Raw genomic sequence first — 71,024 nt, 5'->3', positions numbered from 1 at the left:
AAAGTAATTACCTAATTAATGAGTAGTTCGTTCATCTGAACCTCTCATGTCTTTATCAACAATAGCATGTGAAACTGAACCTATATTACAGGTTGCATATATAAAATAATCAGGATGTAAAATTAAAATTAATTAATGAACATAAATTAGTAATCAAGAATGCAACGTACCACAAGAACTAACTGGAGGTAATTGAGGTAGCTTTTTATACGACTCTTCAGTTTTCAAATGATATAAAATATATTCATCTTTAATGCTTGAAACGTATATCGCTCAATATAGCAAACCCTCCTATGATTAAACCACTCATTTGACATCTTATTCCTCAATTCAGTTTTGATAATTTTCATAGTTGAGAAGGCTCTTTCAACCGTGGTGATTGCAACAGGCAAAATCAAAGTCAATTCGATGAGACAATAAGCCAATGGAAAAACATTATGTCCGTCAGTTTGAACCATCTTAATAGCAAGATTACCAAGGTCATGACAGCTTGTGAAACTGGGATCATCTCTCATATTAACAACGAATATGTCAAGTTGGTCCCTATGGACTAGAAGGTCATATTGCGAGAAATTAGCAACATAAATCTTAGCCAATTCTAATAATTTATCTTTATCATAGTTGGCAAAAGAGTTACTTGAATCTAGACAAGCTAATGCATCTCAATAATTGAGTAGATCTTTCAACAAAGCGATTGTTTAATTCCATAATAATTTGATCATGCACCACATTAAAGGTTTCATATTTGAAGTGATGATAGTAAGTTACCAACTGTCCACCACAACCCCTTGAGCAACCCCTAACAATTGTTGTATCTTCCATATTGGGTATAACAATGCGATGCAGGAGACAAAAGGTCTTTACCTCCTCAAATAGATCCTCCAACCATTCTCTCATATTTCATTAATTTTCTGCAACATGGTCCCAATCAAGCCTATTACACGAACAATGTTCTAGTCTTTTCTTTGCAAGCATTATGGCAAATCATTAGTTATACCCAATAATCCGATCATAAGATGCAATATAAGTACAAATTCAAAATATTTCATTTGTTTCAACAAACCTGAAGCCATGTATTTCTTTTCCCCATTAGAGGCATCATTATCCACATTCTCTAATACCACTAGAACTACATCCCACATGAGAACAATACGACACAATATTTTATGATGTGAGCTCCATTGAGTATCCTCAGGTTGTCCAAAGTTGGTTTCTTGGTTTTTCTCTCTCCCTGAAAAAATGTCACCATTGTCTAATTGGCTCACAAGATTCTTATGGTGTTGTTGGGCCAATTGATCCATTCTCTTGCAAGAAGTATTAACGGTGTTCACAATCAAAGTGGATGTGTGAAAGAAATCAAAGACAGAAGAACACCACTTGGCAACCAAAACAACCAATAATTGCAACTGATGTGCAAAGCAATGTATATAAAAAAGAATATGAATTCTCATCCAATATCCGTCTTCGCAACCCATGAAATTCTCCTCTCATGTTTGATGCCCCGTCATATCATTGCCCGCACGATTTAAACATAGATAAAACCATAGAAAGCAAACATACCATCCAAAGCTTTCTTTAGAGAAGATAATATTATGCTAGCAACATTCTTAAGACCAAGAAATCTCTCAATCACTTGACCCTATGAATTGACATACCTGCATGGAGGAAGAAGCATTGTTAGTAATTAATATGGCGAGCCTTTAAATAAAAAAAACATTAGATATTAATCTCAAAACCACAGCCATTTGCTACTTGATAAATGCATCTCGAGCCTCATCAATAAGAATAGAGAAATGCATATCCCCAATATATGTAATAATGGCTTGGGTGCTTTTTGTGCACAAGCTTTGCACAAGTTTTTTTTTAATTTCCTGTGAAGTTATTTGATTGTAACAAAGCAGATGTGCAACATTTTTATCCTTGGCTTTATACCATTCTATCAACTCTAAAATTTTTCCCTTGTTGCTTGAGCTACAAGACTCGTCATGTCGACGAAAAGTATGTGCTTGCAATAGAAGAAATCTTACAACTCCTAATATAACGAGCATACAACCTTTATAATTTTCATCCTTCTTCTTGCTTCCACTAGTCGTCACATGTGACACACTTTGCGTAGTAATGCATCCCTGCATTATTGTGAGTAATGCCTTTAGCATGATCATTCAGACATGTAGTTCCATCTTTCCATCTATGAAACCCAACACTGGTGAATGATTCGATACCGTAGTTTCAACTCTTGGTTGTAAAGAGAAAATAATTAAAACAAAAGGCAACATCCTTAGCAACACTATATTCCAACTAAGTATGACTTTTGAACCATCCTTCATGAAATCTCCTATTACATTTGTTCATTACACTCTGTGGATAATTATGACCTTTTTGTTGGCTTGGACCTATCGAAATATACTCGCTTTTGGCAACATCCTTAATATTCAGATCTATTTGCTCAATTGGTATGTGAAGACCAGGATCAACGACAATTTGATTGGAATTAAGTACAACATGAGGATTGACATTAGCATTGGTAGCTCTGGTTCCTACTGTTTCTTGTTCTTCATTTTCTGGTTCTAGAGGAGGTTGGCTAGATCCTACTACATGAGTAGGAGCAGGAGTAGGAGCAGGAGTATAGTAAGATGAAAATGTCTTGGTCGTTTTCATTGTGTAGTTCTAGTACCAATTAACTGGAAGATGAAACATATATATAAACAAACTTTAATGTGTGCAAATGATACAAAATTTAATAAAACTAAAAAAAGGAATGGAGAATTGGGGAGCAATTACCTGCCTGTTGTCATCGGCTGTCTTGCCCACTGGCCACACGCCTAGGACATTCCGCTACTGCCTTGCTACTGCTGGTCTGCTCCCTGTGTCCTACGGGGCTACACCCCTACCGGCCTGCCCCCTGCGCGGCTTCGTGAGGATGCGATTGAGTCGAATGTGACGCACAACGGCGTAGGTGCGGGCAGAAAACATGGTGTTAGAACTCAGAACAGTGGAAGGGGAGGAGAGGAGGTGACGGGGGAGGAGCCGTCAAAGTGTTAGTCGATGAGCGGACCCGTGGAAGGAAGGTTGATGGAGGCGGCAGCATTGCATTAAAGCTGGTACCTCAACATGCGTTCCCACGTTACTCCGCTTCTCTTCCACAAACTGATGATCCAATGATGACGAGGAGAGAAAGAGGGATGGACTGACAAATGGCCTGCGAGCTGACACACAACCGATGTCGTGGATGAGCCACCTCACTGAGGGGAGGGTACTTGGATTTTTTGGGCCATGGCTGGGGTTGTGGCCCCAGTTGCATAGGCCCAAAATCTGCCCCTGGCAATGTCTATTCTCTTGTGCCAACTGGTCGGCCCCCGTAGCACCATGTCGCCACCCGTCCGGTTGGTTGCCACCGTCAATTGGCCACCGGTTCGCTGCTCGCCTTTGTCGTGTGCGCCCCCTAGACTCCGTCGTCGCTAGGGTTAGCCGGCCAGCTACCGCCATGGGAGGAGGCTGTTGAGGGCAAGGTTCAAAAAACCATCGGTAACCGCCCAAAAATCACGGTTACCGACCTTCCCGGTCCGGTCCGGTTTCAAAAACCGAACGGTAACCGAAATTTGAATTCAAAAAATTTGAAAAAATAAAAAACTTCAAAAAAAATTCAAACAAAATCTTTAAAAAAAACTAGACACAATTCTAAGACCTTCTGTGAAAAAAATTTCAAAAATAATGTCGTTTGCATCATATTCTATAGGGAAGTTTGAAAAAAATGAAAAAAATTGAAGCGTGCGGCTCAATAATTAACTCACGTTAAGGAAAAGTGTAACATGCAAACACATATTTTTCTTGTATAAAACATATTTTAAGAGAATCTTTAAAATTGATTTCACTTTATTTAGAGTTTTATTAAATTCTCTATGATTTTTACAAAGTTCACAAGCATAAAGTGAATATGTTAAGAAACAGCACTGTAATTAACTTTTTCATGCCTGCTATTATTTTTTCTACGTAAATCATAATATAAATAAGCTAATGAAAGTGGTTTTACTAATTTTTGAGGTGTGATGGGTCAGTTATGAATTAATCTAGTCGCAACATATTTACACAATCATGCATGTTACAATAACTAATTCATGAGTTCATATATTTTTAAAAGATATAGGATCATGTAAGAAGACTAACAAAATTAGTTTCATGATTTTTGGATTAGCAAAGAGTAAACTATGCATTTACTTTGGTTTAACAAATAAAATTTCTCACAGAAAATTTGAACTTTTTTATGAGTATAAATACTTTTATCATGTAGATCATGTTACAAGGAAGCCAACAAAATTTGTTTCACTTGATTTGAAGCTCAGATGAATTAGTTATTGATTTTATAAGATTGAACCCTTTTTTAGGTTTTTTGTTGAACTGCGCTGAAATTCGATAAAACCGCTCGATAAATTGAGAAAACCGAGCGGTTACCGACCCAAACCGCTCGGTAACCGACCAAATCAAAAATGCGAGAAAATCGCTCGGTAACCGACCCAAACCGCTTGGTAACCGACCAAAACCGAGTGGTTACCGAGAGGGCAAAAACACGATTTTTTCGCAAAAATTCAAAATTTGCCGAATGAATTTTCTCCGAATTTTTTTGAATTTTTGATCGGTAATCGCGGTTACCGCGGTTTTTCGGTTACCGCCGGAGATCGGTAACGTGAACCATGGTTGAGGGCAGTCTCCTCACTATTGGTCGATGGCCATAGAGAGGAGGGGGAAGGGGCAACACCGGCTTGACGCGTGGATCGTCACCAGCCGGATCAATAGTTGTTCTATTGGGAAGAAATATTTCCCATGATCCGCTACCATACTAATCTAGTTCTTTTGAGCCGTATCCTTATCTCATTTTATCGTATTATCTCATTTTTAGGTATATGAAGATTAGGTAGCGTGGAAAACAAAAAGGTAACCACGGCGACCACTCGTTTTGAGCTTCATGCATGCCGCGGGGAACTTTTTATCCAAAATGGTGGGACCCACCCCCTCCTCCTCTCAACGTCAGGCTTTCCAGATTACGTTGGATGCATCGTACGTCTTCTTCCTTTCCCTTTCCCCGTCCCCGCCATCGCCATCATCAAAGATAAACACGCCGACATGGCAAGATGTGACCAAGTCACGTCCTCCTCTAAATTTTCTCATCCAACCCAGAGCGAGAACGATTATCGTCATGAGTCGGCTGAATTGATCAACGACAACACGCGCGGCTGCTGGCTGCTGCCTTCCGCCGATCATCATGCAAACGCGCGAGAACCTCACAAGCGTTCGAAGCTCCTAGAGCTAAGGACAAGCTGTAAAGCAAATGGATTTAGAACTGCACATATATAGAACATCGATCGCTTTCCATGTTTGTGTTCCACCTAGCCTCCAATCCATTGGTTTCATTTGATCGGACACCATGCATCTTCTTCGATCGTGATCATATGTATGCGGTATGCCGGCTCAAAAAAATAAACAAGACCCGACCTAGTAGTAACTAGTGTTTTTTTATTAAGAAAAAACAGGCACCTATATTTGAGTTAAAGAAACGAGCTCTGGTGAAACAAAGAAACTGATCTGATCTGATCTGAAGAAGGGCCGCAGTCACTGTTTCCTTCTTCCTTTGTGTCTGATCGCAGCCCTGGACCAAGATGTTGCATATAGCCCAGCCCAGATTCCGAATTTTCTTGGGGTTTTATGAATTAGTGCTGAACGTCATGCGACATGCCCAAGGCTGGACTCGCCAAGCTGCCCAGGATTTGGCCAGCCCATTTCTGCTCCGTTCAGATGGCGGCCAGCGTCAGCGTGCGTCGGGTTCGCAGCTTCGCACATTAGTACAGAACGATACTGTATAGCGGATGAAAACGTCTTTTCACATGTGTTTGACGCACCCGTCTGCGATAGAAAGCCTATAATTTCTACAGACGCAAAAATGACCGCTTGTGGAAATTGATTTTCACAGGCGGTTCCTAATGTCAAAAGCCTGTGGAAATCGATTTCCACATGCGGTTGTCTTAATAAACCGCATGTGAAAATAATTTTCCACAGGCGGTTCTTTACGTCAACCGCCTGTGGAAATTAATTTTCACAGGCGGTCCACATTAGCTGCCGCCTTAGATATAAAGATTTTCACAGGTGGTTCCGTATGAGAACCGCCTGTGGTATGTATTTATTTCAAAAAAATAATTAAAATATATTTTATTCCATCCAGATTTTACACAGTTTCAATAACAATATGAATAGCATCACATATTTGAACATTTAACATAAGTACAACAATATTTACAACATCACAAGCCTATATAGCTAAGAGTCGCTCTCCTACACACAAAGTCTCGGATGGCTAGCTAATTCGCCTCCGCGATCAAAAAATCTACCGTTCTTGTGGATGACTTCGTGCATAATAAACCGGCACATGTCAATTTGGACGTTTTGGATTTCTTTGTCGGCGAGAGCTTGGTTGGCACATTGGATCATCCTTGCCTGGTTTGAAAACACAACTAAAAGAGTTAAAATACTACTGACAACGGAAACATAACCAAATAAGAATATGTAGGCGTAATGATGACTTACGTCCTTAGGTTTATTGTGTACCTCCCGTTTATCCTAAGAAATTCGCAAACATAGTATCCACAAAGAACGGTATTGAAACCTTGCTTGTGGCACTACAAATAAAAACGCAAAGTATTCGTTAGTTCAATAAAACTCTTCGTCGTTAATAGTGGGATACAAGAATTAGAAGTTGTGTTATTACCAGAAAATATGTACGGACCGTCATCGCATCCGGCTTGTCCGTATCGTGTATCCCACCTTTCGTTACGTACCACTTGTAGGCCCTATTCGAGTGCCAACAAGTAATTATCAATTTATAAATAATGTATAATAATTTTAAGTATGGGGGATTTCCTTTACCTCTGTATAATATCAATGAAATCTTGGTAGGATTTTTGTTAGAAATCGGCAGAGTCAAGGATCACGAGTCTGCTCAACTTCGGTATTAGCATTATACAAATATAGTGATCACTACATGAATACTTATGTTAGATTCTTGATCGATCAACTAAGTTGAACACTTATATTAGATTCATAACGTATCACACTTACTTAAAGTTGTAGGGAGCGAAAATGCAGTCTTTGTCCTGCATTTCTAGCATAGCCCTTCCTATGTAGGTTGATATTTCGAGCACGCGTGTATTTTTTACACATCCAATGACAACGGGCAGATAAGCTTCTTTGCTAGATAAGTGGTGGTGGGCAAGGAGTTAGGCTTCGGAAGCATGTTTGCCAAGAGACTCAATAGATCTGAGAAATTCTTGTCGGATCATCCATTGCTGGTCTTCAACCTTAGAAGTTCAAGCACCGAATGCAACACCGTAAACTCCTTATCACAGCTCTTCGATTCCTCATACAAAAGTTCCTTCGATGCCCTTTTTAACACCTCGAAATTATCTAAACCTCTCGTGTCCCTTAAAACATGCGGTTCTGCGTGGCGTAGCATTTCCTCCAGATCAAAGTCAGTATCATCATCCAGATCAAAATCGGCATCATCATCCATCATAACATCAGTGTCGCCTTCGACTGCTCTCTCATCATCACCATCTACTTGATCAGTAGTGATGTCCTGGTTTGGTTTGCTTGTACGTTATTCGTCGTGATTGGACCAACATTTGTAATTCTCAACAAAACCTCTCAAGATCAAATGCGATTTGATTATACTTGATTTGTCCCATAATTTCTGGTTCTTGCAGTCAGAACATGGACAGTATATTTCCTTTATCTTCTTAGTTAAAGCGTCATTCTTTGCGATTTCAATAAAAATAGAGAGTCCTTTGATGTATATTTCTCCATATCTTGGCGCATCATACATCCATGCTCTGTCCATCTTTAACTTCAACCACAAAATTAGATACATTAATTAATTAATTAATTAATTAATTAATTAATTTGAAAATCAGAATTAAAAAGATTTTTTTAAAAGGAAAATACGAGCTTCTTATGATTATAATATGTCTACGCAATTGAATCTACATTAACGTAAATTTATGACTCAAAATAATATGAATTCATTACTCCCTCTCCCTCTCCCTCTCCCTAGATCTAGATCCAGAGAAAATATCCCCATTCATGATGAAACCTCCTAAGACTAAAAAACATCACATTCTAGCTACATTTTTAAAATATAATACTAGAATCATGTGAATCTACACAATTAAATCAATATTGCAACAAATTTGAGCTAATTTGATGATCTAAATGGCAAGAACCATGAGCATCTCTAGATCACATTGAAACTCTAATTTAGCCTTAAATCTAAATCTAATCTTCAATTCTGCAAGCTAGGGATGAGATATACATACCTTATTTGGCTCCTCCAAGGAAATAAAAAATAAAACCTTCACAACCTATTTTTCAAATCGGCCGCCACAATAAATGCTGTTTTGAACAGTAAGTCTGTCTGAATGGAGCTGGCCGAGAAGAATGAGTATTTATGGACTATTTGCACAGACGGTCGACATAAGGAATCGCCTGTGTAAATCCTTATGTGGACTGCCAGTGCAAATGACATCCATTTCCACAAGCGATCGACATAAGTAACCGCCTGTGGAAATACTCCGCGAACGGTTGCTTATGTCGACCGTCTGTGGAAATAGATCTATTTTCACAGGCGATCCACGTAAGGAACCACTTATAAAAATTACTTTTCACAGACGATCCTCAGTCGCACGGGACCGCAGCCACTTTCTCAGACGGAACCGTCTATAAAAATCAAATCTAGGTGTTTCGAAAAATAGGTTTAGTGGCATGCCCAGGAAAGAGCTGGGTAGCCTTCGACCACTCGTCAGTCGTGCTCTGCACGAATGCCATGTACTTCTCTCGTGGTCGACACGGACACACACTATACTGTTATGGAGTAGAAACTATCAGTCAAGTACCTAGGATCGCGGGCAAATCAGTAAACATTGGCAGCACAGCTCGTGTTCTTTGAAGCAAGCGGCGAAGAGAAGATGAATAATGAAAACCACTAGACCAGCGTTCGGCCGGAGACGACATTCATGCATGTACGTGGCGGTGATCTTACGGCGTCAATGTTACCGTATCATCCTTGGTTCAGAATTTCACATCATTCACATGGGGCTGCAGAGCTGCCGCCAGCATGAATTGCAGTCTGTTGGCCGCTTGAGAAAAGCATGGACTGCTCAGCGTCCGATGATCACATTATACAGGCCAACTATTTTGTTCGTTTTCTCCAGTGAGCACAGAAAAGAAGAACGGAAAAGGTGTGACGCCACGCCAGCACGCTCTCAAACAACAACGGCTCCCCAGGAGGAAAAGCCTCTCCTCCGTCGGTCTGCGACTCGCGCCGGACCGCCCCGCCCAGCTCCCCACCAAAGCACGCGCTTTTCCGCCACCGCAAAGCACCAGCGCGACCCTCACCATCGCCACGCGCTCGTGCTGCGCACGCCACCACGCATGCAGCCGTCCGCCCCGCTGCCACTCTCGCGTGAAGGCTCACTCCCCGCTCCGCCCACCTCTCCGCGATATATTGCTCCCCTCCGGCCCTCCTAATTTTAGCACCACCATTTCGGCCGCAGGGTTTAAGCAGCAGGGGACGACGAGGCGGGGTTAGTTCAGTTGGTTTGTTGGATCCGATCCGGCTGCGGCGGCGAGATGGCGGTGGCGCCGGCATTCGCGGTTTCCGGGGCGGCCCTCGGCGGGGCCACGCGGGCTCCCCGACCCACCGGCTGCGGGGAGCGGAGGCGCGGGGCGGAGCTACCCTCGCGGTCTCTGGTCTTCGGGCGCAAGTGCTCCTGTTTCCCTCGTAATGATTCGTGGCACCTCCTTACTCGATCGCTCCCCTTGTCTGATTGATTCCCCCGTTCTCGTCACGATCAAGTGTGGCAGCGATCTTACGTGAGTGATGTGGTGGTGCCTGTAGGGGCTGTCCGCGCCGGAGGTTCGGGGATGCGCACGGCGGCCGCGTCCGGGGAGGTGGTGATTCCCGAGGGAGAGAACGACGGCTTGACGTCGTCCGACGATTCGGTTCTGTACAAGTCTGATGAACTGGAGGTGCGTGATCCTCTGATTCTTTTCCTGCCCTGAGAATTCTGCCACACTGCATCACTCAGTTGAAATACACGTTTAGTGCTAACAAAAATTTGATGAGCGCCATACGATGTGCAACATCCTCTTGTGCGCGACTGCATCTGCATGTTTTTCTGGTTGTTACTTCTTTCTCCATGCTATTTGAGAACTAGGTCAACACCCCATCAGTGAAATGCCCAAAGTGGTATTACGCTGGAGATTCACAATTCTGTGTGATTCCATTCTTAGAGTTGTCCAAATGATCGTCTTCTGAGCATTTCGTCTCTTGGACACCGCTCTAGGTACCAGTCATCGATGGGGAATCGACAACAGGGGTTGGGCGTGAAGTTAAGATCGAGTCCTCAGAGTCAAGGCACGATGCTGGCGAGGCTGATGCTGAAGCCTTGAACAAAATGGCAATAGAATCAGCTACAGAGGAGAAACCACGAGATGTCCCACGACCGTCAGATGGACAGAAAATATACCAGATTGACCCGATGCTGCAAGGCTTTAAGTACCATCTTGAGTATCGGTATGTCTTGCTTCCACTGTGCACTTTAAGACGTTCGGGTCTTTCATACAAATGTAAACTACATATATGTAGGCTGCTTCCTGCTTATATCAACACTACTAGCAATCTCACTATGCCTTAATGGATTACAAACAGTTACAGCCTATATAGGAGAATACGTTCAGACATCGACCTGTATGAAGGAGGCTTGGAAGCTTTCTCCCGCAGTTATGAGAAGTTTGGGTTTAATCGCAGGTAAAATTTCTTTGCTGAGAAGTGTGTATCTTTTCTCCTATTTATATGCAAATAACTTAGCGTCTTCCTTCTTACCACGTAGTGCTGAAGGTGTTACTTATCGAGAATGGGCTCCTGGAGCACATGTATGCCCTTCTAATCTTTTTGTTAACCTTTAATATCATACTAGTTCCATCTTTCAATTGTTTATGAGTATATTGAATTGTATGGATTTTGTATCTCCCAAATGGGTTATGAATACTCAACTTGTATTATTACGAACTGACTTCTGCTTCCAATTGCAGTCTGCAGCATTAGTAGGCGACTTCAACAACTGGGATCCAAATGCAGACCATATGAGCAAAGTATGCCTGTAGCTTTCACAAAAAAGAAAAAATCGTCATGGATTACTTGGTTTAGCTTTGGTGTTGACTCCATATGCACTCTAGAGTAGATCCATGGATACAAAATGCTTCCTCTTCCATGTAGTCAAACATTCTAGATGAATGTGCCTATTGAGATATATGTTGCGCACTTGAGTAGATATCTTTTACAGATTGTGTTCATATGAAAGGAATTGCTGAGTACTTGAATTTAATATTCTTGGGCCTGGGGTAGGTGTAACTCCGAATGGTAGACAAGAGTTACTGATGCTCATACCTAATTATTTTTTTTCAGAATGAGTTTGGTGTTTGGGAGATTTTTTTGCCTAACAATGCAGATGGTTCATCACCCATTCCTCATGGATCACGTGTAAAGGTAGTTTTTGTTCTGTTTGGCCCGTGTTTTGGGCTAGTAAGGACGTTGCCAAATTACTTAGTGGATGTTTTGATCATATATAGGTCAGAATGGATACTCCATCAGGGATAAAGGATTCAATTCCTGCCTGGATCAAATACTCACTGCAGGCCCCAGGAGAAATACCATACAATGGGATTTATTATGATCCTCCCGAAGAGGTCCTTTTTTTTTTCTTTTGCCCCCATCTTCTGTACTTTCAGTTGCTGAAAACTTATTTTCTTTGTGTTGCCATTGATTAAAATGTTTTACATACATATGCAGGAGAAGTATGTATTCAAGCATCCTCAACCTAAACGACCAAAATCATTGCGGATATATGAAACACATGTTGGAATGAGTAGCCCGGTATTGCACCTTTTCCTTTTATTCCTTAATGATGCTAGATATATGCAGTTTAAGTTGCTTACATGTTTCAATACCTTTTTTGGTACTGTTGGCATTTTTTTAGAATTTTCTTCCATTCCTATGCACATGTAATTGTTGTAATAGCTGATAACTTGTCATCAACTTTTTTCACTATGGTACTTTGTTACTAAAGTCTGCAGAATGTAACTCCAAGGTATTCTAGAATTAGTTAATTGATGAATGGAAATTTCTTGATTTGAGTATGATGTTTCGACAGTACGGGAAAACTTCTAGATTTTCTTGCCAAAATCTGGTGCTTATTAATTCAAAACTTTACATTCATATACTTTTGAATGATACATTTTCTGTTACTATGTATTTCTATAAGTTTTTACCATTAATCAACATTTTGAAACAATATGTTCAGTCAAACTAATATTTATTTTTGTCATGTATGGTTGTGTTTATATTTGCTTCTATTTTTACACTCTGTTTATATTTCAAATTAAATTAATATTTTCTGCAATTACTACGATTACAGTATTTTACTTCATGTTTTACTGGCAGTATATATTTAGCCAATAGCACAAATATGTACACTCTGCATTTTGCCCCATTGCAATGTGATTGGTACATAGATATACTTCCACTAATTCAAGATCATTTTTCTGTTTACGGGCTGTTGTTATTTTACTAGCATATTTTGTAATCAGGAACCGAAGATCAACACATATGTAAACTTTAGGGATGAGGTGCTTCCAAGAATCAAAAGACTTGGATACAATGCAGTGCAAATAATGGCAATCCAAGAGCACTCATATTATGGAAGCTTTGGGTAATCTCAGGATTAATTTCTGTATATCTTTCTTGACTCTAATAGTCTATACCTTTCAGCTTTAGCAACTGTTTTATGCCAACTTCGTCTTTCATCTTCCTTCCTTACTTTCTTTCTTTTACTCCTGTTTTATGTGAGAAACTTCTACTTCCAACTATTTATTCCTGTGGTCTCATTCAATTAGTATGTTATCACTAGCCAAATCAATTTTCATATTCTAGAAATGTAAAATTTTGGTTTGATCTTCAATAATCAAATGTATTTGGATGCACATCTAGCGACCAGGTTACATTCATATTTCAGCGAACTGTATTGACTAGTGCAGAGGGATAGTTGTAAGCCATACGATAGTAGTAATATGGCAACTCAAATGTATCAGTATAATTACTTATATCGGCTACCTTTCCAAGTTTCTAGTGACATGAATATTCATCTCAAATGCTTATTTGTAAATGATGCCTTTTCGTTTTTTACAAATAATATTACTTCATTGATGAGAATTTTGTTACTTTTATTGCAGGTACCATGTTACTAATTTTTTTGCACCAAGTAGTCGCTTTGGGACCCCAGAAGATTTAAAGTCCTTGATAGATAGAGCTCATGAGCTTGGCTTGCTTGTGCTCATGGATGTGGTTCACAGGTAATTGATAATTCTCAATTGTTATTGATTCACCATATGTATATATTACATAATTAAATTCTTGTCGATTGAATTAAAACATCACTTGGTTCTTCCAAACAGTTATTAATACATTTTGCATGCCAGATATTGTCAAGCACTAAAAAATATAGAAAGATGCGAAGTTATTTGTGGACAGAAGAAATGATGTTTGAGAAAGAATAATTAACATGCTGATGACATCTTTAGAAAGATGTTTTGTCAATCATTAAGAAATATAGAAACACAGAAAGCTATGTCATCAGGTCCGACAAACCAAATGAAGAACAGAGAAATTTTCAATACTGGAAACCTGTTGGTCTTAGTTCAAAGCTCTTTGGCTTTTGGAATGAGATTGATTGCAATCGATTAGATACCCTTGTTGATTTACTGAAGCCTTTGGTTTCAAAGCTTTATCTTTGATTTTCTGTTGCATGCAGTCATGCATCAAGTAATACTCTAGATGGGTTGAATGGTTTTGATGGTACGGATACACATTACTTTCATAGTGGTACACGAGGCTATCATTGGATGTGGGATTCTCGCCTGTTCAACTATGGGAACTGGGAAGTACGGAACAAGAATACTCTGTTACATTTATTACGTGTTGGCTTCCAATTATCTGCCCGCATGCCTGCTAACAATTTATCCCTACGCAGGTTTTAAGGTTTCTTCTCTCCAATGCTAGATGGTGGCTTGAGGAATATAAGTTTGACGGTTACCGGTTTGATGGTGTGACCTCCATGATGTACACTCACCATGGATTACAAGTAATTTATTGTTTGATATCTGTTAGTTTATTTTGACTACCTTGCTAACTCTTGCGGGATTACACTGTAGCTACTTACGATAGAATCATATTTATACAACCTAATTTTTCCTTTTCCTGAAGTAATGCAATTTATTTTAGGTAACATTTACGGGGAACTACAACGAGTATTTTGGCTTTGCCACTGATGTTGATGCAGTGGTTTACTTGATGCTGGTAAATGATCTAATTCATGGACTTTATCCTGAGGCTGTAACCATTGGTGAAGATGTAAGTTATGACTTCATCTGTCATTCAGTATGAATTTCTCACACACATATTTATGGCAATGCTTTTTTATAGTCTAAGCTGTTTTCTGTTTATTTTGACAAGATGCTCCAATTTAGTGATGAAAATTTTACTTCGGATTTTGAGATGAAGTGCACACTAAGTTGCTGCATAGCATTATTCTTCATTTCTTCAAAGTTCCGCACAGTAATGTAATGATTTATTGAGGTGTGCTTATTAGTTCCTGTTTTTACATAAATAATAGAACAAAGCCATGCTTTGAAACAGGTCTATAATAGAGAAATAGCTGATACATATAGAATTACTTTTTGAAAGATATGGAGAAAGTTAATGGCTGAGCCTGAGTCTACACTAAAAAGGAGAGAATTCTAGAAGTTTTGTATTTATATTGGAGACTAGACTCTATTGGAGAATTCTCAATATTTTTTTATGATATGGTGTTATCTTGTGCTTGTTTTTGTACCAAGCTTTAATGTAGATATTTGAGGTCATTTGAGTTGGCTTCCGTGGAATTAGCGGGTAGCAAAGTTGAATAGTAGCTTCTTGAGACTAACCATATGCAAACTGCCTGTATTTGAAAGATATCTTGAATCTTAAATCGCTTTCAAATAGATGCATGTTCCGTATTGATAACCTTTTCTTTTCCTGGAAGCTCCCAATTTACTGAATGTCTAAGTACACATACCGGGTTGTGGGGGCTAGAATTCGAAAACAGTAGGGCAAGAGATCCAAATCAATAGCTTCCAAAAACAAATAGGAAATTCAAATTTATCTACTTAACTGCCAACTTTTCTGTTGGTTATTCATATAACTTCTTCAGGTTAGTGGAATGCCTACATTTGCCCTTCCTCTTCAAGATGGTGGGGTAGGTTTTGACTACCGGATGCATATGGCTGTGGCTGACAAATGGATTGAACTTCTCAAGTAAGTGTTGCATATGGCTATGGATAATTATTACTTTTTTTTACAGTATGAAATTTAGTTATCTGCTGAATATAAACTATTTTTTTGTATTGGACTGCATGTTGAAATAATTCCTTTTTTTTTTTGCACATAACACCACAAGTACATATATGAATGTTTATATGCATGCACATAAGAATTTACTCTTGTCAGTTGATTGGATTTGGGCATAAGGGGCTCATGGTCATCACTTTTGTGGTTTATTCTACATAATTAGAAAAATAATATGCAGTTACCAACTTCTAGGTTTTCGCAGATGTTCATGTGGGTACACACACTATCACCTACGCCAAATGTGCCTCGAGATTGATGCAAACTTTCAAAATTCAAACTAACAAACCCATCTTCAAAATTCAAAGTAACACACCCATCTTCTAGTTTTTGTTGGGTAGGATAGTGCATATATTCGAGGATATGAATTTCTATTTCTCATAATTAACATTACATTGTTAACAGTGTTCCACTATTGTGTGTCTATAAGAAAAAAGCTTCTGCTCTTTGAGTCTTACATTCGTGTAATATATTGAGCTTTTGTTTTGAAACTGGAAAGCTTGATCTTTAATGTACCTTCTTGGATTTTTGTTTTGCGATATATATTGTCTGAGTTTCAAGTCTTTTTTTTTCCACAGGGAAAGTGACCAAGCTTGGAAGATGGGTGATATTGTGCACTCACTAACAAATAGAAGGTGGTTAGAGAAGTGTGTTACTTATGCTGAAAGTCACGACCAAGCACTAGTTGGTGACAAGACTATTGCATTTTGGTTGATGGACAAGGTAATCACTCATCAATTTTCTAGGCTTATCAATTCGGACATGGATAATAGCATAACTTATTTTGTTTCATATATTTATTTGTTGCTATGATAATAATTTCTCTTTATTTTCCTCAACTTTTAAATTAATTTTAATGTTCCCACGATAAATATTGTGAAAAAACATCAAGTTAGAATATAGATTTATTTTCACCCTACCTTTCTCATCGTAGTTGTATTTATCATTGAAATCTTGTGCATGAACCTGTAAGACTTCTGTCTGAGTGAATTTCTGTTCTTTGGCTAGCCCTGCGAAAACTGTGGTTTTGTACTTTTAAACTTTATTTTAGTTGTTTTCCCCTTCCACTGTTCTCTGAAAAATACATGTAGAAACATAACGTACAGAATTTTAATACTAGAACCTCATGTAATCTACTTGTGCAGGATATGTATGATTTCATGTCTCTGGACAGACCTTCAACACCTACTATTGATCGTGGGATAGCATTGCATAAGATGATTAGACTTATCACAATGGGTTTAGGAGGAGAGGGTTATCTTAATTTTATGGGAAACGAGTTTGGACATCCTGGTGAGATCTTGACTACTTTGTTGCATTTCACCTTCTTTGAATCTTTTATAACAATATTTCATTTAACAATTATCTTGCCATCTAGTTTTGTACGTCCCAGGAAGCAGTTGGTTTTAAGGTAATTGATCTACCTTTTATTTTGCAGAATGGATAGATTTTCCGAGAGGTCCGCAAAGACTTCCAAGTGGTAAGTTCATTCCAGGTAATAACAACAGTTATGACAAATGCCGTCGAAGATTTGACCTGGTAAACTCTCTTTGTGCTATTAGCTTATTGTTGATTTCTGCATTAACTTGTATCTCCATAAAATCCAATTCTGACCTTTTTTACCACTTATTGAGTGCTTTAATCAACAAAGTTCTGTTATGATAATTCATCTTGGCCTTGAACTTATCTTTATTCACATTAGCGTTTTCAGGACTAGAAATATTAGACTGTTTTTCTGCAAAATTTTGTATTACTTATTGTGCTATCCGTAATCTATAATTAATTATTATTAAATTCTTTGTTATTTTGCATTGTCAGGGTGATGCGGAGTATCTTAGGTATCGTGGTATGCAAGAGTTTGATCAGGAAATGCAGCATCTTGAGGAAAAATATGGAGTATGTATTGTTTAATATTTATTTATTTTTGGTTATGCAAATTTCATTTGTTATGCATATTCTTATACTAACGGCATCATACTAGGTATACATTTTTTCTATAATGACATTTTGTTCAAAATCATTTTGCTATTTCACTTGGCTAGTCAGCTATAGGTTTGGCATGATTGTGGCCCCACTTCTAAATAATCTGATGATTACTGCACAGCAACAAGCCAGATGCTCCTTTTACATGCTCTTTCTCATTTGGCACATATTTCTGTGTTTTCTTTTTTCGTAAGCTTAAAGAATAACAAAACCACTTGTCTGAAGTATAATGTGAATAGAACAATTACGTATGTCAGTCTTCCATGCTTCTTTCCTTTTTTTTCCATTTTCTGAGGAGAGCAATCTTCCATGTTCCTAATTAATATTGATCTCCAGCGAAGTTAAATTTAAAGTTCTACTGGTGAAAATATATTGTTGAATATGTTGTGGTATGTACTGCATGTCTTCTCCTTACTGGGTCTTTCAGAGTCCTACCGTCTCTATAGTAAAGCTTACTGCAAAAGAAGACAGTAGGGTGCCACAACACTCCCATTTTATCGCTGCAGTATGATTCAAATCCAATAAAGCACATAAGAAATTATTTATTAAATCATATATCTAGAACCTACTATATATTTCTAACGAATACTAAAAACATCTAGACTTACTTTAGATTTCTTAATAATTTTGAAACTAAACAATCAAGGGTGACTGTAATCATACACACAACTTTAGTTGGCTATTGGATACACTTTGTCTCGAACTCATGAAAACAATGTTGTTCGTAAGGATTTTCTTCATCACAATTTTTCCATACTAAAATGCATGAGAATAAAATTTCTGCAACAAAGTACGTATGGGTTCAATCTTAATCTTAAGAAAAAAAAATGTTTCAAGGAAAACATTGGAATAGTTACCACTTTGTTAGTGCTAATTGAGATTTGAATGGGAATAAAGGATTTGTAGTGCCCCTAGTACTGCTAATTTGTCTCTCACCAAATTCTATCCAAAATTGGAAAAAGGATATTATGTTTTCTTTCATGTTGCATCACTAACTCTATTGCACGGTGTTAGGGTAAACGCTGCCGGGAGGATAGGCGGGCGGTGTTGGCTATTAGGGGAGAGATTGAACTATAAATTGGGAAGACTTAGAACTATAGGGAAGACATAGGAGAAGGGGACTGAAAACTATATTGATTTCTTGTGCTTCATTTATTATAATAGATGTTGTGCCCTCCCTTATATAGGAGCCGGCCCTAAAAATCTAGAGTAACAAATTTTATTTCTACAACTAACTAATAGATCTTATCTCTAACTAATCTAATTTGATCTGATCCCTAACAACAATCTCATCTCTAACCTGGTGCTATAGCAACGTGAATCTCATCCGCTAGGGAAGGCACTGGGCCAATCCCTGCCAGGGAATGCTTCTCCATCCCTATCCTTATTTAGCTATCGGGGGGGGGGGGGGGGCGTTCTCCCATCCCCATCCCCGCAAAATTCCTATCGGGGGGGGGGGGGGGGGGGCGTTCTCCCATCCCCATCCCCGCAAAGAATTTTGCAGGGATCGGGTTGCCAATAGAGATGTAAAATTGAATCATAGTTGATTATTTCTATATATTAACAATATGTTCGTAGTATATATAAGTAATTTATTGATGTATACGAGGGTAATTAATACAAGAGGAGTTCAATATCATAGGTTAGATAAAAAATGTAAGAGTAATTTATTATTTTTCCTACGTAATGTAATGTTTATACATTTATATACTAAGAAAAATCTGTATATACGTGATATCGGAGATATAGCAGAGAACAAGGATGGGAAGTGCCTTCCTGTCCCGGTCCTCATATAAGTTCACGGATATCAAATTTCCCGTACTCATCCCCTAATAGGGGAATTCCCCGCGGGTTCAGGGAGCGGAGCCCTATTGTCATCCCTAGTTCCCATCGGTTCTACAATAACATAACACGCGGTTCCTGCTTTTAACCATCATTTTGTGCCAGTTTTTGTGAACTAGGCAGGTTTTAGCAAGTTCCATTATTGTAAAAGCAACAAATATTTTCTGATGAAATTGGCTACGTAATTGCAGTTCATGACATCAGATCACCAGTATATTTCTCGGAAACATGAGGAAGATAAGGTGATTGTGTTCGAAAAAGGGGATTTGGTATTTGTGTTCAACTTCCATTGGAATAACAGCTATTTTGACTACCGTGTTGGTTGCTTAAAGCCTGGGAAGTACAAGGTATGCAGCTATCATGTATTACACATGATCTAAGTGTAATTTTTCTTCGATCAAAGTATAACCTTTCTTCACTGAATGAGTTGGCCATACCTAATATTTCTCTCCCCAACATGTCGAGTGTCATTATTGATCTCTTGTGTTGACATAGTTAGGAGTAAGGAAGTTGTTCGTCAAAAAGGAGTAAAAAAGTTGTTGGTAGTCCACACTTCATATTCTCGTTTAATCTCCTCGGAAAAGTAGGATATTTTGTGGTTTCCAACTTGGTTTGTTGTACAAGCAGGCAAAGGAAGCAAAATACGAGCCCCTTTTCCACCCTGCTGGAACTGATGGTTCTCTGTTTTCGTATGCTTGGGGGGGGGGGGGGGGCAACTACCTATAATGGGTGGTCGCCTGTCCATTCTCTTGATGCCTCCCGTTTTTGAACACACCCATATTTCGAAAATTACCTGCAAAATTAGTCGGGAACCATTTGCCCAGTTTTGAAGCAGATCAACTATACAGATGAACTGGATGTATTGGGTACTTGGCTGCTGATAGCATCTACAATTTTCTACCAGGTGGCCTTGGACTCAGACGCTGGACTCTTTGGTGGATTTGGCCGGATCCATCACGCTGCAGAGCACTTCACTACCGTAAGTTTTGCGTCACATGAGATTTCTTGTATTATGCTCGTCTAAACTCGTTCCCGACAGATCTGAGCCAAACTTCCGTTTTGCCCATTTGTTGCAGGACTGTTCACATGACAACCGGCCCCATTCGTTCTCAGTGTATACCCCCAGCAGAACTTGTGTTGTCTATGCTCCGGTGGAATGATAGCAAGGTGCTTCTGCATGCATGTGTGCCGCTATCGTCGCGAGGAAGCAAGGAAAGCATTTAGCCAATACAGCCAGTTGCACAGTTTGCTTTTGTGCTTCAGATTAGGATGTTTTCTGCAATCCCCACCGTTGGGTTCAATAAGGTTCTGCTTCATCGATGCTGGAAAGCCCAGACATCTTCTGAAATGCCACCGGTTTTGTAAACCATCATACCCCTATAGATCGTTGCTACCCTTTGCAATGCCGGTTGAACAGAGATTTTGTTTGTCTTGTCATGCTTCATGCCAGATCGGAATTCCATTCCTTCATTTTGTACTTTAGGCGCTATTTATCGCGTGAGATAGTGTGTCCGCTCTTTTTTCATAATGTTGAACACTACTACGAGTGAGTTGAGCTTGAGCAGCAAGCTGCAGCTTCTATAAGAGGGATTATGGGGTTGTTACTTATTAGTACAGGAATCCAAAGCATGTTGGTCATGTCAGGCTACAGAACAGTGTCGCAACGATCTGCTTATTCATGACTGCTACGCTGTCCTGAGTACCCTTCGCCACGCTCAACGCAGTTACACCAATGCTTCGTCACAAAGCACTAACACTCCAATCCCTGAAGACACTGCACCTTCCGGGCTTGCCGTTGCAGGTATCTCGCCTGCCTGCCTTAGATGTTAACCCTACAACAATGGACACGGAAACGGGAAGGGAAAACACTCTGATACTGGAAAGCTAAGGCAAGGATACAATTGCATGTGATGCCCTATATATCCTCAGAGGAAAATGAAAAGGAGATGACAGGGATCGAACACAGTAGCTTGCTCAAGAGTTACTTCTACTCGACCTCTTCGATCTTCACATGGCCCTCACCTAACGCTTTGCATACTTTGCTGTTCGTCCTGGGCCAATCCAAAGCCGCCCTCCGGCTCACATGCATGTACGTGAAATGATGATGTCCCTTTGATCGTGGCATACAGCCGTCCTCATGATCAATACCCAGGAGGCTTATGCTATCATTGTCACGAGTTGCTTGAAGGTTCAGGCTGCAAGTAGCTAGGACACTAGCTAGCTAGTACTCAACTCTTGATCGTTTGCATGAAAGGAAAGAAGAAAAAGAAACTAAATGAGTATGCCTCAACAAGCCGGGAGCAGAAGGAAGCGAGGAGAGATAATAAATAGACGAGTGGTGATTAGCTAGCTACTCTTGCAGTTTTTTACACGACTTAGAGTGCAAGGTCTGCCTCCTGCCGCAGCTCTTACACTACCGAACGAGCTAGCTAGCTCCACGAGTTGGCAGAGACGAAACTGCAGGATCGATGCATCAGGGGGAGATGGAGAGCAGCGGCAAGGAGCAGCAGATGCAGATCGTGTGCGTCAGGAGCGCGTCGACCGGCGGCCACGTCGGCGAGGAGGGCGAATGGGATCAGTCGTCGCGGTCGGCGCTGTCTCTGTTCAAGGAGAAGGAGGAGGAGATCGAGCGGAAGAAGCTGGAGGTGCGGGAGAAGGTGTTCTCCATGCTGGGCCGGGTGGAGGAGGAGACCAAGCGCCTCGCCTTCATCCGCCAGGAACTGGAAGCGATGTCCGACCCCACGCGCCGGGAGGTGGAGTCCATCCGCAAGCGGATCGACAAGGTAAACAAGCAGCTAAAGCCGCTCGGCAAGAGCTGCCTCAGGAAGGTACGTACGTGAGAGGACACTGTTGCATGCATGTTGAATTTTACGGGAACCCGTAGTGCTTTCATCAAATTTTACTTTGGTTGGTCAGCTGGATGCCTGGATAACATCGTATACTTGTTTTGGAGCATGAGCAGGAGAAGGAATACAAGATGTGCCTCGAGGCGTACAACGAGAAGAGCAACGAGAAAGCTACGCTGGTCGACAGGCTAATGGAGGTGATCACTATTCGCTAACTAAATTGACCACTACCTGTGAACTTTTGCTAGAAACGCTGTTAGCGCCTACCGGGTTGTATCTTATGGATGGGCTGCACCAATCAAATGATACGCTTCCTGGCTATCTAATCTACTGGTTGATTGGGGCAATTGAGAATCTGACACTAAATTCGTGTGTCAATTTAGGATTTGTCACTCAATATCTCACCTATATGTGACCATTGGACCATGTTTCAATGAAATAATCCTGATTCCTGAATTGCCACCCAATCAGTGGCAGATCCTAAAATATTCAATGGTTAGTTGGTTTCAACTTTGGTGGGGGAGGGGGGACATGTTTTCGCCCATAACTAGGTCCAGCCTAATGATAATCGTGGGCTTTATTAGGCCTAGTCCAAATTATTGGGCCGGTTTATAGCCTTAAACTTGTACCCCAGGAACTAACACATTTGTACTGTGCATTTTGAGCAGCTGGTGGGCCAAAGTGAGAGGCTACGGATGAAGAAGCTTGAAGAGCTGAACAAGACGATAGAGTCCCTTTACTAGACCTGACATGGTCATCTCAGAGGAGGATGAGGAAGCTACAGATCTGGTGCCACCACAACAGGAGCTTCCTACGCGCAATTGTTGCAAAATTGGGATTGGATTTGTGCGACTTCACATGTATCGTCGCGATCGTATGTTTGTTACCGATGATCATGAGGTATTGCATTATCATGGCACGGAATGGTGGTTCTATTGCAACGTCACAGTCGAACAAAGTAATCTTTATATTCATTAATCGGAGGCTCCACGGTAATCCTTAGGTAAGACATGCTAAGAAAAAAAAATCCAAAAAAATCTCACAAAAAAGCAAAACATCCTTCCCTGAATTTTATGGGTCCTAAAGATCTATGGCTCACCTTGAGGACCTCCAAAAGTCAGGAGTGCTACTAACCTATTTACGGGTCTGCTAAATAAGAAATTTTTTTGCTATATTTCCCTTGTAATAGAAGTATAACTAACCAAACACTATAGAGTAAGAGATAAATATATGATCACACTAATAATAATAAACATCCTAATAAGAGGAACATGCCTCAATTATACAACTATGCCACAAAGACAATCAGATTTCGTAATGACTATGACATTATAACCAAAAGGACAAACAAAAAGTGAAGGTGATCATAAATAAGTCATGCTGCTACCCTCTACATGCTCAATGTTACCTCAAGACACACCTGTAAAGATAGTAAGGATGAGATTCGAAAATCTTAGCAAGTCAATTATTTTAACAAGCTATTTAGTTACAATTGATTAAACATTCATCTTTAACAAAGGTAATACGTTAAACAGGTTAACAATATCCGAAAAACATAATTAAGCATGACAATACAACATCAACCACGTGCTATCATCCACTAGCTATGATTCGCCATCACAGTACCATCCAAAATGGTAGTAAAGACTTTCTTGCAATACGAAGAGACAACACCGATGCAATTAAAGTAAAGATATCCATATGAATGCATATGTATGCTTATGACATACTCCTCCTCATCCTTACCCCTTCTCGGATAACGTAAGAGTGTGCACCGTACCCCTTCTCGAATAATATATAGTGTTGTACCAGTACAGTCGCAACCATAAGATGACGACAAAACTTCCAATTCAAGATGCTATGCTTATAAGATGCTTCATACATAACTAGCAACATAACTTCCAAAATATGCATAATACTTCTAGAATTGCATACTATAAAAAATAAACAACTACAAAGCGATAGATCTCACTTCTTACGCTTCATAACTCAAGAATCAAGTAAACTTCGAAAAAGTAAAAATTAAGACAACAAACTCATGCATAATTGAAACACAGCATCCAACATAGGTCCATACTTCATGATTTTTATATAAGGACTATGAACAACTACATGAAAGAAGACATATCCTACTTCCTTTACCTCATAAACCAGGGGAAACATCCAATCTTCAAAAGGCAGAAAGTAAGCCACATGCTCACATTAATTTAACAAACTATTAGTAAGTATGGAAATTAAAAGATGGAGGTAACAAAATAACAAGTTAAAGCGTATCCATCCGCTACATTCACTTGCTTTCATCGACGACGAAGGCGGGAACTAGCTGCATCTCGAAGCAGCACCACCTGAATAAGTGCATAAATTAGTATCAAATGCCGCAACAACAAAACTAAAAAGAGACACGCTCCTACGCCTGGGAACCCCGCATACAAGGCGATAATGAAAATGTCGGAGAAACATCTACTGCTTGACTAGCTCAACGAATGACCACATTGTTTTATCAATTACTCCCAAACTACTCATCCAAAACGAACAAAACCAACGCCATCAAAAAGTTATCGAAGAGACCTACAACTTTCACTTTAACTGTATGATCTAATTCAACACCAATTAGGCTTCAATTTAAAATTAACTCGCTACATGCTAAGCAGACCATCGAAACACTAATCCGATTGCAAAATCAATCGTTTCCACCTATCTACAAGCATCTAAGGACTACGAAGAGGTCACTTTTGGAGCGGAATCACAAATTGATGACGAAATTCGGTGAACTTGTGGAAGGCCTCCTTCCATCTTCTTCTCTTCTTCTTCTTCTTCTTCTTCTTCTTCTTCTTCTTCTTCTTCTTCTTCTTCTTCTTTCTTGGCCAACAAACCCTTTCTCCTCTCTGTACCCCCCTTCTCGCCTCCTGCACCCACCGCCCGACAGTGCTCTGGCCAGTGACCAGTTGCCAGGCGATGCAGAAGGTGCGACGATGATGTTGTAGGGCGGTGGAGCCGCGACAGGTGGGCACTACACAACCAGGGTCAGAGGTGGTGGTGGCTGGGCATGGTGATAGTGGTCGGGACAACAGGAGACAGAGGGGCGATGGTGGCCCGGTAGGGTGACCGACAGTAGGCGGGCTCACGCCAGGGTAGCGAAAGACTAGGGTTTGAGGGAGGTAGTCGGGCGCCAGCCGAATAGGTGGGATCAAGGGTGATGATAGATCCTGCCCGCCTTATCCTCTTCCTTTTTATTTTTTTCTCTCATCCAACGATCCGAGTGTCCAAACGGGACGTTTGATAGCAAAATAGAATTGTCTCGATTAGATATATGTATCTGTGGTCCCTGATCATCCATCCGAGCAATGGTTCTAAAGATCAAAATTTGCACTCCTCACGGGTCTCATGGTCCACATTTGAATTTTTGCATTTTTGGGTATCACATTCTCCCCTAAAAGGATTCGCCTCTGAATCTACGACAAGAAAGGACAACAAAGCATAGATATGATGATAAACAGCAATTAACACTCACCAGCTTTGAAGATCTCAGGGTACTTATTTCGCACCTTATCCTCAAGTTCCTAGGTTGCCTCACGCTCAAACTGGTACGACCACAAGACCTTCACATACCTTATGGTCCTCCTCATGACTAGTTCAAACGAGTCCAAGATGCACATTATACGACACTCCACAGTCATATCTTGCTCCACAGTAACCACAATGATGAACTCTGGATTGATTTTATACTTAGGGCCATGGAGATACTTCCGTACCGTAGAGACATGGAACACATTGTGCACCCCCTTTCAACGAGTCTGGCAACTTCAGACGATAAGCCAAATTGCCAACACAAATAATGCCCTTGGTTAGCGACACCCTGAGGAGCACGCGATCCCCAACAACAAACTTCAGGTCACGATGCCTAAGATCTGCATAACTCTTCTATCGGATTTGAGCGGCTAATAGATTCTGACAAAACTTCTACACCTTCTTTGTGGCCTGCTGAACAAAGTCCAGGCCAAGCAAAGGCCTTTCACCCACATCACCCCACAAAAGAGGAGAAACACACTTTCGGCCATACAAAGCCTCCAATAAGCCATCTTGATACTCACCTGATAACTGTTGTTCTAAGAAAACTCGATCAAACCTAGTTAGTCCTCCCAGCTGCCCTTCCGAGACAATACATGCACTATGCTAGAACAACATATTAGTGACGGGTGATAACCATCATTAGTGACGGTTACAGCACCCGTCACTCTTATTACGTCACTAATGATAAGACATTAGTGATGAGTTGGGGCCCGTCACTAATGATAATCACCAATGACGGGTCATAATTGAGACCCGTCACTAAAATGCGTCTCCTATGACCTGAGTAGGCCTGTTGCCCATCACTGTGGCCATCATTAGTGATGGGTGTATGTACCACCTGTCACAAATTATCGATCCCTAGTGATAGGTAGCTTTCCAACCCGTCTTTGAAACTCGGTCATTAGTGATGGGTGTTAACTACAAACCGTCACTACTGACCGAGTCATCAGTGATGGTTTCTTACCATGCGTCATTGGTTACTGAGTTATTAGTGATGGGTAGATTCCAACCTGTCTCTAGGACTCGGTCATTAGTGACGGGTGACAACAACAACCCATCACTAGTGATCGAGTTATTAGTGACGGGTGTATTTACCACTTGTCACTAATTAATTAGAACCAGTGACAGGTAGCTATAACCCGTCACTGGTGTTATGATTCATTAGTGATGGGTATCTTTTCAACCCGTCTCTAATGACTGAGTTCCATAGACAGGTTGGAAAGATACCCATCATTGAGACTCGGTCATCAGTGACGGGTGAATTTACCACCCGTCACTAATAGTCTCATTCCACGAAGAGATTTACCTATTTCCTGGCTGTATCCTGAAGCAATATTAGAATTTGCCAGTCATCTTCTCCTGCAAATAAGACACATCCAGATACATTCATGCCATAGTCACGAGATATACAACCATAAATTACATAATCAAAAGTCCTTGAAACATACAACAACGCAAGTCCACATCAAGAGCTCGAATTACGAAAGTCGAAAGTGCAGCCTTGAATTACATAAGTCAAAAGTGCAACCACAAATTACATCAAGATAGTTACAAATTACATAAGTCAAAAGTGCAACCAAAAATTACATAAGTCAGAGCCCTGCCTTTCTACAATAGAACTCACCTTTTGAAGAGACGAATTCGGTCATTAAGAACGAGGTGATCCATGCTCGAATGTTGGAGAGTGCAGAATCCTCGATGTTGCCATCCAGTAAGCTGAATTCCTGCTGAATGAAAGTAGTTATGGAAAAAGTATGCAAGTAGCATGAGCAAAATCATTTTATCATCGGATATTTATAATGAATAAAAGCAGCTATGAAAAGACTATGCAATTATCTTATATCTGGGGATTTTATATCCTTTGCTGCCATGAATAGCAGTATGTGACATGCAATGTAGAATTCGTAGGAATTGCCTGGTGGGCTAGGCGATGGGCGGGAGGAGGGCCAGACCAGAGAGGCGGTCAGAGAGGCGGGCTAGGCGACGGGCGGGTGGATCAATAGTGGGGGTAGATGGCGTGACGGTGAGATCCAGGTGAGATAGAGGAGATCCGACAGCTACAATGGATGCCATACTCGCTGAAGCCATGGCGTTGGTGTGGTGACCACGGATTTTCTGCCATGGCGCTATATTGTCGCCATAGCGATGATATACCGGCGCCTTAACAACTATGCTTGAGATATACTTCTGAAAAAATAGACCTACATGTCTGTCTCATTTTCCCACCATTTTAACAACATTATTCGTTCTTATGATTTGAGAGAGAGTTACATCTGAGTGGGGGAATTTCACTGGTCTAATAATAGGGTGATGCCCACTCTTGAAAAAATAGACAGAATTTTGGTGAATCATACTTGAGAAGCTTTATACCCATAGGTTATTGTCCATAAATTGCCTAGAGCAATGTGTCATCCTTTCCACTGTCTCCAATAAGAAGGTTAATCCTTTGTTTAGATTTGAGTTGTCCTTGTTGGAATGTACCTCTTTTATGGGTGTGGTAAAGAAAATATGGGATACTGTTATTCCAGGGAAGAATAGTGTTGTTCCATCTTAAAGGGTGGGGTGGTAATTTTACTGGTCAATGAAAAAAGAAAATGAATATGCTTAATGCTGAGTTAGCTACTCTTGAGGCTTTAGAAGAGACTGGGCCTCTTGAAAGTGGTCTTGCCCATAGGAAATCATGTCTCCTAGCTGAATTACATCAACTAAATCTTGATGAAGAACTTTTATGGTTCAAAAGTTCTCATGCTAATTGGATTCTAAAAGGAGATAATAATACTAAATACTTTCATAGTATTGCTAATGGCAAGAGGAGAAAGAATTATATCTTTTCTCTTGTGCACAATGATGAGCCAATTTATGGGGATGAGGCTCTTTTACAACATGCCACTAGTTACTATAAGTGTTTGGCCCTACTCCTGGTGATTTGATTCCTATAGATCCTAATTTGTGGGCTCCTTCTGAAAATTTGAATGAATCTTATCATGATCTTCTTGATAAACCTTTCTCTGAAGAGGAAATTAAGTATGTTTCTTTTTCAAATGGATAGTAATAAGGCTACAGGACCTAATGATTTCCTTGCTGAGTTTTATCAAAAATGTTGGCCTATTGTCAAGCAGGATATCATTCTCATGTTCAATGATTTTTATGAAGGGAAGCTCAATGTCAGTAGGCTTAACTATGGACTTTTTACTTTATTGCCTAAAGTTCCTGAGGCTGATAGAATTCAACAGTACATACCTATTTGTGTGTTGAACTGCTCTTATAAGCTTTCAACTAAAGTTTTGACTATTAGAATGGAACCTCTTATGGACAAGCTTTTTTATTAGTAGATGCCAAAATGCCTTATTAAAAATAGGAACATTATAGATGGGGTCCTATCTCTTCATGAGATATTACATGAAACTAAAAGAAAAATCAAATTGGGATAGTTCTCAAATTATATTTTGGGAGGAATTATGATAAAGTGCTAGAATTTACTTTTTTGAATGTTTGAATATCAAAGGTTTCAGTCATAAGTAGAAACTTTGGATCTAGCAAGTGGTTACTGATGGCACACTTAGTGTTAATTTGAGCAATCAGATTGGCCCTTACTTTGAAAGTCACAAAAGGGTGAGGCAATGAGATTCTCTCACCTTTTTTGTTCAATCTTGTTGATGATTGGTTAGCCAGGATGATTTAGTCTTCCCAGGAGAATGAGACTATTACTGGTTTGGTACCTCATCTGTTTGAGGGAGGTATTACTATTTTACAATATGCTAATGATACTATTCTATGTATTCAACATGATTTTGAAAAGACCAATAATTTGAAAATGTTGTTGTACCTTTTTGAGATGATATCTGGATGGAAGATAAATTTTCAAAAGAGTGAGATTTTGATCTTAAGTGGTGATTCTACCATTGCTTCTGCTTATGCTCATCTGTTTCATTGCCAAATAGACTATTTCCCAATTAAGTACCTTGGGGGTTCTAGACAGCCCTAGTAGGCTGCATATCAGTGATTGGGTGAAATCTGAAGAAAAGATTTTAAAAAAACTAGATGTATGGAAAGGAGGTCTTGTCTGTTGGGAGGCAGAATCACTCTTATTAATGCTAACTTATCTAATGTCCTGACCTATCATATGTCAATGTACTACTTAATACCCAAAACTATCATCAAAAGCATGGAAAGGATGGATAAAGCTAGGAGGCAATTATTTTGGCAAGGTGGTAGCCTAAAAAAGAAATATCATTTGGTGAATTGATCTAAGATTTGTAGACCTAAAAAGAAAGGAGGCCTAGGGATCATAGACTTAAGGAACATGAATCTAGCTTTGTTATGTAAATGGTGGTGGCGTCTTGAACATAAGCGGTGTGGCAAATGATTGTCCAAAAGAAATACAGTGCCAATTCTTTTGTGGCTGCTATCCAACATAGAGTTGATGACTCTCCTTGTTGGGCTGATTTGCTTAAGATTAAGCCTTTATACCTTAATGGCAGGAAGATTCTAGTGGGTAATGGAAAAATAGCCAGGTTTTGGGAGGACTCTTGGATTACTCCTAAACCTTTTGCTATTTTATTTCCTATTCTCTATTGCATCTGTCATAACAAAGGGATACTTGTATGATCTAGATTTGCTATTAATTGGAACTTCTCCTTTCGGAGATGACTTAATAGGGAGCTGCAGAGACAATGGGATTTGATTCGATGTTTGGTATCCAATACTCAGTTGACTGAAAATGATGACGTTGTTTCTTGGAAATATGACAAGGTTATATACACTGTAAAATCCCTTTACAATTGGTTTGTGAGAGATTCTCCTAACCACCATATTTCCTATATTTGGAAGGCAAAAGTTCCTCTTAAGATCAAAGTGTTTCTTTCGTAGAGATGGAGCCGTTGCCTCCCCCAGGAAGTTCTGGCGACTCATCCCTCCCCCCTCCCCCCCCCGCCCCAACCTCAAATCCTCTCCAAATCCTACCAAAATCCACCCCACCCTCACCCTCTTTGCTTCAGATTTGTCGCCTGCCACCATCCCCTCCTTTTTCATCCCGACTTTCCCTTGCTGAAGTTGAACCTCAAAGCCTCATTGGAGTTGTGTCTTGTTCAGATATGTCAGCTGCACCCAGCAATCTATCCAGCGCACTTTCCGACCAGATCCACAAGGTTCGCAGCGCTTCCTAGTATCCGTGCTCTGATGAGGTCAGAGTGGAGTGTTCCTTTGCGGACGTCATCATGTTTGGAGCGCGGCCGTGTTCAGCAAAAGCCTTTTTTGCTCTGCCCTCATCTTCGGTGCCACATTCAAGCTCCGTGTGGCCAGCTGATGTGTCCTCACCTGCCCATACCTCCCGTGTAGGCGCTGCTCACGGCATCATAGTTCAGTTACCACCGGTCAAGGAACCTGCAGCTACCACGAGCAGATCTCTCTCTTCACCAGATTCTCGGGCATGGGATTCGATCAGTTCAACTCTTCAATGGCCCTCCTCACATCACATTCAAGCTCCCTCGCATCGCTTTCAAGCTGGCGTGCTTCGTACCTCAAAACGCTGTGGTCAACAGGAAGGGGAGTAGGTTTGCATTTCATCCATGGCCAGAGGCAGTAGATATGAGCAAGATCTTTGGTACGACAAATCCTCAACGGATGCAGAGCGTTGGGCTCGAGGTGGAGCTTTGGATGCATAAGGCTGGAGCTTTGTGAAGCCAAAATTCTGGTGGCGAAAGGATCAATCGCATTCAAGGCTTTGCCCCTCTGGTAGCGCTACAATTAAGGCAGCAAAGCACGCCCTGTTGACCAGCTACCTGAGAAGTTTGTAGGGCAGGTGTTTCAACTATCTAGCCTCCGACCACCGTGTTGCTTGCTACCGCGACCCCACTAAATGTTGGCTTTGCAAGGGCTCCGGCCATCGCTCAAGCAAGTGCTATTTGAAGGCCCCTCCCTCCAGCCGCTCCTGCTCTGAGCTCCAGCGTGTCCACCTTCCCCCACCCTTGCGGGCCGGTTCTGAATCAAACCCCCCCAAGTCTTGCACCCTCCAAGCTTGCAGTGTCCCCTGTGATGGCCAGCTTCCCCGGCGATCCGACGGCCCTGCCACTGGAGGAGTTCGTGGCAGTGGCTGTAATGGGAAACATCAAACACCGGAAAGAACTGTTGCTTGATAGAGCGGCTGCCTGCTGGAAGATCGGGGCTCGACCAGACACGGACCCTCTATTCTCTCCGATGCTCTCATGACATCTTTTCGCATCGGTGTGCAGGATTTCCTGGTAGTGAAGCACCACCCGGAGGACTTCCTCATCATCTTCGCCAGCAGATGAGTTCGTGATGAGGTCGTCAACACTCACAGGCTGCCCTACTGAGGTTGTGATTTCCGCTTTGCGGCTTGGAATGAGCGGAGTTTTGCGGACTCCACCAACTGGGACTTTCACGTCTGGCTGCACATTGAGGGCCTCCCAGCCCATGCGTGGTTTGAGGAGGTGGCGGCATTGGTGATTGGGGGACAATGCTCGCTGCACTATCTTGAAGAACAGTCAAGAAGGAGGGAGCGTACGTGGACCTTTGATTTGTGGGCTTTGTGTAACAATCCAAGCCACATTCCGAAGATGGTGTGGCTCACAGTCACCCAAGCGTACCGCGAACTGCCACCAATCTCCATCCCAAGGTATGATGTCGAGTTTCGCTATGACAGGCCTTCTGACCTCAAGGCTGGGCAATCCTACCGGCTCTTCATTCACTTGGAGGTGATCCAAGACCTTGCCTTCCTCACAAGCAACCCCCCGGATCCTCACATCAGCAACCGCCGTTGGGAGTGCATCCTGGACTGGCATTACGGATTGCTGGATGGGGGTGTCCAGGCCACCCATCCTCCTCAGTGTCCCTGCCACAGTGGCAGCAGTCGTGGCTGTAGGGATCACGATGAGGACACCGATGACGATCGTCCCCGGCGTAATCAACGACGGCACCGAAGCAGTTCACTCTGGTCTCGCCTTTCATGCCCATGTCGCGATGAAGGCAGTGCAGTCCGCGAAGGAGGTGTCCATGGGCACCAGGTACACCGCCGGGGTGCCTACCGGTTTTCGGTCTCACCTCCTGAAGCCCGGTGCACCGCCAACAGCCCGCAATCCAGAAGAGATCATGGTGCAAGAAATTCTCTTTCGCCTTGCCAATTGCCTCGGTGTGCACGCCTCGTCATCCTGAGCATCTCCGACTGCCTTCTGAAGGTCACAGTGCTACAATTGACTTCCTCCCGAGCACGCCTTGCAGCCCATGTCCGAATGCTTTTGATCCAATGTTAGCTGAGCTGGGCTCATTCTCCTCCTATGCAGGGTTCATCAAACGACCATCTGGCATCCCCTGCCCGCCTATGGCCCCTCTTGTTATCGAAGCCACTGCAGTCCAAGGTGGGGAGGCAACTTCTGGTCTGAAGGATTCGACTCCAACTCTAGATAGCCCACTGGTGCTTTCTCCGGAATACACACCATCGCTTTGGCGCGAGAGTGCTGATCTCCATGCAGATTCCCTGCTTACAAGGATCCCTCCGTTGGTGCTACCTCCACCCTATGATCCAGCCCCTACTGCCACTGATGCGTCTGCAGCCGCCCTGGTCAGGACGCCACCTCAAGTGTTTGTTCAGTAGATCCAACCTAGCGGTGTCCCAAGGGCCTTGCCGGCGGACTAATGGAGCAACACCGATCGTACTGACCTTCCAGGCGCTGGTGACCAAGTGCAAGTAACTGACGTTCAAGAGTTCATTGCATCAGTCACCACTCCAATCAAAATTCCCATTATCTAATGCTCTCCATTACCCACCTCCCTTGGGGCATCTTCAAACGAGCCAAACCCCACCAGCACTCCTAGAAGGAGTATCAGGCTTGCTAAGCGTGTGACCTTGGGCAAGGACCCGGTTAAGATGGCTCAAGAAATGTTGTCAAAGAAATTGAGACTTCTGCAGAGTATAAAACTGGTTAATTAGCCGTATTCACGGTTATGAGTGGTAAGAAAAACCTCAAATAATTAGAACTTGATGATTTGATTGGTTTGGTCAATCATCGTAGTGAGAACTATAGTTGAGGTGTTGTTCAACATTGGTGGTAGGAACTTTAGTTGAAATGTTAAAAGGTTGATTAAGTTAAGATTATTGGAATCTTGAGGTAGTTGTTTATTTACAGTTAATTATTTTATTACTATTGTTTTTCAAATGCTTTTACTTAAATGCCATTTTATACAAAAGAACTATATTGTCATGTTGCTCTCAAGCCTTGTACATATAATATTTTCTTATAACTTGTTGAGTATGATATGTGCTTATTCTTGTTATCACTAAATACTCAGTTAGAGAAGAAATCGAAGAGTTCGCTGAGGATATATTGTTCTAAGATGTATTATACGTTAATCGTGTCTACGAAGATGTTACGAAGAATTAGAGAAATTGCGTAGTTACGTAGTTTTATTTAGATCTTCATCCTCGATGATCACTTTATAAGCCATTTAATAATAATAAAGTGTAATGTTATAATAATATTAATTTATAAAATTACCATATGTTAGAAATTGATTTCTAGACCCATCGTACGTGTGAAATTGGTATTTTTGACCAGTCTCGACATCCCACAACATCGCGTAGTACTGCAAGTTTCTGTTTGTTTTATTCATTATTTATCATACAGACTGCGGACATAGTCGGCTCGAGAAACCCGCTACTATTAATTTACAACGACAAGATAGAATCACTACGAGTACAGTTCATATTGATAACACACCACGGGCAGAGTTATCCATAACCTTCTCCACACCATCACCGTATCATCTGATCATCACCTCGGATGTGCCTCACCCTTCTGCAATCAACCAACCAAGAGCAAAAACATATCATCACAAACAACCCAAAGAATTCAGAGTTTTCTTGAAAACGATGCGAGATAAATCATGAATTAAACAAGCTGGTGGTAAATGATTGCTGGCTTCGCACCTTGTCCCCTTTGTCCCTCTTGGCTGCCTCGGCCTTGTCCTTGTCCGCCTTCCTCCTCAGCTTCTCCCGCTCCATCCTCTGCTTAATCAATCAGCTCGGTGTAATTAGTTAGGAGTAATTAGCACAATCAAATCCCAGCACTCGCACACGCAGCAGTAATCGATCATCACCTTTATGTAGACGTTCTCGGCGGCGCTCTCCTCCTCGCCGAGCACCCTGCCAGAGGTCTTGCCGCTGAAGTAGCGCGGCACGAGGCCACCGCCACCGCCACCGCCCACGCCCTCCATCCTCCTCGCCACGGCCTCCGCAACCACTGCCCAGTTAGCAGGCTGGGGAATCCTCCTCACGGCCGTTCTTGTAGCCATCCCACCGCACGCCTTCTTGCGCCCCGAGAACAAGATGACGCGAAAAGTCGTCGATGACTCTCGCTCGTGCCTTCAACGGGGATCGAGCGGCGCAGCGAAATGGTCCGTCTATTTCTACTGGTGGGTGCCTTCGCCTTTTTCTAAGTCTAGCAGGGTCTGTCGGTGTCCGGCCGACGCTCCGAACCAGCCGGATTCTCATGTGAATGAAGATAAAGATGAGCTCATGAGCCGGATAAAGAACAAAAAGAGTTTTTTCTTCTTGGAACTGGTACAGAACATGGTTTTGGGAAAAACTGCGACTCGAACGCTTGTATTGCCTTTTTTTTTCCCTGAGCTTTTCTAAGGACGGGGAACCCATTTAGGTTATCTCCAACGAAGTCTCTAAATCTACGAATTCTAGTGCTACAGTACTTCGCAGTGTACTGTAGCACTAGAAATTCATCTCCAACAGATCTTGTATCCAGTGATACAGTACTGCTACAATGTTGATGATGTATCCAGTGATACAGTACTGCTACAATGTTGATGATAGGGGATGCTGTAATAGTATTTTGAGGATAAAAATTTGAGGTAGCTATTAGAAATGGTCTTACATGATATCATAACGGACTGTCTGTTACAACCGAGTCTGACAACATTTTAGGGAAAGCGCAAATAGAGTACCGAAACGGAACCAAACAGCCTAACATAAGGAAACAACTGGGGAAACTAAGGGTTCACCAGCCCGTACATGTTCACGGCCAGACAGAACAAAAACAAATATAGTCTGAAACATTCCAGAAAACAGAAGAACGAGCTGCAACACTGAAGATGAGCGAAACTGCATCAGGCTTGGTCAACATCTTCCTGCACCTGATCTTCCAGCTGAACGTCTTCTAGGAGGATCGCCAGGCGTCCACCAGGCTGATTAATATGTACATATATTATGTACATTATGCTGCCTTGCCGGTTGTTGGCAACAAGCACTTGAGTCACCGTCTGAAGAAGGCCCTGAGCACCACACAATAATTCCTCCTTGCTCATATCCTTCGAAAGATCAGCCCACATTTTAAGAAAAGAACAAGCATGAAAAACAATCTCACTCAGGTCATGAATAAACTTTTTGTTCAAAACAGGCTTTATTCCTGGCTCTCCAAATTGACCGACAGATTGCAGCCAAACTAATCACATAGGAAGGTTGTCCATTAGCCAAATATATCTTAATCCAGGTGATATATTGATGAAAATAATTTGGTATTGTATCAGCACCAATACAAAGTGCCACAAACCCCCATACCGATTTTGAAACAGGGCATAAGACAAAATGATGAGAACAAGTTTCAAATTGGGTACAGAATGCACAGGTCCCATCCCCGATACAATTGTGCTGAAGAAAATTATCTTTAGTTAAGCAAGCATTCTTTTCTAGGAACCAAAGGAACACTTTGTTTTTTTAGAAAGTCGGCAGGAGGTCTGCCGATTTATTAGACTAGGAGTAAAAAGGAGACAGGAACGCTAAGAGAAAAGAAACACGGCCTGCGAAGAAAAACAAAATCAGAGCTAGAGCTCACCTAAGCACCAGTTAAGCTACGACAACCGAAGGAAAGGGAAAGAAGAAACGGTTAAACCGAAACAGAAAGACTAATAAACTGCAGGCAACACTACAAGGATGTCGTCGATGTGCTCTTTGAGTAACAGTGCGACCTTGAGCGCCTCTTCTTTTTTGTTTTGAAACGTTCTTCGATTCCGCTCCTTCCAAATATTCCACCAAAAAGTAATCACAATTCCATTGAAGTCTCGCCGAAGTTCTCGATCAATCACTCTTGAAGAGGCTTTCCACCAACCAGAAATAGTACGGAATTGGCTGAGAGGCGGCAAGTCTTCAAAATGCAATCAATGCGAAATATGCATCCAAATCTCCCTAGTGTAGACACAATCCTTGCACAAATGCACAGCGGTTTCATTTGCTTGATCACATAATTGGCAAATTTGGTTGTGCGGCCAACTTCTTTTCGCCAAATTGTCCGCGGTTAGAATCTTGTTTTGCAAAAGGATCCAAGCAAACATTTTGCCTTTTTGCTCTGCTTTGGCTCTCCAGATATTCTGCATATATACCTTTTAAAACATCCTGCAAACTGGATATCATAAGCGCTTTTAGTGGAGTGTTGTCTGTTTGCTGTCCATTTCCAAGAGATGGAATCCTGAACATCGACATGTAGGATAATATCATGCACCAGACACCATAAGGCAATTAGCTGTTGAAGCTCTTCATCCGTCTCCAGGGTTTGAATGTAGCGTAGCCATCTTTGTTGGGTAAGACCGACTTTCACATTGAAAATTTTCCTCCAGGATTTGTTAAAAATGAGAGGCACAATGTTGTGAGGAGCATTACCATTCAACCAACTAGAGAACCAGAAAGAGGCCCTCTCTCCATTTCCCACTGACACCGTCGCATGAATACACCTCATCAACGGAAGGTCCCTCTTGCGCCAATGAAACACCTTATAAGTACACCATTCCATTCCACACAACTGGATGATCTACACAATACTGGGAGTATGCATATTAATCAGATAGACACATCTTATTCCAGGCTTGTGGTTGTACTGTTTACATGGAAAAGATCACTCAACAAACCGGTTATTATATTTGAGCAAGGCTACCACATCCTAACTGTACAACCTGTATCAATCTCATTAAACCATTGCTCAAATCCCTATATCATGTTGCCACAGAAATTATATCATCATCTTTTATCATTGTTGCATATGGTCATTATCAAATTTCGTAGAGCAATTATCATGATCATCATCCCAAATTAAAGGTAAACATCATCTACCCTTCCATAACCCAAAACCATAACCACGACGATAAGGATAATAAGTGAAAACTAGGATAAAACCTAACTCTTGGGATTCCTGACAGATTATTAGCATGAATGTTTGTATAATAGAACATTTTAAAAATTGAGATAAATATACTCAAGACATAACTTGTCTTCACTATACTCAGTTGGATCTTTACAGTTTTCTGCAATCCTTCTAACTCCTCTTGTACATTAGTGTCTACTCGTAACATAAGAAAAAAGGCAACATATAAACAATAAGGTCCAAAAAGAACAAAATATCACACAACAAACATCATCACACACAATACCACACTTTTCCGGACAACATGACGAAAGAACGAGTCAAATTAGAAGTACGGTTAACAAGTTATGACCTCTGAAAGATTAAAATAGGACCGAAAAGATTATTTACATATGAAATTATATTGCTATGAATTTTCTAGAATTTTTCCAGATGCATCTATGATTTTCTAGCATTTATTAGAATTATAAAACTATATAAAAATATTAAACATAATTAAATAAAACTATTAAACTATTTTCTAAATAAATCCTATTTTAATAATTATTTTTAAACTAAAACTAATATTGCACAATATATACTATATATGACATCAGCAAACAAAAATAAATCAAAAAGAAAATAAAAAGGCTGACTGGATATGGCACGTAAGCATACACGTCCGACGTGGCACTACCACATGGGCGAGAGAGCTGATGGCCAAATGATGTGGCAGGTGACATGGCTAACCTAGATTGGATGGCGAGGACGGTTACCTCTTCGATCTCCCGTGTGAGGACGGCGCCGAGAAGCTCTCCCACGGTGGCACCTCACCTGAGCAACACCAAAACCTCATTGCGCTTCATGAATCACACCAATGAGTGGCAGTACAGAACGAGATTCTCATAGTGATCTCATTTAAGCTATGAGCAGACGTCAGCAAGCTTCAGAGATGGCTGGCGACAACAAGCTATTGCAGTGACCTTCGGATGCTCTAGGGTTCCTCGGTTCTATGGGGAAAAAGTGCGGCGTGACAAGAGGAGGGCCAGGGGTCGACATATATACCCAGGTAGGTGAGGGTGTCCCGATCCTACACGGTTAGGGTTCCACGGAGTCTGAGTTGTTCACGAGTTCAATTTTCCTCGTTTGAACCGCTTCCTTCTATAGATAGCGCCCCAATTGGTCTTGATGTCCTCCTCCTTCATGTCTTCTTCCTTCTAGACAGAAATCATCTCAAATCTGAGAAGAATTTGGCTGGGTTCCCATGTTGGTGTCGATCAGTGAACAAGAGCCAGTGGAGAATGGCGAGAGGAAGACAATTACGCCAATGAGTTGCATCTCGCGCACGCGGCCTAGGGAAGAAAAGAAGAGAGGGACTACGGCCTGGCCAGTTTCGGCAAGCAAACCGAGAGAGGGAGGGAGAGGAGGTGGGTTGGTCTAGAGAGTTTCGGCCTGAACTCTTTTTTTCCTTTTTCTTATTCCTTTTCTATTTCTTTTCTACTTTACTCTATGTATTATCTTGTATATACATGTGTGTATATATACATATATAACATATACTCTATACTTACATACATATTAGCTCACATTGCAATCAAATAAGCAAACATTTAGTTATAGGTATACATATGTATGTATATTTATATATTCTCATAGAAAGAAAACATATCCCTTTATACATATATATATATATATATACTTATACATGTATTTACATACCTTTATATATGTATACCCATTACTACATAAATGATCATCAATGTCGGCTCAAAAACACTATCAGTGCTGATTTTTGAACCAGCATTGATTACTGGTCCATAGTTACCAACCGGCACTGAAAAGCTTATTATCAGTGTTGATCCATAGTTACCGACCGGCACTGAAAAGGTTCCAGGGAGCCAAAAAACAATAAACGAGTTGGCTTGAAATCAAACCGGCTCGGCCATCGCTGCCGCCACTGTTTCGATCCGATGAGTCACTGACTGAATCGCAGAACGGAACAAGATCACACAAATGCAAGCATGTGATGCAAGAATAGAACAAGATCGGTACAAACACAGTAGCATCACTACTGTAAACAAAAAGTTATGTCACATTAGATTAGATCAAAAATGTTGGACCTGCATTTAAAAATTTCATAAACAAAACTAGCATCTCAAACATCTAGAGACATCCCAACCATCATTACAAGTGCAAAAGATTAACCAAAGAAATTTCCAAATGTGATGACTAGTGCTATTGGCTGCATCATCATCACTCTTTTGTTCCTCTTCCTCTCCTTCTCAAACTCGTCCTGGTCGTCCCCTGCACGTGAACAATTCCACCCAGTTGTTACTTTACTAGCCCAAGCAAAATCTTAACCGACACTGATAGAAAAATGCGACAACATCAATTTTATTTCAATAACAAAGCATCATAACGAACATAATGAACAATTCAAGTAAAAAACAAACAAAACCACTCCCGATCGGAGAAAAACTACAACGCGCACATCACCCAATCAGAGAATAAACATATCAATTCTGACCATCCTCGTCCTCCTTGTCATCATCGTTGTCATGATTGTCCCTGCCCCTCCGCGACGGACGCTGATCTGCCTCGTTGATGCTAGAGTGTATGGGGAAGAGCTCGACGGGGAGCGTATCGGGCGCGAGGCGACACAAGAATGGGTTGGCGGCGGCGTCGCAGAAGGGGTTGAGCACGTTGTTGTAGGGTGGGGTCGCACAGTAGAGCGACAAGTAGGGGAGGAGCGAGATGGGTTGGGTACCGTGAGGTGTTGTAGCCACGAGTAGAGGAGCGATGGGGACTATAAGAGATGAGAGAGAGAGAGAGAGAGAGAGAGAGAGAGAGAGAGAGAGAGAGAGGAATAGTGTGGAAGAGAAAGCAACCGAAGAGATAAGGGAGAGAGAGAGAGAGAGAGAGAGAGAGAGAGGGAGAGAGAGAGAGAGGAAGGTGCGGAAGAGACAAGGGAATGAGAGATTGATTGAACCTCAACACACGAGCAAACCTGAGCGAATTTAGATTTCAGGTCTGATTGAAATTTCAGTGCCGGCTGTAATATGGCTCATGTTTACCAACCAACACTAAAGTATCAGTGCTGGTTTTTTAGCTGACTCATTATTACCAGCCGATACTAATAAAGTATCAGTGTCGGCTCAGTATCAGTGCCGGTTCAATCTGGCTCAATCGTTGATCGAATGCAGGAAGTTATGAACCAGTACTGATACTTTATTAGTGCTAGTTCTATCCTAACCGGCATTGATGGGGTGGCACGGATGACTGTTTTTGTTGCAGTGACACACATCTATGCATGTATATATATAGGGTTTTATTTTACTTTGCTAAAGTTTCTATTTTGTTTATGAAAATAATCTTTATTTCTTTTGGTTTTAGAAAATTGGGCTATTACATGCGACCCACAGTAGCAACATGCACTCTCGCTGGTGCAACCTGTTCTGTTGGCCATGAGTTGCCCATCCACTCTCGCTGATCCCGCATGTGCTAATTGGGGATTACTCCACCTAGGCTGGCTCAAGACCTATCTTAGGAGCACTGGCAACGAGAGTAGCTAGGATCGAGCGTTGTCTAAAGTCTTCATCGTCTCCTCCCGATCTTAAAAAAATAGAGAACACCGCATGGCAAGGATATATGATTATTTATTATATATTATATAAATGTGGTGCATCTAGGAGGAATACTCACACCGCACATGCCCTTTACATGTTCAAGTATGATTTGTAACTGCCATAGAGTATCTAAGCATGTAGATAAATATCAGGTAAGTAATTGTGTTCGATAAGGAAGTTATCCTCATATTTGGTAGGTCTTTCCTAGATATCCAGAAGATCTACGATATAAAGAAGAAACGCTCTGAAGGAGTCCGGGTAGCTTACGTCTGTCTTACCATGACTATAAAATGAGGGGAGGGGTACATCCAAGACACGCCAATTGAAACCGTTCAACAGCAAAGCAACTCACGCCTTTAAGATCCCAAAGTGGCGAAACCCTAAATCTAACCTAGTCGGATAGAAACTACATACCCATCGAAGATCCACGGCAGAAAATCTCATCATCCAACTAGGTCTTAGAACCAAGAACATGGGGCAATTCATCTAGTTTCTTGGGACTAGATACACATACCCCATATATTGTTTGTAGCATTTGTTCCTGAGTTAATCAAGGCAAGACAGGGCGTAGAGTTATTATCCTCTGAGAGACCTAAACTTGTATAAATTTGTCTCTTTTTGTGATACTCTTCTGTGGTCCACAGGTATCTCTATTTTTACCTTTAAATATTTTGATGGTTGTTTATGGATAATCGACACTGCCTTTGCCACCTCCTCCCCGCTACACCACCTCTGCCTCCCCTGCTCACAGTGTGCCACCGCCTCCTCCTGTGTCGCTCTCCTACACCACCAACTTCCGCTTCCCCGTTTCCTCTTCCTTCACCGTTGTTTCTCCACCTCCACTACCTCCTTGCCACAACACTCGACCTCCCCTTCCTCAATCGATCTCTGCCTCACAAGATGAGAGAGGTAGAGACGATGGAGCAAGAGAGGATCCTCATCCTCTTACCATCTCCTACCTTGATGCCGCCATGATTCCTTGCATATGCGCACGTAGATGGTAGCCCATCAGTCCGTAATGCTTCCTTTGCGCCTATGCCACTATGTTGTCCACGATGGGCCATCGCGCCAGGGGCCGGGTGCAAGCATGGGGTGCAAGGTCATGACCCTTGTATTGACAACCGCGAGCAACAGTGATGTTGTAGTCCAGACAAGGAGGCGAGCAGGGGAGACACCTACGACAAGGAAGAAGTGCTAGATGGTGCAGCGTAGTCGCGCGTGGGGAAATGAGACGGGACTAGCCCTAGGACTCCCTTGTTGTAGCTGCCTATGTCGACAATTGGTAAAGTTGATTATCCAAATACTTATTTAAAGTAGGAATACATGGTCCTCAACTGTGCATATCGAAGGAGACATGTAATTTTATACATATTCAAACATTCCTTAGGATAATAGCCCTACGTCATATTTTGTCTTGATTAATATCAGAAAAAACAATTAGAATGGGGATATATCTAGATCTATTCCTAAGGTTCTTGATGAGTTCTCTTGTGTTCTAAATCCTGAAGCCCTTGTCGGATGAATCTCGTCGTGGCATGACTCCATTGTGGAACTTAATGGGTTGTCTCTACTCCTATTTAACTAGACTTGCTTTGTATTGCTTGTCCAGCTCCTCGTTAGGAATTCAATTGCTTTGCCTGGGCTCCAATCTGGCTCAAGATCCTCTTGACTTACCCTTCCAACTCCTTATTCAATCGAGGTAGAGGAGTCGTACCACACTCGGAAACTTCGAGTCTAACTTTCTTGGATTGTATTATTTTTGGATATCTAGTAGACTAATTTCTAATCTATTGATGGTTTCCATGTAAAACATGATGAACTGTCTGAAATATTGACACATACTTTATTTAATCCATTGTGGTTGTGAAACCTACCATATCATATTATGAATGCAATTGATGGAGACGAAATATGACATCCTGGGCACCAGAGAACGTCATAGATCGTCATGTTTGTACTACTGCAGCAACTAAGAAGGGAGCCTACGGAGCCAAAACCCAAATACTTGAAATCTATAGGGAAGAGCTGCAATGACAACTTAGCGTCGTCCAAACTAGGTTCTCAACTAAGGTAAATTCTCTCATCTTTTTTCTTTGGAGGACACATGTGGAGGCGAAATCGAAATGGGTATATGGTGGTTATTGGTAAATAGAAGTAAAATCTACCTTAGCTGAATGCATATTTGGATGTATTTGCTGATGTAATGTGTTGAAAGAAAAGGTAGATATAAGGTACCACAGAGAATGTGTGTGAAAGAGAACCAGATTGGAGGAGACAGAAAATTTTATTTTCTCATATTCTAAATCCTGAACATAAAACACATTTATTTCACAAATTTTTACCAGTGTATTTTAAGATTGCTACCTGCACGGGTTGATGGCCTAGTGTACCTAAACATGATCATCTTCTATGAAAGGCCTGAAACAAGATTCAATTGTAGGGCGGAACATACTCTCTCTTCTTTTTTTTACCTTGAGGGAGGAGGCGAAACATGCTTGACATCAGCTTAGCTCCTAGGTTGTGTGGACACGCATGTGGTTTCAATTTCAGCCGGGATTTAACTGTTACATACGAATTGTGCCAAATCCATCCAATCTATACTAGTCCTAACCAATTCCGTTTTTTTATTTTGAAGGATGTCATCAATTCCTTTATAAAGAATTTTGGATCTGAGTGTTTAATGGAGCCAATTTCTAGTTTTGTATTAGAGCCCACTTATAAGAGCCCCAAACGAAAATGTCAAAAAACTTGGCCAATTAGGGTTTCATCTCAGTAGCAATTGAATTGTATACAGGGCCGTCGATTAGCAAGTACAAGGTGTGCAACCACACAGAGTCCCACCCTGCAAGGGCCCCATGTGACCATCAATCCTACCTTACCAAAATTAATTTCTATAATTTTAGGTTATTAATTAGGTCAACAGCCCATTAACTTGGCCATTCATCTCACTGCGAACAGCTACATCTCATGAATTTTCGTGCGAAGATTAGATAGAATTATACTACTAGTACTAAGCATGTTTTAGCCTTTTGTTGCAACTGAAATTTAATCACCCGTTCTAATTGGACACTATGGTATAACATATAGAATATAAATAGACTCTTCACAAACTATAACTTTTCTAGGTTGGATATTATTATATTTTTATGAATTTCTCAAATATTTCTCTTTTATTTATAAATATTGACCACGTATAACATTAATTCTATTTTTAATAGTACACATACAATTGTATTTGAGAAAAGATATCTTCTTTACTAAAAGAGTAATTCCAATTTTACACATAGCGTCATAGCCGCTATATGCCACGGTACGGCCCTGATTGTATAGACTATACAACGGGCCTTTTCCGCGACCGCGAAGGCAATATAGTAGACTTATTATTTGCGAATCTTTTTTCTCTGGTGGTGCATTCCAAACGATTTCTCGGAATAAAAGAGAAATCCGTGTCGACAATATAGTAGTAGCATTTCCAGCGACTTCGAGCTCAGCCTTCATCCTACTCTAGCCTTGTGCGGTGTGCTCACTATCTTCGCTTGCCTTGCCGTGCCACCTGCTCTGATGGCGCAGGTTTCACGCGCATACTTTGCTCGGGCTGGCCCGGCCAGGCCGGCCGAGACTGCAGAAACCACCTCGCAAACTTCTGCAAGAAATGAGCGAAAAAATCGGCACGGCGGCCAGCACCATGCCGCGCGCGCACCAATGGCCAGGGGCAATTAATAATTGGCGGGCGCCACCGCGACAGAGGGCCTGTTGGGCGTAGGCTCGTTTAAAAACTGTTTATAGAAAAACTATTTTTAATTGGTTTTTATGTAAATCAAATGTATAATGAATATAATATTTCTTGGAACATCACCTCTCAGAATTTATAAAAGCTTACTCAAGTAGCTTCTAGTATCTATCAATAATGACAGCTTTTATTTTTTTTAAATTATTTTAAAAAATAGATTATTTAATTCCGAGTAGCAAAAGTCAGTAAAAACTGAACAAACATGGTCTGAAAGCGCATTAGATTCCCCAGGATATGGTTAGCGTGCCATCAATCGACAGGACGACCATATATTATTACCAGTAGGAGAAGCTAAAATTAAATAAAATTTCCCATGGACGCGGCAGGCGCAGGGCACGGCACACTCACTATCGCCATGCCTGCCTCGATCCACTGTTCCTTTCTTCCTCCTTCCTCCTGTCCTCTTTAATTGCCCGAGAGCAACGGTGCGAGACGGTGAGACGATAACTGGTTCTTGCAGCCGAGGAGGAGCGAAGAGATCGACCAGGTAGATTCAGCTCGCAGTGTTAGGGAGTCGAGCTAATTCGTCTGGTGAGACGCAGGAGCCAGAGCCATGAGTGGTCGATTGTTTGCAGGGGGCGGGCTGTGGAGTGAGATGCTGGAGCAATGTCACCGCCGGCCGATTCGAAGGGTGGCGGCATCATGGGCATGAACATGGTGACCACGGTGATGGCCTTCTCGGTCAGCGCCTTCTTCGTGCTCTTCGTCTTCACCAGGCTGCTCTGCGCGCGCCTCCACCTCAGGGTCGCCACCACCGCCGACCACGCGGCCGGCGACGCCTTCGTCGTCTCGACCTACCACGTTAGGCATCTCCGTCTCACTCGATCGTGATTACCTGATACTCCCCGACGTGTCCCTGCTGTGTTCTTGGATTTGTGACTGACTGCCTGACTGACAGTGCGGAGATGAATCGATTGCTTTCATGGGCAGGTGGAGCACGGGATCAGCGGGCTGGAGCCATCCGTGGTGACGAGCTTCCCGACGTTCAAGCTCGGCGACGGCCCGCAACGGCCGCCGCTGCAGGAGTCGCAGTTAAGATACCAGCTTCCTCCCCCTCTTCTTCTCTGCCTGTAGTTTAACTCGTTGAAAATGATACGCACATGGATGCAAAATCTTCTTAGTTCTGATGCTTACATCATGCTCAACTGCACCTGCAACTTGCGATGACCACCAGTAGATGGATCGTGGACGAAGCAAACAAGTTCCATTCCGATCGCCACAAATGGCAGCCTCGGTATGCCAAACTGGGGCATACTAGTATATGTAGACAGTAGACCATGGCAGTAGAGAATTCATATACCCCTTTTTGCATCCCACAAAATCAATGTGGCAGATTATCAGAACTCAGAAGAGGTTTAGATTGCTGGAAAGAAAAATTAGGTCCTCTTCGTTTGAACTGGATTTTCCTACCGTTTAAAGGCCATACTGGTTGCCAATTTGGAACTACTCCTGGTGAAATTGAGGTTGACATATGCAGAGTCAAAGTGAAAGTAGCTGTGGCACCGTGCTGTCATTTGTCGAATTGACCCGGTTGTTGGGTCTATTTGTTTCACCTGTGAATTGTGAAACAGCTATTTATTTTAGCCGTGGATTGCGAAAAACAATTTGTAAAAAACTGAATTGTGAAAGCTAAATTGTAAAAACTAAATTATATAATATACAGAAACTGGTAGAAAATAGATTATTGAATTGAGAGTCAATCCAGCGTTTATAATCTAACTTATTTGTTTCAGCTTATATATTATATTCACAGTCTGTAACATAGCAGCAGAAACAAATATGCCCTAATTTAACGTGCACAATAATCATTGCAATCAATGCATCAACATGTATCCGGAGTGTCCAGAATTCATGATCCTGCATGGTGCACGCTGATATTTCTGAACCTGACAATTCTGCAGGAAAAAATGTAACGCCTAGCACTGCAGAAATTTCTGATATATATGAAGTGAACGACACGATCGCAGGTGCACGGTGTGCCTGGAGGAGTACGAGGCGAAGGACGTGGTGCGCGTGCTGCCCGCCTGCGGCCACACCTTCCACGTGCTCTGCATCGACGCCTGGCTCAGACAGCACCCCACCTGCCCCGTCTGCCGCGCGTCCCTGCGCACCAAGAAACGCGGCGCCACGCCGCTCGACTACGGTCTCCTCGCCGCCGCGCCGGCCTCCCAGGTCCCCGCGTCCTCGTCCGACCTCGCCGCGTCCCCCCAAGCGACCGCGGACCAGACGGGCATTGGGGTGGATGGTCGACTGGAGATCGTGGCCGAAGAACCGGCCTCCTCTGGCGACCAGAGCGCCGCTGCCGCTGCTGCTGCTGGCGGTAACCATTCTCGTTGCGGTGAGACGGCGAGACACAGCGCGAGCAGCGCCAGCGCGTCGGAACATTGCTAGCTAGCGCATGCTGACACACGCTTAGACGGAACGGTAGTGTCAAATGCGATTGCGATGTGTTTAGGGGCTAGCCATGGGAATTTAAATCTGGTTTTTAACAGCCTTTTTTCCTCCTGATCTGAGAAAGCTGATTGTGCCTTGCTTGTATATCAGTGCACTTGCTCTTACGAGACCAATACTAGCTTCAAGCCACACTCGTGGTATGCTTGCACTTCGCAGCATAGAACGTGACGTGGAATTGCGGCCGGCCACGTCGTTTAAACGCGTGACCACATTCTTCGCTAGGGGAAATCGATCCAGGACGGACGACAACGGAGGGCTGTGAATTCGGCCCGCACAACATGTCAGCAGCCCACGAATACCGTGCGGTTATTTATTTATTTCAAATATTTCAAGATTATATGCCCGTTTGAAAAATAATAAGATCTCTGTCCTACCCGTTGAATGGAGGAGACTTTGTGGGCTTCAGCTGTTAGCCAATTTAATAACCAGAGAAAATGTCTCACTTGTTTAGCGGATGAGACCTTCATGACTGCAATGCCGCGCAGGCCTATCCAAAAAGTATCACCCATTCAGCGGGTGATATCTTTTGAGTATTTAGGCTCGCGCGGCCGGCTCTGCCGACGTCAGCATCTCATTTCATTCTCATTTAGTCGAGAGAAGAGGAGAGGGGAGGGGAGGGAGATTTGTGTGGCAAAGTCCTGCTGGAAAAAAGAGGTAAATTTTTTTCCTGTTTGTTTAACAAACCCGATAGGATAGCATCTAGTGCTAGGTTTTGACATAGGTTATATGTTAGATCTAGGTTTTGTTTTGCAAACCTGGTAGGATAGTCACTAGATGCAGGTTAAATTATAGATCTAGTTTTAGAATTATGGTTAGATATAGTTTAGTAATTAGATATGTAAACCTATATTTTAGCAATTAGATGTAGTATTTAGACATATGTTAGGTATTAGATGTAGGATTTAGATATAGTGTAGTCATAATTGATATGATAGATGTAGGATTTAGATGTGTTTGATATAGCGAACTAGGAATATATGTTGTTGCAGTATAGATTACATGTTGGGCTATGCTTGTAATAGATTTTGCATTGTAGATGTAGTTTAACATGATTCTTTCTGTTATGTTGCAATAGTCATAGTTTTTGTCGATGGTTGTCAAGTATGTCAGATATGTGATACTTTAGGATTTTTTACAGAAACAGTGAAATCTTATATAGTCCAGAAGGGGTAGTATTATCCGTATTTAAGTCAATGGATAAGGGTATATCCAGGCCAATGCACAAAAGTGTCGGACACTTGTATGCTTGGTTGATGCGGGGTTTCAAAATAGACCCCGAGGTTCAAGAGATGACCATTAGTATTGTGGGTAACCGTTTCATATAAGGTGTGTACAGGGATGTGTTCCTGCTCTGAGAAGATGAAATGTTGTGCATAGAGGTTGGCCTCCTATGTTGCTTGTGTAATAGAAAAATAAGGATGCATTTGAGGAGATGCAGGGTAAAGGGTAGGTAGAGGAGGAGGGTGATGAAGATGTCGATCTGGATGGTGCACATTCATCAGATTATCCGACCGAACCGACTGGTAAGGCAGACGAGAGGGAATGAATCCCTTCTCTAGTTAAACAGATGGAGCGGGATGATCTTTAGGCTGATGAAATTCCTGAGTATGATATATCGGATGATGAGGACAATGCTCTGATTCCTATGGTCTGGAACAATTCAAACTTCAACAACCTTGTAGTGAACGAAGGGAATTAAGTGGCCTGGGAGTATACGCAGAATGAGGTGACCCAAGATACTAGGTATCCTACTAGTTAAACCACGAGGGATGCTATGACTCAATGGACGACCTTACTTTGACGACAGTTTTATATTTTCAAGTTAAGCAAGAAGGAATATGATGTGAAGTGCACGAATGAGGGTTGCCTATGGTGGGTGCATGACTTCAAGGCGAAGTGGTTGACTATTGGGAGGTGTCAATTGTGGTCGACCATACTTGCATGATGGACGAACTTGAGCCCAGCCACAAGAATATCACCTCAGCCTTTATCGCCAATGTGATGTACGCCCAGATTGTGAACAAGCTGAACTACGAATCAGGGTCCATAATTAGGCAAATTGAGGAGGAGTACAAATACACTATCAGCTAAAACAAGGCATGAAGGGCAAAGAGGAAGGCAATTGAGATGAGGTTTGGGACCTACGAAGCTTCATATGATAATCTACCATATTTGCTGTAGACCATTGCTCCAAGGAACCCGGGGACATATTACGATATTAATAAGTACACATTGCTGTCAAAACCTGGCAAGTACATCCTAAGCGATGTTTCTTTGCAATAGGGTCATGTATCGAAGCTTTCAAGCTTTATCGGAATATCATGTGTATCGATGGTATTTTCCTTACCGGTAAGTTCACGTGATAGTTCCTGATTGCTATTGGGGTTGATGGGAACAATCAAGTTCTACCGTTGGCCTCTGCATTTGTGGAGAGTGAGAACAACAACAGTTGGTATTGGTTCGTGTAGCGTGTGAGGATGATAATTGTTGGTGCTCGGTCGAACGTGTGCATTATACATGATTGGCATGTAGGAATGCTCAAGGCAATTGTGGAGTTGCAAAATGGAACAGACGATGGCTCGATTGGACCTGTGTGGCCAGATTTGCAGAGTAGGTGGTGCATGCTGCATTTGGATGCAAACTTCTTCTGCCAATTCAAGAACAAGAACCTCATGAACATGTTCAAGAGGTTGTGCAGTTAGAACCAGCAGTGGAAGTTCGATGCTCTTTGGAAGACACTGGATGAGCTAACAAAGAAGCAAACACAAGAGCGTGCAGGGAGGCCCGTGACTAGACCGGCGGACGTACCAGTACCTCTTGAGTCCCTGCCAAATGACAATGAAGCTGTTATCACACTGAGATACGGGCATCTACCAGGTCATTTAGCGAGTAAATTGAGAATGAGCCCAAAGAGAAGTGGACTCTTCTCTACAACACAAATGGGGCTAGGTACAACTTTATGACTACAAATTTAGTAGAGATTTATAACTGGGTGATGAAAGGTGCGAGGGGGTTGCCACTGATGGGGATTATAGAGTTCCTACTTCAAGGAACATTCAAGTATTTCAGGGATCGCTATGCAGTAGTACACACGACGTTGAATAATGCTAGTATAATTTATGGGATGAAGATGACTAAGTACATGAAATACAAGGCAGAGAAGGCAAAGATGCACCATGTGAAGATCATATGAACTTCATAGCACAGACATGAAATTCTATGCAGGAACAAAGGAAGGAGAGGGGGCAAGCATGAGAGGGTTATCCATGAGTGCACCATCTTCGATGACAATTGCGTTTGCACCTGCTACAAGCCGATGCTACTACATAAGCCATGCTCCTATGTGATTTTTATGTGTGCTATTATGGGGATGAGGACTCGAAGGTACGTCTCCTATTACTTCAAGAAGGAAACTATGTTCGACACCTAGAACCATGAGGTCTATGGTTTCAGGATTTATAGTTCTTTCATGAAGGAACCTGGGTCTGATGCTGTGTTCATACCTAATCCGATAAGATAAAGCAAAAGAAGGGGCATCGCAGGATTACGAGACTCCATAGTGACATGGATGAAGCAAAAACTGGACGTCGTGTGAAATGGTGCAGCAAGTGTAAGAGAACAAGTCACACTTACAAGAAATGCACCGTTAGTGTCCCAAATGTGAACCCCACGAAAGTAGGTCGTTTCGGGTCTTCTATAGATGGGAGACGTCCTCGTAGTCATCGATCGTTGGCTTCGTCGGCTCATTGAGATCGATTAATGTTATAATTTGTGGTGTGATGGATATTCAAGTGCACACCATTGTACTTTACTATGTTAGTACCTAGACGGTCACAATGTTTGAGGTTGTAACGTGTTATGTTATGATTTTTGTATATATTTGTTTATGATTTGAAAAATCAATTATATCATGTTATATGTTGGACACTTACATGTTCAATTCCCACAAATAAAGACCAGTCTAGACCAGGTCTATACCGGTCGAAACTTCTAACTCTTTGTTTGTTTTGCATATAAAAATGTAAATGACTTGTGAACATGCAGGTATGCGCAGCTAGAGCAGCTCAACCCCTAGATAGACATCAGGCACCATTCGTACCGCATCACGGTGCAGGTTGAGGACCTCTCGGTACTTCGACCTCATTGCCAAATGAGCTCATGAGGATTGACGAGCGCTGGATCCTGAGGTTTGTTAATTTTGAATATATGGTTTCATATGGATTTAGACACGATATTGGTCGCTAACTGTAGTATGTTTGCATGTTGCATGCTGCTGGCCTACTTCCATTGTGTCAGCTTGTGGAGGTGGACGCGTTGGTGGGGGCCTCAGTGGTGGCAACGCGGTTCAGCTATGACAAGGCTCTCCTAGCGGCCCTTGTTGACAGGTGACGTCCCGAGACGCACATGTTCCACCTCCTGTGCGGCGAGATGGCGCCCACGCTCGAGGACATCTCGCTCCTAATGGGCCTACCTTGCACGGGTGCCGCTATTGGGGATCAGGACATCGACGTGGGTTGATGGGATGAGATGTTGGGTCGCTTCTCCGTCGTTGAATAGAGGGACGGCGTAGCCCCGTTTAGGTCTTTTCTAGCGACTGAGAATCACGGTCTGACGAAGGCCTTTATTGTTTAGTTTGTGGTACTCATGTCTTTTAATGGTTTGGTATCTCCTTTATGTTATTAACGGATGCAGATATTTGTAATTCTTTCTTGTTTGATAGGAGGACATCATCCACCCACTAACAGGCGACGAGGATGTCTCACGACACTTGGAGGCGTACCTCCTGTGGTTGTTCAGGTGGGTCATGTTCACTAAGACCCACAACAACATGGTCTCGAGGAGCATGATCTCCTACACTAGAGAGGTTGCGAACACCGACCTGACAGAGGTCTGTGCTTCAACTGTGCTAGCTGCGACGTATCGTGACCTATGCGATAGGTGCACGAAGACCAATGATAATGCGATCCTCACCAGGTGTCCTCTGCTGCTTCAGATGTGTTCATACAAGCCAGCGCCATCGGTAGACCCGTTGTTGACCTTAGCACAAACCAGTATGCTGCAGATGGCATCGATGATCCGACCATGGGGTCCTTGTGGTGCAGACGTAGGGTAAGTGCTATGCTATTTGTGTACATTTATGTTGATTTCTTTATTTTATTCTCTAACTTAGTTTCATTGCACATCCGAGTTGGTCCAGCGTGCAGACATCGCGTGTACCAGAACTTCGTTCACCAGTTCGATGAGCTGACGGTGGACTATATTCGTTGTGGCATACATGGAGGCCGAAGTACTTTGACGTACTCCGCTTGGACTTTCGGTGCTCTGTGTTCGTGACCGGGAGTACTAGCTCATGACTTGTGTCCTCGTCTTTGACATCTGCATCAAGGAGTACTCACCACATCGTGTGATACGATAGTTTGGGAAGTTCTAGATGTGCCCACTACCTTTGACTAGGTCGGTGCCTATCAACATACGCAGGTGAGTAATGTTGTAATTACATTTTTATACAACCCACGTGTACACCTTGTATTCATGGACTTATGTTTCTGTTGGTTGATGCGGAGGGGGCTCATTCCACGAGCGTGTTTGTGTCACATGTGTAGAGGTGGGTTGAAGAATGGGACCAAGATGTTGAGCACGCCGTGGACGAGGAGTGGCCACACTCGGAGGAGGTGTACGCAGAGTACCTCTCGTGGTTCGTGCGTCAGACACGGATCCGAGTGACGTACACATTAGCCAAGTTTCCACGGCATGTGGTGGATGTGTGTGACACGTACCCTACATACAGGGATCAGACTCGTTCGCTTGAGGTACGAATAACCCTATGCGATTCCTCATTTATTTCAATTGTTAGTTCAAAAATTGTGAATCGAAATGAAGATTTTCTTTGCAGAGAGACATACTATGCCAAATTGATGTCAAGGCACGTGCGTCAAAGTTGCGGCTCGACCGTGGCGGTGAGGTCCCCAGGGCCAAGATGAGCACGTCATTTGGCCAGATTATCTGGAACGTGGCCAAGGCCTTCAGATCGATGAGCTGTAGTTCATCCTCGGACGTTACGACGGGACTATGAGTGTTAGCTTAGATCTCGGCACGACCGTCTGGCACCTTCACCGCATCGCCGCATTGACCTCTAGTTTTGACCTTCGCCGTCGAGCTGTCGAGGAAGTCTTCAACACCGGTTTCCTCTTCAACCCCTAAGACAGCGAGGTAGTCTTTCACTGGGGCTAGTCACCCCCACTAAAGTGGCTCATTGCCTCGGCTTTTGTTCTCCGACGACGGTGACCCTAGCTACGGTGTCATAGCGTCTAGGCCAGCCTCCACTGGTGCCGTTGACCACTTCCATGTCAACAGCGGTGCGACGCACCCTTCCTTCACGGACCCTGGTCCTTTGAGCTCTCGCTCTCTCGACGCAGGTACGACACTCGCTTCATGCATGCCATATTGTTATGTATGTCACGGTTTTCCGGTGTAACATGTGCTCTTCGTTGTTCCATGTGCAGAGATCGATGATCTCCGAGAAGCAGAGGCACATGGTAGCTACATGGAGCTGCTTAGCAGGGACGTTAGTCAGTTCTCTAGGTACAACTTCATCTTCAGATAGATCGATGAGCTTGGTGCGTCGTAGCTACCGGGCGTGCCACTTCTGGGGACTCAGCCCTCCCAGGACGAGTACGCCACTCCATCACCCACTAGCCGACCTGAGCGGACGCTTGTTCCATCGGACCGTGTGACATACTCAACTCACCAAGTGCGAGAGAGGAGGCGCAGGGTTCCTAGGACAGATGTGACCAGGGGCCTCGTCCCTAAGAGGGGACGTAACATGTAGGATTCTATGTCATTGTTTGTTTCATGTTGTTATGTACCAGTACTCTACGTTACTATTTTACGTTTACTCCATGCTAGTATTTATATTATGTGGTTGTCATATCATGTTGGATGTTTATGTCGGATATTTATTATCAGCCATGTTTTTATTAACTGTGTTCTCGATCCATCCAAAAGCATAGCATCATGCAGTCATACCTTTCAAATTGTTCACTTGCAACTTTCGAAATAAAAAGCCTTCACATAAAAAAACCCTACTACTATAACACTTACAACTACAACAAAATGTTACATGACGGGGTATAATTTATTCAATTACGAACAACACGGTACAAGAAAATATAACAAAATGCTAAGGTAAACATTATTAGCATAAACATTATGGATAAAATGGCCCTTGAAGTTGTCTGTGTCTTATCTCCCAGTTCATCCAATGGTAATCATATTCTAGGGATTTTGGTCTACATGGTGCCAGTGTATATGGGAAATAATCAAAGTTAGGATCCCAGTCATTTGCCTTGTCATTAGAGAATTTGCAACGGCATGGAGTTCTCTGAGGAGTAAGCATGAAGTCATCATCGTCGGAACCAACCCATTCGATTGTGGCGGAAGTGGTAGAAACAGGTCCTCTTGTGGTGGTTGTCGAACGACCACCTCTTTCACGATGGCTTGAACCACCGCCTTTATCGCAACAGTGTGAAGGTCTCGAATGACCACCTCTGCGTCTCCAGTTATGTCTAGGTAGGTAGCCATCACCGAAGAGCAAATGCATCCCTAAAAAGTTCTCGATGGGTTGGTCCAACAACTCTTCATCATGAGGGAATACCTTGTATACAAAAAGAGCATACAATAATATAAACGTATCTTAAAAGTGCAACCAAACAAATAACTGAGACATGTAATAATGATGAACGTACCTTAATGTGCTCCTCGTATTGCTGAGGGTGCATAAATATGGTGTGTGCTCGCTTGCTAAAACACTTTGCTATGTCGGCAAGTTTGCACACCCTGATATATCTCTGATGACACTCTAACAAGTACGTATTTAGGTCCATGGAGGTCACAGAGCTTACCATTCGCCGCCATTCCCTCGTGGTGAAATGCGCAACGGGTCATGGTCTACCATTTCGACATCACTTTGTTCAGGTTCTCCTCCTTAAACACATTGTCACCTTTTGCCTAGGTCTCCCTCGTAGTCTATAGGCTATCATTGAGAATTTGGATGTCCACGAGAAATGTCTACTTGAGGAGGCAACCATGGTGTGGTATTAAGTATCATATGCTAGCGGTTTTTCAAAAAACTGTGATGTCATGGCCTTCTCGTTGCCTCGACCTCGCATTTTATAAGTAGGGACTGATGGTGTATGACCAAGTGTAGGTATGTAATTTGGATATAGTGCATGCATTGGATGCCTTCCTGTTGTGAGCGGTCACTGGTCTCTGAGTAGTCGGCAGCGTATGATCACATCGCTCTAAAAAGGTGGCAGTGAGAGGTTATGTCAATCTGAACGCTGACAGTGAGGGGTCACATCTCCCTGAAAAGGTAGTAGCAAGAGGTGACTTCAATCTGAGAAGATGGTAGCGTGATGTCACATGGGATTAAGAATTGCAGTAATGATATTGTAAGTAGTAACGTCTGAACATGTAATACAAAGAAAATAGACATGTACGAATATGTAAGACTAAACATGTCATATATACCCTTCGTCATGTAGCTGATGAAGGCAGTTCATCGGAGGGAGATAGGAATATGTAGGGTAAAAAGGTATGTAAAATAAAGGCTGGTGATAATTTATTCGAGTATGATTACATAACACAGTAACACTGCCATACGACACACACGTCGGGAAGTTACAATGTGATGTTCGTGATGTGAGAAGTAAGTTGTATTATTTGTGTATTACTTATGTTTCTGATGTAAGGACTATGTGATAATTATGTGTAATAGTTGTGTTCGGTATTTGTAGTTTTAAATATGTTTCCGCATTGTTGGTCGGGATTTATCATTTACCAATACATTTTTTTCTAAGCCCAATGCTTTCATAGAATTTCCTGCCTTCCATATTGAGGCAACAATAACTCATTGCAAAACTTTTGCAGAATAAAATGACCACATCAAGCAACAGCTTTCATAGGGAATCTCTGTTAAGCAACAATGTCATAACTTTTCTAGCTTTCACAGGGAATCCCATGCTCCAACTATGTCCATGCACTCAGTCCATATATCAGCCCCTAACCACAATAAATAACCCCACCCTTAACCATGGATAGAACACTCCTTCCTTAGCTCTCTCAACTGTAATGTCTTTCTCAGCTCCACCAAGCCCACCCAAGAAACATTGGGGATTTTCATCCTCCGAGGGGTCAAACCGCTGATGTGCTTCTGTGGCGACCCTTGTATGTTTTGTGAGTCCTAGGACATTTCCTACACCTATGACAAACTCTTCTTTATGCGTGCCAACTACAAGAATGACCCGTCTCGACATAGATCATATGAGTACCCACAGGTATAGCGACATAGATCATTCACATGCCACTTTACATACGGTTTCATGCACTATCTTACTAATCTCCCCTCTTATTTCATTTGTCCAGCCTCCTCCACCTATCTGTAACTTCATGGAATGGCTAAACATGGAGCAAAATAAGTACCAGAAGCGATGGGTTGACATGGAGATGTGGTGAAGGAAGGAAACTTACAAACGCTGGGAGTACGAGAAACAGCAGGAGGAACTAAGGCTGAAGCATAAGGAGGAGGAGCGCATGAGGAAGGTAGTGAAGGAACTCGCTGCGGCCGAAGCACGTGAAGCAAAGAGGGAAAGGAAGTGGGAGAGAGCGTCATGTTAATGCGAAGGGCCCCGAGGCCCTGAGAAAGAGCAAATATCCTAAGTGCACTCAGTAAAGAGCATCTATTGTACTTCGGCCTATTTTTATTTTCTAAGGTATGTTAGGTTTAGTAGTGGCACGCTATTAGGTTAGTCTTTTGGCGTACCATGCATATCAATATTTGTTGTCATCTCTTTATGGTTAGGGTACATTCTCGTAGCGACGAAAAACCCCATGCTCCATTTAATGTTTATCAGCGTATATAAACTCCGTGCTGGGTTATATGATATATGTGCTTCATAACTACTATTGTTTGATAAATTAAATTTTGTATTCTCATAAAGTCACTTCATAACAAAATTTGCACACACTTTTACAACAACTAAATAAAGAAATATCCAAAAAATAACATCCAACTAAAATTAAGAATAGAATAAACCGTTTCGACAACTATATGAACAACTACCATTTTTTGCGGAATGAATATGCAATATTTTTCAATTTATCGAATACAAAATCTATATTACAAAAACTAATTATACATATATTTTTGTAATTGAATTAAATCGAATATGTCACCCAGTAGATAGACAACACAAATATGTCGCTCGTTGTACGGGCGAGATAAAGGTATCGCTTGTTCAACGGGTGAGATCAAGTTCTCACCTGTTGAATAGGCGAGACATTTCTCTCTCTGATTATTAAATTCACTATGAGTCAGGGCCCATAAAATCTTACCTGTTTAATAGGTGAGATCTTATATTTTTCGAACGGACATGTAATGTTGAAATATTTCAATATATATATAATTCGTACGGTTCGGACTGGGAGCATGTAGCAGACGGGACCCTACCCTAGGTGCGTTGGTTTAGTACCATGTCGCTTGTTTGAGGAGGCGTGGACAGGAGCGCTAGCTATAAAATAAGTCATAGACTGAGGTTTGTCTATACTTATCTGGACAGGGTATATGCCCAGTCACGAAGGGGTATGGCCTAGGTTAGTGGCCCACATTGCACTTGATAGGTGCGCTAGCCTACCATCTCCCTTAGTGGGAGAGTGGATGTCATAAAGGGATGCGTGTTCGCGCGGCTCCTGCCAATTCTTTAAAATTAAATTTTGGTTAGTGTGCTTGCAAGTTAGTCCTTGGTAAATGACACTTTTTATTTTTTTGCAGATAAAATTGGGCCCAACCTAGAAAAATAAGCCCAAGGACAGAACTGGAGTTCCTTTAGCTGCAGTTTTTTTTTTATATTTTTTCTATTAAATATTTAAATAAATAGACTTATGACGGTAAAATTTACATAAATAGACGTCTACCACCCTTTGAAAAGGTTGTAGCCCTTTTAAAGGACGGTAAGGATGGCGACGGTGGTAGAGCAACCCCTTACCGCTGAGAGGGCGGGTAAGGAGTAACCGCCCTCTTAGAGGGCTGGTAGGAAGTAACGCCCATATTTGGTGAAATTTGTTTTTTTAATTTTACGTTTATATTGCTCAATCTTAAAAATAGTGCACATTCGTTCGATGAAAAATATTTAAAATTGATATGTTGCAAATTTTGGATCAAACTGGTAAAAAAGTGGCCAATACGGCATCACGGAGTAGTGATATGTTGAAAATTGTGGATTGTTGTAAATTTATCGATATTTGTTTATGTATTTGATGTAAAATTGTATCAATAATTTTTTATTGACGTACTGTTGGGAGAATACAAAATCTAATTTTGTGAATAAATTATAAATGTGAAGCACTCTTAGCATATTACCCAACACGGAGGTTACAAACGGCGACAAAAATTACATAGGACATACGGTGACAAACATTACATGGGACCCTAACCACGAAGACACGACAACAAAAAAATAGTGGCATGTACGGTACGCATAAAGACCTACCTAATAGCGTGCCGCTGCTAATCCTAACATGCCTTAGGGAGTGAAAACATGCCGGGGTTACATTAGATGCTCTTTACTGAGTGCACCTAGGATATTTGCCCTTTCTTAAGGCATCGGGGTCAGCTGCCTTAGCGTGACGGGCCATCTCCTGCTTCCTTGCCCTCTTAGCTTCGTGGGCTTGAGCCACAGTATGGTCCTGCACTGCGTACCTCATGCGCTCCTCTTTCTGCTGTTTCAGTTGTAGATCCTCCTGTTGTTGCTCGTACTCCTGGCGTGCGTAAGCTTCCCTCCTCTACCGCATGCTCATGTCGATCCACCGCTTCTGGTCTTCATTTTGCTCAATGTCGAGCCATTCAATGAAGTCATAGATAGGTGGAGGAGACTAGACAAATAAAACAAGATGAGAGATTAGTAAAACAGTGCGTGAAATCGGGAACAAGATGTGAAAAGTGCCACATGACTGATCTATGTCGCTATACCGGTGGGTACTCATATGGTCCATGTTGAGGCTTGTCGTATAGGTAGTTGGCCACATGAAGAAGCGTAGACCACAGGTGTAGGAGATGTCCTGTGACTCGCGAAGCCTACAAAGGTCGCCATAGAAACACATTGGTGGTTTGACCCCCTAGGGGATGAAAATCCCCCAATATTTCTTGGGTGGGCTTGGTGGAGCTGAGGAAGACATTGCAGTTGAGAGAGCTGAGAAATGAGTGGTTTATCCATGGATGAAGGTGGGGTTATTTATGGTGGCGGAGGGCAGGTGCATGAGTGATGTATGGGCTTGGCGGGGGGCTAGAGCATTGGATTCCCCGTTCAAGAATGGAAAAGTTGTGGCATTGAACCTGGGCAGAGATTTCATGTGTCAAGATACATGTGTTGTCATTTAATTTATGGTTAAATCTCTTCCATGTGGTCACTTCTTATCTACAGCCTGCGCCAGGACAGAGGTGTTGTCATTTCATGGTTAAAGTTAAGTCGTGCAGTCACTTCGTGTCTATAGATTACGTCAGGACAGAGGTGTTGTCATTTCATAGTTAAAGCTAAGTCGTGTGGTCACTTCGTGTCTAAAACTAGACTCCTGACAGAGGTTTCGAGTGGTCACTTCATGTATAAGTAGCTTTGTAAGAAATGCTTTTCTAGGTTTGTCGTGAATGGTTCATACGAAGCTGAGGACGATAGAAAGTAGCGTGCAGTCACGTTGGAATAAGAAATGCAGTTATGACATGGTAAGTAGACCATAGAGAGTAGACATGTCCGAATATGTAAGAATAGTTCGCTAATCGAAGATGCATATGTAAGTTACAAAAGCAAAGTTACAACCCTACTGTTGTCTCCCCCGCTGGCATCGGTCGGTCCCACCATCATGGTCCCGGTGCCGCTGCCGCTGGTTTGCCCTCACGTGCCCCTAGAGTAGGTCAGGGCGTCGAGTGGACCAACCTGCATGGTAAGCCTAGTAGGGATCCAAGGTGTTGAGGCCTCCTCCTGAGTGTGTTGTGTTCGAAGTGGAGCACTGGGCAGCTGGGACTGCGCGACTACGTCGTAGTCCGGTGTACCCCCGAAGAAGTCCCTCACGAGGTCGAACAGGGGGTCTGGTCTAGGCTCATCCTCCTGACTCGGGTATGACGACTATGAAGGTTCCGCTGTCGTCCATGTGTAATGACTGGAGGGGCCTACGAATAGATGAATTTATTAGATACGGAAAATATGCAAATGAAAGTATTTGTATAAAATGCAATATTGTACATGTGTGGTATGCAGGTGCAGCAGTAGATGGCCAGGTGTGCATGCCGTAGTAGGGGGTGACCGGTGGTGGTGCGATCGGTCGAGGTGCAGTTGAAGATGGCCCGGCCTCATCACCGTAGTAACCTGCAGAAAATATTAGATATATTATTGAATATATTGAATACGACAATGTAGTGTCGCCTATTACCTGAGAGGCCTACAAGGGTGAGGGTGTCGGCACTGAGCTTGGTCAAGGTGGCAGCGTCGAGACGTGTGTAGGTGCACCTAATATTTGTTTAAAATTAATGCATCAGTAACAAAAGAATATCTCTAAATGCCGTGCGTATGAAATATTTGTGCTTATTGTGTCTAGGCATGTAGGGCGTGGTCCAGATGGCCGTGTGGGTGTTAGTCCCGGTGGACGGCGTTGCACATCAGACCTCCTGGATGACTCTGCGTGAACCCCACTTGACCTGGCAGGAGCACTGGCGACGTCTGTGGTGGATCGGCAAGAGGTAAGGTTCAGGGCCCACGCGGTCTTGTTAAAAACCCGCTTGACAAACCCCGCTACATCCGCCGCATTGAGCCGCACCTCTTGCCTGCTTCATAGTTAGTTCGTCTAGTCTTGTCCATAGGGTATTGAATTTTCTCTGCTAGTTCTGGCTGCACAATTTCTTGAAAAGCTTCATCAAGTCCTTATTTTTAATTGTCTGTAAAAGTTTGCACCCATATGCTGCATGCACCACCTCCTCTTCAAGTCGGGCCACTTTGCTGTAACACGCCATCGAACACTCCTATATTGCATATCTAGCAGAGCCTGCAACAACCCCACATGTCTATCATGAATCAAACAAACATCTTGTCGGTCCAGAACAATAGTATGCTTCACCCGCTCAAAGAACCAACACCAGCTGTCCCTGTTCTCACTCTCCACGAAGGCAAACCCCAGTGGCAGGACTTGGTTGTTCCTGTTGAACCCAATTGCAGACAATATTTGTCCTTTATACTTCTCAGTGAGGAACGTCCCATCCAAGCAAATGATGGGTCGACAGTGTCTAAATACTTTGATGGTTGCCGCATATGCAAAGAAAGCCGCTGCAATACTCGCTTCCTGCTATACTCTACATCAGTCGACAGATAATGCTTGATGTCATATTGTGACTAATTGATATGGTAGATTGTGATATGAATCTTTAAATGTCCCAAACCTCATCTGAATAGCCTCCTGTTTCACCCTCCATGCCTTGGCATAGTTTATTGTATATTGGAACCTTTCCTCAATAGCACGGATTATTGATCATGACTCATACTTCAGGTTGTCCACAATCTCCCCATACATAACATTGGCAACAAAAGCAGATGACAGGTTCTGGTAGGAGAACTCTATTTCTTCAATGTAACAATTATGCTCCCTGACTATTGAGCACTCCCAGTAGCCAACCCACTTCCCCCTGGATGCATACACCCGCCAAGGACAATCAGGCACCAAACACTTGACGTCGTATTCCCTTTTACTCGGCTTCACAACCTTGAACTGCCTCTGAAAGACAGCGACCAGAATTTAACTACATCAATAACAGACTCCTTACTAGGGTACATAGCACCCTGGGACACAACATTCTTATGATATTCCCACGGTGTCCGATGAGCCTCACTAACCATTAGCTTCAAAAATTCTTGATTCCTCCACTCTGCTGGAACATGAGTATTTCCATCCTCGTCGAATGAATCCTCATCGGCAATGACTTCCTCCAGCTCTTGATCCTCCATCTCCATGTCTTTAATTATGCTAGGGATGTGCTCCCCATAATCGGCTACACTCCTCGGTTGCATCTCACGTATATCCCCAACATCTTGCTTATCCCCGACATTTGCCAGGTCTGATTCATCTACCACTGTCTGACTTGTTTCCGCTACTGCTTCCGCAAAGTTTATCTCTGTTGGATCCTTCTAGTACGCTTCAGCTAACAAAACCAAAGGGAGACCACGATCATATGATATATCTACATACTGCCTCCAAGTAGATGTCGCATTGATCGGGACAAGCTCCTCAAAGTAGCCCTGATTAGCACGGCTTAGTACAGCTCTCAGCTTAAGATTATGTTGCTGGGGATCCAGTTGAAAATGGCGCATCAGCCACTTGCACACGTCCACTATTGTTCACTTATTGGCTCTACTAAGTCTTTTAACGACATGCTGAAATCCAGAGAGATCTATACCGTTAGGACCATAACTAATTTGACCTTCACAGTAATATATCTGAAAATATAATTTATCTGATATCCCTAGAAATATCCGAAAATATATCCAATGTTAATACCGAAAAACTATATTCCTAATTATCGAAACTTTAACAAAATTACCGACACCGATGATCGCCTAACAATATGTTTCTTTAATATTGCTCCTAAGCAAACTAACCAAATTAAACTAATTAATCCTCCATCTATTTAATAAAATTTCTAATTATAATTATTACTTACATCATTATTTTGTAAAATCTAGATATTCAAAACCACCATACTATAAATACTACTATGCATCTGATGATTATCCTACCATATCGTAATTAATATTTACAATATACTACAACATACAACATTTCTACATTTCTAAACCCTAGGTCGTATCTAATATAACTATTATTAAACCGTTAAACCTAGATCTAGTGGTACTTTAATTACTAATAAAAATATAAGTATAAAAAAATTACCGAAAAACATGATCCAAAATCCGCAGATCAAAAACAGTATGGCTTCACCGAGGTGCCTCCCTTTCCTCTCCTCTCCTCTCCTCTTCCTTTCTCTTTTTTCCAAATTAAAATGAGTATTTTTCCTCATTTTTACAGTTTATATAGAGAAAAGAGGGAAAGAGACGGCCCCTAACCGTCCTCCTGAGAGGACGGTAAAGGGTCTAACCGCGTTCTCAGGTTAGCCTCACCTGTCTTCTAAGAGGATAGTAAGGTGTACCACTGTTACCGTGGTCATCCTTACCGTCTTCTGAAAGAGCTGACGGTAGATGTTTATTTCTGCAAATTTTACCACAATAAATCTATTTACTTAAATATTTGATAGAAAAATATAAAAATAAAAAAAACTGCCGTTGCCCATACACACCCAACGCTGGCCTTTTCTGACTGCCGTTGCCTTCCTCGCCGTTTAGGTGCGTCCGCCTTGTCCGTTCACGGCGGGAGACATCCCGGCGACCTCGCCGTCCTATTGGAGAACTCCACTTCTCAGACCTGGCTATCTCCGGAAGGAGTTTGTGAGCTCCACGGAGCTGAAGGACCCCAGGTTCTTGTACGGCCCCGGCGAGAGCCCGTCATCGGCGGCGCCCAGCTGCCACCACCACCTCGCGTCCGCAGCGGTCCGCCTCCTCATGTCCCACACCCTGTACGCCCCGAACACAGCCGCGGCGACCACTGTCGCGATGCCAACCGCAATCAGCGCCACCTTGGCCGCGTTCACGCGACCGCCGCCGCGCCCGCGCGCCGCCTCCTCCGCTAGGCTCCTGACCTTGAAATAGCCTATCTTCCGCTCGTCGCCCTCCACCAGCAGCTGCGCCGGGTAGTCCATGAGGTAGCAGTAGCCTGTCCCGTTGCTGTACACCGCGCCCCAGCAGCTGCAGTTGCGCTCGCACCGCGCCTCGCAGTCCGTCACCGACGCCGCGCGCTCGAACCCCAGCAGTTCCTTGTTCACCGGCTCCACGCGCTGCTTCCGCACCGCCCAGTACAGCCCGCCGACCTCTCCGCCCGTGGTGCCGCACAGGCCGCCCCCGACGGAGGCGGGGATGGCGGCGGCGCAGTCCGAGCCGTCGGTCGCGTTGGCCAGGCACGCGCACCGGCCGCTGGGCTGCGCGCAGACGCTGTAGGCGCCGCAGGTGGTGGGCAGCTCGCACGGCTCGGTGATGGCGGTGTAGTCGAGGACCCACCGTGCGCCGTCCCAGTAGTAGGCGCGGAGGTTGGCATCGGGCTCGAGGGTCATGCGGCGGAGAGCGCGGACGCCGCGGTTGAAGGTGTCAAAGGAGAGCACGTCGGCGGGAGGTCCCTCCTTCTGGTACATGCCGAGGAAGCCGTCGGGCTCAACGCGAGCGTAGGTCGGGCCGCCGCCGGCCACGATCTGGGCCTTGGCCTCCAGCGCGGTGTGCTTCCAGTACATGGCGGCGGCGATGCCGCCCGACGTCGACGGCGGCGGCTCGATGTAGAGCGCGAAGTCGTTGCTCCCCAGCCGCATGGCGAAGCGCCGGTCGAAGGTGTAGAGCACCGCCTCGGAGGTGAAGTTCTGGCCCTGTACGATGGTTTCCGACGGGTAGTCGAAGCTCTGCCACACAACACTGGGCGAGCTGCCACTACCACTAGTGATCTGGATTTGAAGGTTCGACGTGTTGAGGAGGACGGCGCGGTCGCCGGCCGCGGCAGCGGAGGCGGCGGCTGTGGACCAGAGCACTTTGTTGGCCGCGCGGTCGGTGAGGACGAGACCGCCGTCGAAGGAGAGGGAGGCGGCCGCCGACAAGGGCGTGGGGCGGTCGGGCATGGCACGCCAGAGAGGGAACGAGGATGGGAGGTGGAGAACGGCGAGGTCCAGCATGGTGGAGTTGACACGGAGAAAGCCAAGCGCGAAGGCGCCGGTGGGGTCGGCGAGCACTGGCTGGAACTGCGAGTAGGACGGGTCGTGGGCTGCCGAGAAGCCTCGCCGCAGTTCCTGCACCGGAGCTGCAGCCGCCGCCTCGCCGGCGGCGGCGCTCAAAGAAGCCATCAGCGCCGCAGCAGCCATACACAGCACTACAAGATGATTCCTTCCCATCACTGCTGCCATGGTTGCCTTTAGAGACTTGTATTCGAGTGTGGATTCTTGAAAAGTTGATGAATCAAAAAGAAGAGCGACCAGCTCAAGCAGGTGTCTAGTTGTGGACAAAGATCAGAGGCGAGCAGGACAGGACAAAAGCCGAGAATGTGTGCCACTCGTGGCTCAGAATGTGAAGTGGTAAACAGAGGGTTTCAGAAGATAAAGCAAAGAAAGCGGCATGGGGGTGGATTGGGAGTTTGGTCAATGAGCATTGAGCACTGGGCACACGGGTTAGAGCATTTGGAATAGTAAACTTGTTGTTTGATACGTTCAAACCGTTTTCTTCCCCTTTTGCCCCCACCCCCCCATGAGAATTGTCTGTCTCCCACTTCTCGATGTCGACTTTTTTTTTAATATTATTATTTTATATGTAAATATAAAAAATAATATGCAAATTACAAAAATTAAAAAATAATAACTATTCACGTACTGATCCCGTGAGAAAAGGATTTTCAATTCTCAAGGACGCAAAAAATTAATTTTTGTGTCCTGAAAAAACGAAAACACCTGAGAAATTTTTACATGTGCATAGTAAGCAAGATTTCGTGGTACGATGGTGCGAAAAAGGGATTGTCACAGCTTGAGAGCTCGAAAAAGTGTTGCACGGGTTGGTCGCTCGAAAACTATTAACATGTTAGTAGTCGTGGCTTGGAGCAGCGATAACTAGACACGTGGCATGTTTTTACATCTTGTGGGCACGAAAACTATCGTCTCTATCCTGGCTTTGCGGCCCCTCCTCCCCATGGTGCCATTTGCAATTTCGGCTGAGCGCTCAGTTCAGGAGAGCAAGAGAAAAAAGCGAGGAAGAAGAAGGAGAGGAGGAAGGAGAAAGGAGAGGAAAAAGAATGAGGGAGGAGGAGGGAAAGGAAGGAAGAGAGAAAGAGAAGAAATAAGGTAAAAAATTACGTATTTTTGTTAGAATAAGATATTTGGTAGTTGTAGATATTGGTAGAAATAATTAATGAGTACGGAAATAAATTATAGATTTAATAATATTTTTGTAGATGTAGAAAATTTAAAGTATAGGGTAGTTGTAGATGTTGTAGAAATAATTAATATTAGGTTATAATTATTAGACTGATGCAATATTTACTATAGGATAAATGAGTCAGGAAATAAAATATATATTTTGTAATGTTATCATAGGTGTACAATTTAATTTGAGGTATTTGGTAGTTATAGATGCTCATAGAAATAATAAAAATTAGGTTATAATTATTATATATATATATATATGCAATATTTACTTTAGGATATATGAGTCAAAAAATTAATTATAGATTTAGTAATAATATCATAGATGTGCAATTTAATTTAAGGTATTTGTTGTATGTTATACATATTAGACAGATGTATCATATAATTTTATTTGTGGCATTTGTTCTAAGTTTAGTTAGGTTTTATACAGTTTTTGAATATATAGTAGATTATGTAACTTTATAATATTTTACTACTATAATCCTAGATGATATAGTTTTTTATTTAGGCTGAGAATAATTTTTATTTCGTTGAAAATTATGTTATGTCACAAATATGTTTTGAGCACTACAGGTCTTAGAGTAAAGTAAATATTTATAGGTAATTTTTTCTTTGTAATATTTTTTTAGATTTACGTAATTTTAGGAATATGTTTTTATAGGTCTATGTAAGTTTAATTAGAGATGTAAAAGAAATCATTTTACATTTTAGGTTACGAGAAATTATTAGGGTACATGTAGGGTTCACAAATTTGATATTGAGTGTTAGATTAAGCAATTTAGAGAAATATAGTAATTGTTTGCTACATTTGAAGTTAGCCACGTGAAATTAACTTGGTAATTTAATTGATATATTTTTTAGGTCGTAGTTATGTGAAACACCGTAAATCTTAGAGTTTTCTTTGGAAATGATCAAATCCGTAACGGCTCTTTAGGTGTTAATTTGAGCAATTTTCCATTTACTATCATTGAGCACCCAAAACTTAATGGTATAAGGATGAAGGAGATGAGAATGTGGTTCGCCCAATACTTTCAGTTGGATCTTGACATTTATTCTGTTATGGTGCATTGCATGTGGACTCGTACGTTAGATCTAGTTTGTTGGTGAAAGGATCAAATGGCCCAAGAGGGGGGTGAATTAGGTAATTAAAAACTTCTACGAAAAACTAGAACAAATAGCAACCTTAGCCTAGATGAAAAGAAATACGACTACACAAACAAGCTAGGAGAATGCAACTAAACAAGCAAGCAAAGACACTAAGAAAATGCAGAATTGAAAGCTTGCAAGAATGTAAATGCTCAAATTAAATTGTAGAATAGTAAAGAAATGGACAAGAGAACACAAGATTTTTTTCGAGGTATCGAGGAGTTAGCACTTCCCCCTAGTCCTCGTTGGAGCATCAACTAAGGATATTACTCCCTCTTGAGTCACTAAGACTTAAGATCTCCCTCATGATTGCCACTTCTTTATCTTCAAATTTATAGGCATCAAAACAAGCACATAGCTCTTTCCAGCACTCCCACAAGAACCCAAAGATCTTACCGAGACACCACCAATCACTAAAGATTGGCTACGTGTTGCCAACCACCAAAAGTAATAAGCTAATAGCTTCACTTGACCAAGATCAAGCCTAGACTACAGCTAGATGCACACTTGCTACTCTCCAAGCACAAATGATGTCCTTAATCTTCAATTAGGGACATGGAAATCAACTCAAGTGCTCTCTCTTGCTTCTTGATGACACATAGTGTATGAACTCCTCTGAGTCGTGAGAGAGCCAAATGAAACCAAGTGGAGGGGTATTTGTAAGCTAGAGATCCAAATTATTGTTGTTGCCTAACCACCCACTTTTTCTGTTAACACCGGATGATCCGATGAGTATCTCCTTACTCACACCGGAGAATCCGGAGGGTACAAACTTTCATTGCGCACAGTGCCAACTGTCCTTAGCTATTACTGCTGAGAAATAGTCTGGTGCCATCATCCGGTGAACACCAACCTAACACTGGACCATCCTGTGCGCACAAACTAGCTAAATTGCCCATTGCAACCCTCTGTGGAAAATATGCTTTGGTGATGATTTGATTGCCATGACTGGACTATCCGGTGGGTTAAAATTCTTTTGCCCTCAAAATCTTCTATGGTAGAAAAGCTCCGGTGTGCATATGTGTCTATCACCAGACTATCTGGTGAGTAGAACTCCTTGAATCCAATCGAAACAACCATATCTGGAAATATTACTCCGGTGATCCATTCTTGCCTTCACCAAACCATCCGGTGATTGAAGTTTCTTCTGCCACCAGAAACTGTTCTCTGTAAGAATTTGTCTAATGTACACAACATCTTCACCGGACCATCCGGTGAACTGAGCTTCAAAATTCTTGCCTCAGAATCACCTTTGGAATAATTAGTCTGGTGCAGTCATCATTGCATCACCGGATAATCCAGTGAGTGAAACTTCAATTTTTTCTGGCAATGCCCCTTCTGCTGAAAATAGTCTGATGCTCTCGCTACTCTAACACCAGACTATCCGGTGTAAAACTTCTAACAATTTTGGCCACATGTCACCCAGAAATCATCTGGTGCATATAGAGTGTTTTCTGTCTTACAATAACCATATGCTCCAGTGAGATCACTTCACATAGACTGGATCATCTGGTGAGGTAAATTTTCTCTGAGCTCATCCAATTCAAACTTTCTTGACCTTTAGCTTCTCGACATGTTAACCATGGGCTTCTATGAGCTAACTAGTGCTAGAATTTCACAAGTGTGCATCTAACCAAGTCTAGACTCATTAGGTCAAGCTACTAATCTTAGCTCCTCTTTATAGTACGATCAAAAGACTAAAGAAAAACAACCTATACTACTCTAAGTGTCCTTCATCTCCTTTGTGATACTTAGAACTAGAAGATCTTTAATTTTGATTCACATGTCCTTTGATCGTCCACAAAATCGCTTTAGGGACCAAGCATACCCAAATATTATTGTGAACTAAATTTTTGATACCCTTCAAAATAAATTGTTAGTCACAATGATATGGTTATCATTAATCACCAAAATACTTACCACTTACCTAGGGGGCTAGATGCTACAATCTCCCCTTTTTTGATGATTGATGACAACGCATATGAGAAGATATAGAATTAAACAAGAGAAAGCCTAGCACTAGAACATCATATCATGCTAGAAGAAATAGAATTAAGCATGCATAAAATAAAACACAATGTGATGACAAGCTAGACACATCAATTAAGAACCAAAATGGCCTGTCATTACATCAAAATCCATAAGATCCAACAAGCCAAACCTAGCTACCCAAAAGCTAAACTAGACTCCCCTTGAAACTAGCAAGCTCTCTAGACACTCATGACTAGATATCTCTCTCCAAAACTCCTCCTAACACTAGACTCTCTCCCCCTTTGGCATCTAAGCACCAAAAATTGAACATATCTACACATCTGGAGCTGGACGAGATGAGGGAGCCGACACTGCCGAAGAAGGCTGCACCACAAACTGAGAGGCATCAGTCTCGAAGTCGGATGTAGACCAGATAACCTCAACGTCAGCATTGTCGGCTGGAGAGGATGCTTTTGCTGTTGTCTGACTCTGCACTGTGTCTGGACGAGGATCGGAGCTGGAGGTGTCAACACCCTGGGCGGTCATCTCCTGGTCAACTTGACTGAGCACCTCTTGAAGAGCAGGATCGACCTCATCGAGCGTAGGCTGCTAGATAGCTGGAGGCACAAAAGGAGGCTCCTGAGCTGGAACGATAGGCTGCAGCGAGTCCTCAAAACAGAGAGGTCCAGTGGGTAGAGGTGACGTCAGTAAAGTAAGCACTAGCCTCGAAGACGTCCCGGGAGGCGGAGAAGGTACTTCGATTGTGAAGAGAGCTGACAGTGGAAAGTCTAATCCCAAAATAGTCAAAAATCTACTAACGTTGCCTGGGAGAGGACTGGCGGATGGAGCTGGTATTGGAGGTGCAGCTGGCAACTGAAGTCCGGTGTGCTGGAGTAAGAAAGAGAACATGCGAGCATTATTCTCTCTATCCGACTGAAGTGCTGAGAACATGGCCAACTACTGCTACTGAAGAGACTGCAGGAAGACAATTTGTTGCTCCTACTGGCGAATCATGTTGGCCTGAAGCTTTGCTG

General features: G+C 42.6%; 5 protein-coding genes and 1 pseudogene across 8 annotated transcripts; 4 read left to right on the top strand and 2 right to left on the bottom strand.

The window, feature by feature from the left end:
• The first annotated feature begins 9,265 nt into the window (after window positions 1–9,265).
• Window positions 9,266–20,864, top strand: LOC133919022 (1,4-alpha-glucan-branching enzyme 2, chloroplastic/amyloplastic). Of its 3 annotated transcripts, XM_062363211.1 has the most exons (23): window positions 9,273–9,502; window positions 9,594–9,820; window positions 9,938–10,068; window positions 10,386–10,615; window positions 10,751–10,849; window positions 10,932–10,974; window positions 11,134–11,193; window positions 11,507–11,587; window positions 11,671–11,787; window positions 11,891–11,974; window positions 12,688–12,809; window positions 13,330–13,449; window positions 13,908–14,037; window positions 14,127–14,237; window positions 14,378–14,506; window positions 15,345–15,448; window positions 16,117–16,261; window positions 16,684–16,831; window positions 16,977–17,077; window positions 17,357–17,434; window positions 19,555–19,710; window positions 20,268–20,342; window positions 20,440–20,864. In XM_062363211.1, the coding sequence occupies exons 2-23, from the start codon at window positions 9,670–9,672 to the stop codon at window positions 20,521–20,523; spliced, it is 2,499 nt and encodes an 832-aa protein (XP_062219195.1). In that variant the 5' UTR covers window positions 9,273–9,502; window positions 9,594–9,669; the 3' UTR covers window positions 20,524–20,864. The 3 variants fall into 3 exon arrangements, 2 of the variants coding, with proteins under 2 accessions (XP_062219195.1, XP_062219194.1); XM_062363210.1 differs by having other exon boundaries at window positions 9,273–9,820; XR_009909882.1 differs by lacking the exons at window positions 20,268–20,342; window positions 20,440–20,864 and having other exon boundaries at window positions 9,266–9,820; window positions 16,977–17,033; window positions 19,555–19,609.
• Window positions 20,865–21,711: 847 nt separating this feature from the next.
• On the top strand, window positions 21,712–23,180 carry LOC133917521 (uncharacterized). Its single transcript, XM_062361405.1, has 3 exons — window positions 21,712–22,191; window positions 22,326–22,406; window positions 22,878–23,180. The coding sequence occupies exons 1-3, from the start codon at window positions 21,832–21,834 to the stop codon at window positions 22,950–22,952; spliced, it is 516 nt and encodes a 171-aa protein (XP_062217389.1). The 5' UTR covers window positions 21,712–21,831; the 3' UTR covers window positions 22,953–23,180.
• An 11,192-nt stretch (window positions 23,181–34,372) lies between these two features.
• LOC133917520 (uncharacterized protein At2g27730, mitochondrial-like) lies at window positions 34,373–35,354 on the bottom strand. Its single transcript, XM_062361404.1, has 3 exons — window positions 34,891–35,354; window positions 34,721–34,798; window positions 34,373–34,589 (listed from the first exon to the last, which is right to left on the bottom strand). The coding sequence occupies exons 1-3, from the start codon at window positions 35,083–35,085 to the stop codon at window positions 34,566–34,568; spliced, it is 297 nt and encodes a 98-aa protein (XP_062217388.1). The 5' UTR covers window positions 35,086–35,354; the 3' UTR covers window positions 34,373–34,565.
• A 10,276-nt stretch (window positions 35,355–45,630) lies between these two features.
• Window positions 45,631–47,867, top strand: LOC133919021 (putative RING-H2 finger protein ATL69). 2 transcript variants are annotated; one of them, XM_062363208.1, is made up of 4 exons: window positions 45,632–45,816; window positions 45,905–46,130; window positions 46,260–46,360; window positions 47,297–47,867. In XM_062363208.1, exons 2-4 carry the CDS (start codon window positions 45,936–45,938, stop codon window positions 47,718–47,720), a joined length of 720 nt encoding a protein of 239 aa, XP_062219192.1. In that variant the 5' UTR covers window positions 45,632–45,816; window positions 45,905–45,935; the 3' UTR covers window positions 47,721–47,867. The 2 variants fall into 2 exon arrangements, with proteins under 2 accessions (XP_062219193.1, XP_062219192.1); XM_062363209.1 differs by having other exon boundaries at window positions 45,631–46,130.
• Window positions 47,868–58,383: 10,516 nt separating this feature from the next.
• On the top strand, window positions 58,384–58,533 carry LOC133920195 (U1 spliceosomal RNA; annotated as a pseudogene).
• A 5,570-nt stretch (window positions 58,534–64,103) lies between these two features.
• On the bottom strand, window positions 64,104–66,170 carry LOC133919020 (PAN domain-containing protein At5g03700-like). Its single transcript, XM_062363207.1, has one exon. The coding sequence runs from the start codon at window positions 65,863–65,865 to the stop codon at window positions 64,297–64,299; it is 1,569 nt and encodes a 522-aa protein (XP_062219191.1). The 5' UTR covers window positions 65,866–66,170; the 3' UTR covers window positions 64,104–64,296.
• Window positions 66,171–71,024: the final 4,854 nt, after the last annotated feature.

Source organism: Phragmites australis, chromosome 5, assembly GCF_958298935.1.
Source record: "Phragmites australis chromosome 5, lpPhrAust1.1, whole genome shotgun sequence".
Classification (NCBI taxonomy): domain Eukaryota; kingdom Viridiplantae; phylum Streptophyta; class Magnoliopsida; order Poales; family Poaceae; genus Phragmites; species Phragmites australis.
The sequence above is the reverse complement of the archived record's forward strand: the minus strand, read 5'-3'. Positions and strand labels throughout refer to the sequence as shown.

What these genes read in the sequence shown, in the direction of transcription:
- LOC133919020 (XM_062363207.1), bottom strand. Translation starts at nt 65,865, where the DNA reads ATGGCAGCAGTGATGGGAAGGAATCATCTTGTAGTGCTGTGTATGGCT.
- LOC133917520 (XM_062361404.1), bottom strand. Translation starts at nt 35,085, where the DNA reads ATGGCTACAAGAACGGCCGTGAGGAGGATTCCCCAGCCTGCTAACTGG. An exon ending in CCGAGAACGTCTACATAAAG is followed by an intron (nt 34,799 to 34,890) that starts GTGATGATCGAT and finishes TTGATTAAGCAG; the next exon opens with AGGATGGAGCGGGAGAAGCT. An exon ending in AGAGGGACAAAGGGGACAAG is followed by an intron (nt 34,590 to 34,720) that starts GTGCGAAGCCAG and finishes GGTTGATTGCAG; the next exon opens with AAGGGTGAGGCACATCCGAG.
- LOC133919022 (XM_062363211.1), top strand. Translation starts at nt 9,670, where the DNA reads ATGGCGGTGGCGCCGGCATTCGCGGTTTCCGGGGCGGCCCTCGGCGGG. An exon ending in AAATGGATTGAACTTCTCAA is followed by an intron (nt 15,449 to 16,116) that starts GTAAGTGTTGCA and finishes TTTTTTCCACAG; the next exon opens with GGAAAGTGACCAAGCTTGGA. An exon ending in CTGCAGAGCACTTCACTACC is followed by an intron (nt 20,343 to 20,439) that starts GTAAGTTTTGCG and finishes CATTTGTTGCAG; the next exon opens with GACTGTTCACATGACAACCG.
- LOC133919021 (XM_062363209.1), top strand. Translation starts at nt 45,936, where the DNA reads ATGTCACCGCCGGCCGATTCGAAGGGTGGCGGCATCATGGGCATGAAC. An exon ending in TCGTCGTCTCGACCTACCAC is followed by an intron (nt 46,131 to 46,259) that starts GTTAGGCATCTC and finishes TTTCATGGGCAG; the next exon opens with GTGGAGCACGGGATCAGCGG. An exon ending in CCGCCGCTGCAGGAGTCGCA is followed by an intron (nt 46,361 to 47,296) that starts GTTAAGATACCA and finishes ACACGATCGCAG; the next exon opens with GTGCACGGTGTGCCTGGAGG.
- LOC133917521 (XM_062361405.1), top strand. Translation starts at nt 21,832, where the DNA reads ATGCATCAGGGGGAGATGGAGAGCAGCGGCAAGGAGCAGCAGATGCAG. An exon ending in GCAAGAGCTGCCTCAGGAAG is followed by an intron (nt 22,192 to 22,325) that starts GTACGTACGTGA and finishes GAGCATGAGCAG; the next exon opens with GAGAAGGAATACAAGATGTG. An exon ending in TGGTCGACAGGCTAATGGAG is followed by an intron (nt 22,407 to 22,877) that starts GTGATCACTATT and finishes CATTTTGAGCAG; the next exon opens with CTGGTGGGCCAAAGTGAGAG.